Below are 72,089 nucleotides of genomic sequence, written 5' to 3'. Positions count from 1 at the left end.
TTCCCCCATGGGCAAACATTGCTCCCTTTTCTTCTCTCCTTGCCTTGTATGTTTGTTATTTCTTTCTTCTCTCCCTTGTTTCTAGACCATTTCCTTCTTTCTCCATCTTTTATCACAATGTGAAAGTGTGTTGAAGTTTAGTGGTTTTCAGTACCTGATGCTTTTTTAAAATTTAACTAATATATTTTTTTCTTTGAAAATATTTCATCCAAAGTTAAAGCTTCAAAAATTACTATCCTCTTTGATTTCTGTCAATGATTTCATGCATACTGTTTCTGTCTCTAAAATCATTTTTTCTTTTTTCCATTTCATATAATTTGCCTTATTTTATTTTATTGATCATCTTTCTTTGTTAGGCAGCATGGTTTAAATGCCTAAAGCACAAAACACTCCTATACAGTCTTGGCCCTATCAACTGTTTTACTGTGAGACCTTGGGTGGGTACTTCCCTGTGTCTTAAATTCCTAATCTGCCAATTGAGGATAATGCCTCCCATGCCTATTTTTAGGAAACAGTTGTTGGGAATGTTGAGGGAGTTGTTTGGATAACATCGCTTATGCAAAAGTGGTTTGAAAAATAAAATCACACTTTGCAGAAACAGGTTCTTACATTTATTTGAAATTGTATGGTGGAAAAAGCATTGTCTTTGGTGCCACATAGAATCCAAGTTTGAATTCTAACTCTAGCACTTACTAGCTGTATGATTAGGGCAAAACACCTAAATTTTGTAGACTTAAGTTTCTTTATCTGCATTAAGGGGATAATAAGAATACTCATTTCCTATATTTGTTGTGAGGATTTATACATTTATATAAAATGTATTTGATATATACTATACATATAAATACATGTAAAATATATGTATATATGTATTTTATACATACATATACATATATTCATATATTTTATATTAGAAAAAATATATTCATATATTTTACATTAGAAACAATAAGTCTTACTTATCTTATAATAAGATTTAATATCTTATAATTACATCTTAATATTTTATCTAAGATTTAATATATGTGTATATAACAATCGCACACATATATACGTAGACATATATGTATGTTTACATACATACATACATATACACATACATATATATACCTACATATATATATATATCTTCTTTCATTAGGAGAAAAAAGACTCATTACAAGGTGATTTTCCTTTTTTTTTTTTTTTTTTTTTTTTTTTTATTATACTTTAAGTTCTAGGGTACATGTGCATAACGTGCAGGTTTGTTACATATGTATACTTATGCCATGTTGGTGTGCTGCACCCATCAACTCGTCAGCACCCATCAATTCATCATTTATATCATGTATAACTCCCCAATGCAATCCCTCCCTCCTCCCCCCTCCCCCCTCCCCATGATAGACCCCAGTGTGTGATGTTCCCCTTCCCGAGTCCAAGTGATCTCATTGTTCAGTTCCCACCTATGAGTGAGAACATGCGGTGTTTGGTTTTCTGTTCTTGTGATAGTTTGCTAAGAATGATGGTTTCCAGCTGCATCCATGTCCCTACAAAGGACGCAAACTCATCCTTTTTTATGGCTGCATAGTATTCCATGGTGTATATGTGCCACATTTTCTTAATCCAGTCTGTCACAGATGGACATTTGGGTTGATTCCAAGTCTTTGCTATTGTGAATAGTGCCGCAATAAACATACGTGTACATGTGTCTTTGTAGTAGACTAATTTATAATCCTTTGGGTATATACCCAGTAGTGGGATGGCTGGGTCATATGGTACATCTAGTTCTAGATCCTTGAGGAATTGCCATACTGTTTTCCATAATGGTTGAACTAGTTTACAATCCCACCAACAGTGTAAAAGTGTTCCTATTTCTCCACATCCTCTCCAACACCTGTTGTTTCCTGACTTCTTAATGATTGCCATTCTAACTGGTGTGAGATGGTATCTCATTGTGGTTTTGATTTGCATTTCTCTGATGGCCAGTGATGATGAGCATTTTTTCATGTGTCTGTTGGCTGTATGAATATCTTCTTTTGAGAAATGTCTGTTCATATCCTTTCCCCACTTTTTGATGGGGTTGTTTGTTTTTTTCTCGTATATTTGTTTGAGTTCTTTGTAGATTCTGGATATTAGCCCTTTGTCAGATGAGTAGGTTGCAAAAATTTTCTCCCATTCTGTAGGTTGCCTGTTCACTCTGATGGTAGTTTCTTTTGCTGTGCAAAAGCTCTTTAGTTTAATGAGATCCCATTTGTCAATTTTGGCTTTTGCTGCCGTTGCTTTTGGTGTTTTAGACATGAAGTCCTTGCCCATGCCTATGTCCTGAATGGTACTACCTAGATTTTCTTCTAGGGTTTTTATGGTATTAGGTCTAACATTTAAGTCTCTAATCCATCTTGAATTAATCTTCGTATAAGGGGTAAGGAAAGGATCCAGTTTCAGCTTTCTACTTATGGCTAGCCAATTTTCCCAGCACCATTTATTAAATAGGGAATCCTTTCCCCATTTCTTGTTTCTCTCAGGTTTGTCAAAGATCAGATGGCTGTAGATGTGCGGTATTATTTCTGAGGACTCTGTTCTGTTCCATTGGTCTATATCTCTGTTTTGGTACCAGTACCATGCTGTTTTGGTTACTGTAGCCTTGTAGTATAGTTTGAAGTCAGGTAGCGTGACGCCTCCAGCTTTGTCCTTTTGACTTAGTATTGTCTTGGCAATGCGGGCTCTTTTTTGGTTCCATATGAACTTTAAAGCAGTGTTTTCCAATTCTGTGAAGAAAGTCATTGGTAGCTTGATGGGGATGGCATTGAATCTATAAATAACCTTGGGGAGTATGGCCATTTTCACGATATTGATTCTTCCTATCCATGAGCATGGTATGTTCTTCCATTTGTTTGTGTCCTCTTTGATTTCACTGAGCAGTGGTTTGTAGTTCTCCTTGAAGAGGTCCTTTACATCCCTTGTAAGCTGGATTCCTAGGTATTTTATTCTCTTTGAAGCAATTGTGAATGGAAGTTCATTCCTGATTTGGCTCTCTGCTTGTCTGTTGCTGGTGTATAAGAATGCTTGTGATTTTTGCACATTAATTTTGTATCCTGAGACTTTGCTGAAGTTGCTTATCAGCTTAAGGAGATTTTGGGCTGAGACGATGGGGTTTTCTAAATATACAATCATGTCATCTGCAAACAGGGACAATTTGACTTCTTCTTTTCCTAACTGGATACCCTTGATTTCTTTCTCTTGCCTGATTGCCCTAGCCAGAACTTCCAACACTATGTTGAATAGGAGTGGTGAGAGAGGGCATCCCTGTCTTGTGCCAGTTTTCAAAGGGAATTTTTCCAGTTTTTGCCCATTCAGTATGATATTAGCTGTGGGTTTGTCATAAATAGCTCTTATTATTTTGAGGTACGTTCCATCAATAAAGAATTTATTGAGCGTTTTTAGCATGAAGGGCTGTTGAATTTTGTCAAAAGCCTTTTCTGCATCTATTGAGACAATCATGTGGTTCTTGTCTTTGGTTCTGTTTATATGCTGGATTACGTTTATTGATTTGCGAATGTTGAACCAGCCTTGCATCCCAGGGATGAAGCCCACTTGATCATGGTGGATAAGCTTTTTGATGTGCTGCTGAATCCGGTTTGCCAGTATTTTATTGAGGATTTTTGCATCAATGTTCATCAGGGATATTGGTCTAAAATTCTCTTTTTTTGTTGTGTCTCTGCCAGGCTTTGGTATCAGGATGATGTTGGCCTCATAAAATGAGTTAGGGAGGATTCCCTCTTTTTCTATTGATTGGAATAGTTTCAGAAGGAATGGTACCAGCTCCTCCTTGTACCTCTGGTAGAATTCAGCTGTGAATCCATCTGGTCCTGGACTTTTTTTGGTGGGTAGGCTATTAATTGTTGCCTCAATTTCAGAGCCTGCTATTGGTCTATTCAGGGATTCAACTTCTTCCTGGTTTAGCCTTGGGAGAGTGTAAGTGTCCAGGAAATTATCCATTTCTTCTAGATTTTCTAGTTGATTTGCGTAGAGGCGTTTATAGTATTCTCTGATGGTAGTTTGTATTTCTGTGGGGTCAGTGGTGATATCCCCTTTATCATTTTTTATTGCATCTATTTGATTCCTCTCTCTTTTTTTCTTTATTAGCCTTGCTAGCGGTCTGTCAATTTTGTTGATCTTTTCAAAAAACCAACTCCTGGATTCATTGATTTTTTGGAGGGTTTTTTGTGTCTCTATCTCCTTCAGTTCTGCTCTGATCTTAGTTATTTCTTGCCTTCTGCTAGCTTTTGAATGTGATTGCTCTTGCCTCTCTAGTTCTTTTAATTGTGATGTTAGAGTGTCAATTTTAGATCTTTCCTGCTTTCTCTTGTGGGCATTTAGTGCTATAAATTTCCCTCTACACACTGCTTTAAATGTGTCCCAGAGATTCTGGTATGTTGTATCTTTGTTCTCATTGGTTTCAAAGAACATCTTTATTTCCGCTTTCATTTCGTTATGTACCCAGTAGTCATTCAGGAGCAGGTTGTTCAGTTTCCATGTAGTTGAGCGGTTTTGATTGAGTTTCTTAGTCCTGAGTTCTAGTTTGATTGCACTGTGGTCTGAGAGACAGTTTGTTATAATTTCTGTTCTTTTACATTTGCTGAGGAGTACTTTACTTCCAATTATGTGGTCAATTTTGGAATAAGTGCGATGTGGTGCTGAGAAGAATGTATATTCTGTTGATTTGGGGTGGAGAGTTCTATAGATGTCTATTAGGTCCGCTTGGTGCAGAGATGAGTTCAATTCCTGGATATCCTTGTTAACTTTCTGTCTCGTTGATCTGTCTAATGTTGACAGCGGAGTGTTGAAGTCCCCCATTATTATTGTATGGGAGTCTAAGTCTCTTTGTAAGTCTCTAAGGACTTGCTTTATGAATCTGGGTGCTCCTGTATTGGGTGCATATATATTTAGGAGAGTTAGCTCTTCTTGTTGAATTGATCCCTTTACCATTATGTAATGGCCTTCTTTGTCTCTTTTGATCTTTGATGGTTTAAAGTCTGTTTTATCAGAGACTAGGATTGCAACCCCTGCTTTTTTTTGTTCTCCTTTTGCTTGGTAGATCTTCCTCCATCCCTTTATTTTGAGCCTATGTATGTCTCTGCATGTGAGATGGGTCTCCTGAATACAGCAGACTGATGGGTCTTGACTCTTTATCCAGTTTGCCAGTCTGTGTCTTTTAATTGGAGCATTTAGTCCATTAACATTTAAGGTTAATATTGTTATGTGTGAACTTGATCTTGCCATTATGATATTAACTGGTTATTTTGCTCGTTAGTTGATGCAGTTTCTTCCTAGCCTCGATGGTCTTTACATTTTGCCAAGTTTTTGCGATGGCTGGTACCGGTTGTTCCTTTCCATGTTTAGGGCTTCCTTCAGGGTCTCTTGTAAGGCAGGCCTGGTGGTGACAAAATCTCTAAGCATTTGCTTATCTGTAAAGGATTTTATTTCTCCTTCACTTATGAAACTTAGTTTGGCTGGATATGAAATTCTGGGTTTAAAATTCTTTTCTTTAAGAACGTTGAATATTGGCCCCCACTCTCTTCTGGCTTGGAGAGTTTCTGCCGAGAGATCTGCTGTTAGTCTGATGGGCTTCCCTTTGTGGGTGACCCGACCTTTCTCTCTGGCTGCCCTTAAGATTTTTTCCTTCATTTCAACTTTGGTGAATCTGGCAATTATGTGTCTTGGAGTTGCTCTTCTGGAGGAGTATCTTTGTGGCGTTCTCTGTATTTCCTGAATTTGAATGTTGGCCTGCCCTACTAGGTTGGGGAAGTTCTCCTGGATGATATCCTGAAGAGTGTTTTCCAACTTGGTTCCATTTTCCCCCTCACTTTCAGGCACCCCAATCAGACGTAGATTTGGTCTTTTTACGTAATCCCATACTTCTTGCAGGCTTTGCTCATTTCTTTTTCTTCTTTTTTCTTTTGGTTTCTCTTCTCGCTTCATTTCATTCATTTGATCTTCAATCGCTGATACTCTTTCTTCCAGTTGATCGAGTCGGTTACTGAAGCTTGTGCATTTGTCACGTATTTCTCGTGTCATGGTTTTCATCTCTGTCATTTCGTTTATGATCTTCTCTGCATTAATGAGTCTAGCTGTCAATTCTTCCACTCTTTTTTCAAGATTTTTAGTTTCTTTGCGCTGGGTACGTAATTCCTCCTTTAGCTCTGATAAGTTTGATGGACTGAAGCCTTCTTCTCTCCTCTCGTCCAAGTCATTCTCTGACCAGCTTTGATCCGTTGCTGGTGATGGGCTGCGCTCCTTTGCAGGGGGAGATGCGCTCTTATTTTTTGAATTTCCAGCTTTTCTGCCCTGCTTCTTCCCCATCTTTGTGGTTTTATCTGTCTCTGGTCTTTGATGGTGGTGACGAACTGATGGGGTTTTGGTATAGGTGTCCTTCCTGTTTGATAGTTTTCCTTCTGACAGTCAGAAGGACTCTCTGTTGGTCTGTTGGAGATTGCTTGAGGTCCACTCCAGACCCTGTTTGCCTGGGTATCAGCAGCAGAGGTTGCCGAAGATAGAATATTGCTGAACAGCGAGTGTACCTGTCTGATTCTTCCTTTGGAAGTGTCCTCTCAGGGGTGTACTCCACCCTGTGAGGTGTGGGGTGTCAGACTGCCCCTAGTGGGGGATTTCTCCCAGCTAGGCTACTCAGGGGTCAGAGACACACCTGAGCAGGCAGTCTGTCCGTTCTCAGATCTCAACCTCCGCGTTGGGAGATCCGCGGCTCTCCCCAAAGCTGTCAGACAGAGTCGTTCGCGTCTGCACCGGCTCCCGCTACTTCCCCTGTTGGTCTTCAGCTGTGCGCTGTCCCCAGAGGTGGAGACTACAGAGACAGGCAGGCTTCCTTGAGCTGCTGTGAGCTCCACCCAGTTCGAGCTTCCCAGCGGCTTTGTTTACCTACTTAAGCCTCAGCAATGGCGGGCGCCCCTCCCCCAGCCTCGCTGCTGCCTTGCGGATAGATCGCGGCAGACTGCTGTGTTAGCAGTGACGGAGGCTTCGTGGGCGTGGGACCCTCCCGGCCAGGTGTGGGATATATTCTCCTGGAATGCCTGTATGCTTACAGCGCAGTATTGGGGTGGGAGTTACCCGATTTTCCAGGTGTTGTGTGTCTCAGTTCCCCTGGCTAGGAAAACGGATCCCCTTCCCCCTTGCGCTTCCAGGTGAGGCGATGCCTCGCCCTGCTTCAGCTCTCGCTGGTCAGGCTGCAGCAGCTGACCAGCACCGATTGTCCGGCACTCCCTAGTGAGATGACCCCAGTACCTCAGTTGAAAATGCAGAAATCACCGGTCTTCTGTGTCGCTCGCGCTGGGAGTTGGAGACTGGAGTTGTTCCTATTCGGCCATCTTGCTCCGCCCCTATACAAGGTGATTTTCTTTATAAGCAATTATGCTGTGTTTGCTCCAAAAGATAATTTTGTGAAACATGGCCTATATTTGCTCTGACTTCATTCTACCTAACCCAAGCTTGCCATACAAGAATCCAAATGAAGTATTAACATATTGAAAAATTATCTAAAAAGTCTTATTACATAGTACCACCCTGTGTTCACAATTGCTTCAATTTTACGCTTATTTTGTTCTTTAAAATAATCATTCTGACTATAAAAGTAATTCATGCTCACTCTTAAGGATTGAAATAAAATTAAGGAAGGTATTAAAGTATGATGAATAAACAGAAATAATCTATAATCCCATCACACACTGTATATACTTTTCTGGAATGTCTTCTATTAGACATAAACAATTTCAACAGAATTCCAACTCAGACACAGTTAAATAAAACAAAGCAAGACGACTTCATAATTTAGTGTAAGCCCAGGCAAAGTAAAATTCACTGTACATCTCACAAAATACCAAGCACCCTCTCTCTCAGAAAAATTGATGACTGATACTCTTTTACTACAGCTTTATTTATTTGTATTGGTCCCTCTCCTCCCGACAGGTAAGATTTACTGGGATAACCCGTCATATCATTCCCTCTGTCCTGCTTTCTGCTGACATCTAATATAAAGCAAATCCTCACTTCCTTAGACACTTTCCCAAATCACCCAACCAAAGCCCAAATCCTATAATATATTATAATATCCTCTTACTGAGACACCCCGTTTTTCTATATGGTATACGTGATATCTTTTGCTGCAATGAGAAGTAAATTCAGCTTGTTTAATTACAACAATATGTATTAATCATGAGTTTCTGATGCTTTGACATCTGGAGCCTTGTTGATTCAGGAAAGACTGCCCCTCTCAGGGTTAGCCAAATCCTAGAGATAGTAAATAACTTGCCTGTGAGTGTGCCTTTCATATGCAAACCAATCAATCTAGAGCCTATACCCCAGCCATCAGTTTTATCTGAGCTTTCACAGTGCTCTCACACTCTGGGTCTCTATTCACTTGCCCTAATCACCTCAAGGCCAGATACCAGACAGACAGCCCCTATGCCCCAGAGCCTTCTGAAATTATTCAAACTAGCCAATCCTAACCCTGCTTACCCTGCCTTGCCTGGTTCTTCACATAAGAATCACAATAAGGACTCTTGGCCACATTTACCTCTTGCTTCTTCTGCCTCTTGACTACACTAATGCTTCCCCTCAGTGTGGCTTGGTATGTCTCTTGCTCTGAGAAATTTGTGAGTATAAAAATTTCTTTCTTCATGACAGTCATTTTTGTGTCTGCACATTTTACCACAACAACTTTATTTAAATCTTGCACACATTTTAAAGCAAGTGTTTTATGTGTAAATAAATATACAATATATAATATAAAATACATATATAATATATAATAAAGGGCATATAATAGTCATATATTATTAAAATAATATATAAACATAGTTATTTGACTTTGCAGATTTTATAGTTTTATTTAAAAGCTATTTTTTAATCAATTAAGTGTAAGATTTTTTTTAATTTTTAATGTTTGATTTTTCTTTTACTAGGCAGGAATTGAGACTACTAAACTCTCTTGTGTAATACCGAATACGTGACAAACCTGATAATGTAAACTGGAAGAGCTGGGCCAGGCCATACACCTTCAGAAAAAATGGTAGCAGGGAACATTGTCTTCATGCTGGCTCAAGCATTAAATTCTGAGGTTCCCGCAATGTTTGATTCCAAATAGAATCATTTTCAAGCAATAGGACATATATGAGCACATTATAGATGGCATCCATATACAGATGGCTCAAAATTGAACTGTTACTCATACATATATTAGGGACTATATGAAATACAGTCAGCCTTCCATATCTATGGGTTCCACATTTGTGGATCCAACCAACAACACTGATCGAAAATATTCTCAAAAAGTTACATCTGTACTGCACATATGTTTTGTCCTTATTTTCTAAAAATAGCAGTATAACAACTATTTACATAGCATTTACATTGTATTAGATATTGCAAGTAATATAGAGTTTATTTAAAGTATTTGGGAGGATATGCACAGATTATATACAAAAACTACACCATTTTATCAGGGACTTGAGCATCCACAGATTTTGGTGTCTGAAGAAGGTCCTAAAACTGGTTCTCCATGGATATCAAGGGATGACTATAGGGATTCTGCTACGATCTTTGAATCTAAGGGTATTAACCTTGATTTTTCATGTTACTGAAAGATTTTTAAAAATAAATAATATAGATATCTTCTTTTAAGATTATGATTTTTGTCTGTAAATTTATAAATAACATTGCCAGAATTTTTATCATTAGTCACTTAGCAGCCCTTCTGTTACTGGTTACTATATTGGAATATCATACTGTAACTAATCTGCACTCATTAGTATATCTCTCACATGAAAAACAGTGGGGAATGTTCTATCTAGGTAACTGTATGAAATATAGACTTATAATGATGAAAAACATGTTCCACCAATTTTTTATTTGCTGCCTAGAAATCTGTAGTGAGAAAGACTTAATCTAAGGCCCCTTTCTTTCTAATACACTTAAAATAAAAGTATTTCTCTCTCTCTTTTCTTTTCTTCTCCTCTTCTCTCACTTGCACTTTTTTAATGAAAAATAATTGTACATGTCACAGAACTAAGAGTGTATAGCTTTAGGATATTTACAAAGATAGCTTGTAGTTAAGGGATATCTTAAACTCCAAGAGGAAACATGATGTCAGTCATATTATCTATTTACTTAATATGTAGGATCACAGAACTTTTGAGTCAGAAGTCAGGCTGAAAAATTGGCAGCACATGCTTCATCATCTAGTCTAGTTCACATTTCCATTCCAGTCTTTTCTGCACATACTGGCCCTCTCAAATATTTGAAGACGATTCCCACAGTTCCTCATGCAATATAGGAACAGATATTTTACCTACCCAGCTACATATCTCTGTTTGCCTCTGTTTATTAATGCTATTTTTAAAATGTACAACGACATTGTAGATTTGATCTGAAGTCAGATCCGAACTCAGATCAAATCTATGATGTTGTAGTACATTTTAAAAGCAACAGTAATATGTTATTTGTGTAGATGAAGATAACATGCTGTTTGATTCACACTGATCTTCTTGTCAACTGAACTCCACAGGTTTTGAGGATGTCTTCTCATTTTTGTATTTGGGAAACTGTTTTTTTAACCTTACTTTATGACTTTTCATTTAATTAATTAGGCTTCACATTTTTAGTGTTAGTCCAGCATTTATTATAAATAACTAAAATAATTCTCTAAAATAAGAGTCAGCAAACTTTTTCTGTATAGGGCCAGATAGTACATATTTTCAGCTTTATCACCTATAGAGTCTCTGTTGCAACTACCCAACTCTACCACTGTAGTGCAAGTGAACAATAAACAATTCATAAACCAATGGTGTTGCTATGTCCCAATAAAATTACATTTACCAAAACAAGCAGTGAGCTGGACTTGGCCTATGTGGTTTAGTTTGTCTATCCCTACTCTAAAATGTTGTCTGTATAAGCCTGCCTGCAGTCTTCTGGGAAGAACGTCCATAGCTTTCCTCAGATACTTGAAGCGGTCCAGGTCCCAAAGTAAGATGATGAACATGTACCATAAGGAGTCTGTCTAAATATGCTCTTGCTGTTTTATTTTCATTTCAATGTAGATTGACAGTCTGAGTTTATGCCTATTGCTTCCACATCCTATCTGATTAACACCCTCTTTAACTCTCAAAAGTTTCTTAGTTAAGAACTATATGGTTACTGTATTAATATGCCATATAAATGTGGTCTCTTTTAGGTCCTGAGAACTTTCTAAAGCTTGAAATTTATTCAAAATATGTAAACTAACTATCCAAGTAAGTGATATTCCAAAAACAAGTACCTTTTTATTTTTTTCCTCTATTTAATTTAAAAATGGCGGATTAAAGAATGAGAGACGAAGGGCTATATTGCTGAACCAATGAAGGTTTAAATTACCTCTGCATTGAGAAAAATTGAGGGGAAAATAAAGAGAAAGACAGGGACTGAGGTCAGAAAAATAGTACTGAGGCAGTAATAAAGGGGAGCATACGCATGGTCCCTCTTTGGGAACACGAGCACAAAATGTGTTTTTTAGTCTCCTAGTGAAACGGGAAAGGTTCCCTCGTCCCTCTCACAGGGCGTGCGATGGGGGTGTGGCCCGCTTCTTCAGTGCCCCGCTGCTCAGACCTCTAGAGGAGCATACAGACAGGCAGGCTATGGGGCTCCGACCCTATGGCAGAGTCTAGGGGTGAACATGTTTACAGCTGAAGCCCCAGTGGGCATGTGTTACAGGGTTCTGTTTCAGTTTGCCATCTACAGGCAGTTTGTGTTAACCAGCTCAGTTAGACCCTCTACCTTGTCGCAAGGACAGAGAGCTTTCTGTATCCCAGGTTCTTGCCTTGGTGTACCAGAATAATTGGCCCACACGTGGGCTTGGAGAATGAGTGTACAGTTTTATTGAGTGGAAGTGGCTCTCAGCCGATAGGAAAGCCAGAAGGCAGATGGTCTTCCCCTAGAGTTGGGCTGTTCTGTGGCCCCAGCTCTCCTCCGACTGCCCAGGCCAAAGTCAGCCTCCTCCTGGAGAGCTGCCAGCCTGCCTGCGTCTGTCCCTGTAGTCTTCCCCCAGCGTGCTCCTCACAGAGTGTTTGTGTTTTCTTCCACTGATGTGCTCCTTTCGATGTCTGGCCACCTGTGTCTTCCTGCCAGGGTCTCAGGGATGTTCTTATGGGCCAGGGAGGTCTTGGGAAATGCAACATTTCGGCAAGAATGCCTGACCTCACCTAGGTCCGTGAGGGTGGAGCCCTAAGCCAGGGACCACATCCTCCTCTACCCGGCACTTCCCTTCCCCTTTCCATATCATTTAAAGGGATCATGCTCTTCCCTTCTCAGCACTCCTGTATCACCAGTTCTGTGTGGAAGAGTAGAAAAACGGTTAAGATATTTTAGAACCTCCTGAGAACTTCAGAAATTCAAAACAGAAGACTGCTGGGACTTTGAGAAGCACTTGTAGTAGGGGATTGGGCTTCGTAGGTCCGTGTACTCTTTACCAACAAGCACCTTTTTTTCCTGAGATCTCTTTTCTGAATAGAGAATTAAATAACTCTGCTTCTAAGAAGAATGGGGCTCCAGAGCTGTTCTTTTATTAGATATCTGTTGATATTGCAAAGCCATTTCCCCTCCCTGGGCTTCAGTTGCCTCATTTTGTTATGTGGGATAATAATCTGTATACTGCCAGTAGAGATTTTGGAAAAACAAACAGCAGAATGGCTTTGGTAATACTGAAAAAAATGAAATTTTTAAAATCACATACTTATTTTTAATTAACATGTGTTTCCCTGAGTTTTTTTTTAGAGCTAACCTTAGAGCTACGTCCTTAACTTCGTATCTGTGATAATTGTTGTTTTTATCTTTCTCCTCCTAAAGTATGCTAAGTATAGTTTGTGAGAACATCCTTTATTTATTTATTTATTTTACTTCAAATTTTAGGTCAGTCTGGCCCCCAACATCATAGAATGAGGTTAGAGTATATATCTTCCTCTTTATGAGCCACACATATTTTAAAGATCTGGGTAAGTGCTCTTTTGCTCTTTACGATAATAAATAAATAAATACAATGTGAAAAAAGAATTATAAGAAGTGTGGCCGGGCGCTGTGGCTCACGCCTGTAATCCCAGCACTTTGGGAGGCTGAGGTGGGCAGATCACGAGGTCAAGAGATCGAGACCATCCCTGCCAACATGGTGAAACAACTTCTCTACTAAAAATACAATAATTAGCCAGATGTGGTGGCGGGTGCCTGTATTCCTAGCTATTCGGGAGTCTGAGGCAGAAGAATTGCTTGAACCCAGGAGGTAGAGGTTATAGTGAGCTGAGATCGCGCCGCTGCACCCCAACCTGGCGACAGAGTGAGACTGTCAAAAAAAAAAAAAAAAAAAAAAAAGAAACAAACAAACAAAAAGAAAAGCATAAGCAATTTATTTTTCTCTACTCATTACTTGTGAATGTTCATTCAATACGAGCAGCTATTTTCAGGTGTAGCTTAGGCGCGATTTCTTTTGTTGTTGTTGTTAGGTGGCAGGTGCTTTCCATCCCAATATGACTATTCTTTATTCGATATCAGTCTGAACTTTAAAAATTAGATTATTCCTCTAAAGACATGAAATATTAGAGATGGGTTTTAATGAAGCAGTAATATTGTTAATCCTTGTGTGCTTCATTATCCTTCATCATTTACAAAGCCCTTTGAGTCAAGCAAAACTGGTGGTAGAGTTCCGTCTTTACAGGCGGAGAAACTGAGACTCTAAAAACATGGGGGAAGACCTACCTGGACTCCAAACAAACTAATAGAATTACCAGCAATAAAACCCACATGAGTTTCAAAGTATTTTTAATTTCTTTCCTTTCTTTTGTTGGATTCAGGTGAAGCTTACTCTGATAACAATCTAGTGAGGTAAAGAACAATAATTGAAAGGTAAAATTGCTAAGTCATACTATGATTAAAAATAGATACCTACGTTTTACTTAAAATTCTGCAAAAAAAAATGACATTTTTACCTTAAGAAATGTACATTATGAAAATCCAAATTAAAGAGTTAAGGATAAATATTTTGATCTACTTAATAACTCATGATTTGTCTGTGGAGGAACCATGACTTAAGGCCAAAAAATCAGTAAATTGCAAAGACTTGCACTAGGGTACCATCATTGAAAAAACTATTTACATATTAACACTAACTTTATGGTAGTTGTTGCTACAGATTTCGTTTTTTATGGACATTTTGAAAAATCAGTCTTTTACCCATTGATGAGAACATACTCAAAATAGCTTGTTTTCTTGCATACTTTTCTCCCAACAACTAGTTATTGACAGTCAACAACGTGGTAACCTCTGTGTTACATAAAAAAGAAGTAGAAGGCATACTCTCTGACCTAGAGGAGTGTATGCCCTGGCTGGAAAAATTAGATAACCCCAGGAGTGCAAAATAAAATGCCACAAAGCAGTATATTACCACTCTTTAGACTATATGCAGTAAGGGACATAATCTCTGGATGGTGCCCCAAGTAGCGTGGATTTCTAAAGGAAGTACTACTGGACTGTGTATGCATCATAGTTCAAAGGAAATATATACTATTAGGTTTTCAGAAGTCTATAATTGTTAATAGTGGAGGCTATGGTAACAGTACTTGGGTTTCAATCCCGGCACACTCACTTTCTAACTTGAGCTCAGGTTCTCAGAGCCTCAGTTCATCATTTATAAAATGAGGGCATTAATAGTAACTAAATACTATAGTGGTTGTAGAAATTAAATGAGATATTTCATGTAAATTAGTTCAACCATCGTGGAAGACAATGTGGCAATTCCTCAAAGACCTAAAGACAGAAATACCATTCAACTCAGCAATCCTATTAATGGGTATATATCCAAAAGAATATAAATCATTATATCATAAAGCCACATGTATGTGCATGTTCATTGCAACACTATTCACAATAACAAAGACATGGAATCAACCTAAACGCCCATCAATCATAGGCTGGATAAAGACAATGTGGAACTTGTAGACCATGGAATACTATGCAACCATAAATAAAGAGATCATGTCCTTTGCAGGGACATGGATGAAACTGGAGGCCATTATCTTTAGCAAACTAACGCAGAAACAGAAAACCACATACTGCATGTTCTCACTTACCATTGGGAATTAAATGCTGAGAACACATGGACACACAGAGGGGAACAACTCACATTGGGGCCTATCAGAGGTTGGAGGGTGGAAGAAGGGAGAAGGTCAGGAAAAATAACTAATGAGTACTAGACTTAATTCCTGGGTGACGAAATACTTCGTACAATAAACCTCCATGACACAAGTTTACCTATCTAACAAGCCTGCACATGTACCTCTGAACTTAAAATAAAAGTTAATAAAATGAGATAAAAGCTAATAAAATGAGATACTCTATGTAAATATCTAAACATAGGGTCTGTTAAATTGTATATGATCAAATTTATAACTGCTATTATTAATTTTACCTGTTATAGTTTGAATTGTGCCCCCTGCCAAATTCATACGTTTTAAGTCCTAACCTACAGTATCTCAGAATGTGACTTTATTTGGAAATAAGGCAGTTTTTGTTTGTTTGTTGTTTTATCAATGGCTTTCCTGTTACCTTTTATCTTACGATCAGGGATACATGTGCAGGTTTGTTATATAGGTAAACTCATGTCACAGGAGCTTGGTGTACAGATTATTTTGTCACTAAATTTAGTATCCAATACTTATATTTTTTCTGATTGTCTCTCTCCTCCTACCCTTTACCCATGAGTAGGCCCCAATGTCTGGTGTTACCATATGTGTGTCCATGTGTTCTTATCATTTAGCTCCCACTTACAACTGAGAACAGGTGGCATTTCGATTGTTGTTTCTGTATTAGTTTGCTTAGGATAATGGCTTCCAGTTCCATTCATGTTGTTGCAAAGGACATGATCTTTTTTTCTTCATAGCTGTCTATATTCCATAGTGTTTATGTACCATATTTTATTTGTACTATCTGCCATTGATTGGCATTTAGGTTGATTCCATGTCTTTGTTATTGTGAATAGTTTCAAAATGAACATACGCGCACATGCATTTTAGGGTAGAATGATTTATATTCCTTTGGGTATATACCCAGTAATGGGATGCTAGATGGAATGGTGGTTCTGTGTTTAGCTCTTTGAGGAGGTGCCACACTGCTTTCCTCACTGGTTGAATTAACTCACACTCCCACCAACAGAGTATAAGCATTTTCTTTTCTCTACAATCTCGCCAGCATCTGGATTTTTTTTTTACTTTTTTATCATTGCCATTCTGACTGGTATGAGATGGTAGTTCACTCTGGTTTTAACTTGTATTTCTCTAGTGATTAGTAATATTGAGCTTTTCTCATGTACTGGTTGGTTGCATGGACATCTTCTTTTGAAAACTGTTCATGTCCTTTGCCCACTTTTCAATTGGATTGTTTTCTGCTTTTAAATCAGTTTAGATCCTTAGAAAGGCTGGGTATTAGACCTTTGTGAGATAAATAGTTTGCAAATATTTTATCCCATTCTGTAGGTGGTCATTTTACTCTATTAACAGTTCATTTTACTGTGCTGACGCTCTTTAGTTTAATTAGATCTCATTTGTCAATTTTTCCTTTGTTCGCAATTGCTTTTGATATCTTTGTCATGAAATTTTTTCCACCTCCTAGGTCCAGAATGTTGTTTCCTAGGTTATCTTATAAGGTTTTTAGAGTTTTTGGATTTACATTTAAGTCTTTAATCCATTTTGAGTTAATTTTTCTATATGGTGTAAAGAAGGGGTCCTGTTTTAATTTTCTGCATATGGCTAGTCAGTTATTCCAGCATCACTTATCCTTCCCCCATTGCTTGTTTTTGTCAAGTTTGTCAAAAATCAGATGGTTGTAGGCATGCAGCCTCATTTTTGTACTATCTGTTTTTTTCCATTGGTCTCTATATCTATTTTTGTACCAGGACCATGTTGTTTTGTGCATTGTAGCAGTGTAGTATAGTTTGAAGTCAAGTAATGTGATGTCTCAAGCTTTGTTATTTTTGCTTAGGATTGCCTTCACTATTCAGGCATCCTTTTTGGTTCCAAATGAATTTTTAAATATGAATATTTGTTCTAGGTCTGGAAAGAATGTCCTTGGTAGTGATACGGAAGTGCTGGGATTGGAAGAGCGTGGTCCCTTTAAATGATATAGAAGGGGGAAAGGAAAATACTGGGTAGAGGAAGACGTGGTCCCTGGCTAGGGCTCCAACCCCACTGATCTAGGTGAGAACAGGCACTCCTGCCTTTGTGCCCACCACTTCCCCATCCTGTGCCTATAAAAACCCCCTGAGACCCTAGCAGCCAGACACACCAGCGGTTGGACATTGTGAGGAACACATTGCCGAGAAGAGCCCATTGGTGGAGGAACACACAGGCGACTGGACTTCCAGAGGAACCCACTGACAGGCACCAGCTTGCCAGCCGGCCACCAACCCACAGAATTAGATGGAGTTTGGCCAGGGCTGTCTAAGGAGAGCCTAGGCCACTGAATAGCTGGACTCCAAGGGAAAACCATTTCCCATCTGGCTCCCCTATCTGCTGAGAGCTACTTTCACACAATAAAACCTTGCGGTCATTCTCCAAGCCCAAGTGTGATTGAATTCTTTCAGTACACCTAGGCAAGAATCCAGAATATAGAAAACCCTTTGTCCTTGCGACAAGGTGGAGGGTCTAATTGAGCTGGTTAACACAAGCCTATAGACGACAAAACTAAAAGAGCACCCTGTAACACATGCCCACTGGGGCTTCAGGAGCTGTAAACATTCACCTCTACACACTGCCGTGGGACCAGAGCCCCACAACCTGCCTGCCTGTATGCTCCCCTAGAAGTCTGAGCAGCAGGGCACTGAAGAAGTGAGCCACTCTCTCTGTCACACGCCCTGTGAGAGGGCCAAAGGAGCATTTCCCATTTCAGGAGTTTGATAGAAATAGCATTGAATCTGTAAATTGTTTGGTCAGTATGACCATTTTAGCAATATCAGGTTCTTCCTAAACATAAGCATGGAATTTTTTTTTGTTTGTTTTGTTTTTGTGTTTTTTTTTTTTTTTTTTTTCATTTATTTGTGCTGTCCCTGATCTTTCAGCAGGGTTTTTGTAATTATTTTTGCAGAGATCTTTTACTTCCATGATTAAGTGTATTCCTAGGTATCTTATTCTTTTTGTGGCAATTTTAAATGTGATTGCATTTGTGGTTTGACTTTTGGCTTGGCTGTTGTTAATGTATAGGAATGCTACTGATTTTAGTGTGTTGAGACTTTGGTGAAGTATTTTATCAGCTCAAGGAGCTTTTGAGCCAAGACTATGGGGTTGCTGAGATGTAGAATCATGTCATCTGCAAACAGGCATAATTGGATTTCCTCTCTTCTTCTTTGGATGTCCTTTATTTCTTTCACTTTCCTGATTGCTCTTGTCAGGACTTCAAATACTATGTTGAATAGGAGTAGTGAAAGAAGATATCCTTTACTTGTTCTGGTTTTCAAGGAGAATGCTTCCAGCTTTTGCCTATTTTGTATGATGTCGGGTTTGGGTTTGCCATAGGTAGCATTTATTATCTTGAGATGTTTCTTCAATACCTATTTACTGAGAGTTTTTAACATGAATTATGTAGAATTTTATCAAAAGTCTTTCTTGCATCATGTAGTTTTTGCATCATGTGGAACTTTTTGCATCACGTGGAATTTTATCAAAAGCCTATTATGCATCATGTGTTTTTTTCCTTTAGTTTTGTTTATGTGATGAATCCCATTTATTGATTTGTGTGTGTTGAGACAACCTTGCATCCTAGTGATAAAGCCTACTTGATCATGGTGGATTAGCTTTTTGATGTACTGCTAGACTTGGTTTGCTAACATTTTGTTGAGGATTAGTGCATCTATACTTGTCACGGATATTGGACTGAAGATTTTTTGTTGTTATTGCTGTGTTTGTCAAGTTTTGGTATCAGAATGATGTTGACCTCACAAAATGAGGTGGGGAGGAGTCCCTCCTCCTCATTTGTTTTGGAATATTTTTAGTAGGAATAGTACCAGCTCTTCTGCATACATCTGATAGAATTTAGCTGTGTATACATCTGTTCCTGGGCTTTTGGGGGGTTGGTAGGCTATTTATTATTGATTCAGTTTTGGAGCTCATTATAGGTCTGTTTCAAGATTCAATAGATTCAATTTGCTTCTGGTTAGGTCTTGGGAGGGTTTATTTCTCTAGAAATTTATCCATTTCTTCTAGATTTTCTAGTTTGTGTACATAGAGGTGTTCATGGCAGTCCCTGATGGTGTTTTGTATTTCTGTGGGGTAGATGGTAACATTCCTTTTTTTAACTTCTAATTTTTTTTTTTCTTGGATCTTCTCTCTTTTCTTCTTTATTGGTCTAGCTGATGGTCTACATTTCTTATTAATTTTTTTTAAAACTTTTCAATTTGTTAAATTTTTAAGTTTATTATTATTATTTGCATCTCACTCTCCATCTGTTCACATCTGATTTTGCTGACTTATTGTCTTCTGCTAGCTTTAGATTTTGTTTGCTCTTGCTTTACTTTCTCTAGGTGTGATGTTAGGTTGCTAATTTGAAATCTTTCTAACTTTTTGATGTGGGTTTTTAGTGCTGCAAATTTTCCTCTTAACACTGTCTTACCTGTGTTCCAGAGATTCTGGTATGTTGTATCTTTGTTCTCATTAGTTTCAAATAATTCATTGATTTCTGCCTTAATTCTCTTTTACCCCAAAGTCATTTAGAAGTAGATTGCTGAATTTCCATATAGTTGAATGGTTTTGAGTGATTTTCTTAGTCTTGATTTTTACTTTATTCCACTGTGAACTAAGAGTGTGGTTCATATGATTTCAGGCTTTTTTGCATTTGATGAGGATTGTTTTACATCCAATTGTGTGGTAGATTTTAGAGTATGTGCTATGTAGCAATGAGAAGAATAGATATTCTATTGTGGTTGGTGAGTTCTGTAGAGGTTTATCAGATTCATTTGGTCCAATGTTGAATTCAGGTCCTGAATACCTTTGTTAATTTTCTGCCTCAATGATCTATGTAATACTCTCAGTGGGATGTTGAAGCCTCTCACTATTATTGTGTGAGACTCTAAGTCTCTTTGTACATCTCTAAGAACTTGGTTTATGAATCTGGGTGCTCCTGTGTTGGGTGCATGTATATTTAGGATAGTTAGGTATTCTTGTTGAATTTGATCCTGTACCATTATGTAATGTCCTTCTTTGTCTTCTTAAAAATCTTTGTTGGTTTAAAGTCTATTTTGTTTGAAACTAGACTTGCAACCCCTACTTTTTTTGAATTTTCATTTGCTTGGTAGATTTTCCTCCATCCCTTTATTTTGAGCCTATGGGTGTCCTTGCATGGAAGATGCATTTCTTGAAAACAGCATATAGCATTGGGTCTTGCTTTTTTATCCAACTTGCCACCTTGTGTCTTTTAATTGTGGCCTTTAACCAATTCACATTCAAATTTAGTATTGCTATGTGTGGATTTCACCCTGTCATTGTGTTGTTAGCTGGTTATTATGAAGACCTGATTGTGTGGTATCTTTATAGTGTCACTTGTCTGTGTACTTAAGTGTGTTTTTGTATTGGCTAGTAATGTTCTTTCTTTTCCAGATTTAGCACTACTTTTAAGAGCTCTTGTGGTAATTAATTCCCTCAGCATTTGCTTGTCAGAAAAGGATCTCATTTCTCCTTCACTTAAGAAACTTAGTTTGACTGGATATCACTTTCTTTTATGGAGATGATTTTTTCTTTAAGAATGTTGCATATTGTCTCCCAATCTCTTCTGGCTTGTAGGGTTTCTGCCAAAAGGTTGCTGTTAGTCTCATGGGATTCCCTTTTTAGGTGACCTGCCCTTTCCCTCTAGCTACATTTAACATTTTTTCTTTCATTTGGGCTTTGGAAAATCTGATGGTATTTAGGTATCTAGGGGATGATCTTCTTGTGTAGTATCTTGCTGGTGTTCTCTGTATTTCTTGAATTTGAATGTCACCCTCTCTAATGAGGTTGGGGAAGTTTTTGTGGATGAAATCCTAAAGTGTTTTCCAATTTGTTTCCTTTCTCTTCATTTCTTTCAGGGACACAAATGATTCATATATTTGACATCTTGATATAATTCCATATTTGTCAGGAGTTTTGTTTGTTCTTTTTCATTTTTTTTTTTAAATTTTTTGTCTGGCTCTCTTATTTCAGGGAGCCATTCTTCAAACTCTGAGATTCTATCCTTGGCTTGTTTTATTCTGCTATTAATGCTTGCAATCGCATTATAAAATTCTTGTAGTATGCTTTTGAGCACTATCAGGGTAGTTGGGTTCTTGTTTATACTGATTATTTCATCTTTTAGCTCCTGTACTACTTTATTGTGATTCTTATTTTCCTTGGATCAGGTTTTGCCCTCCTTCAGAATCTCAATGATCTTCATTCCTATCCATATTCTGAATTCTATTTCTATCATTTCAGCCATCTTGACTCTGTTAAGAAACCCTGTTGAAAGACTAGTACAGTCGTTTGGAAGACACAAGACACTCTATTCATTTGAGTTGCCAGAGTTCTGGTGTTAGTTCTTTCTCATCTCTGTTTGTGGATATTCCTTTATCTGTGGTATAGATTGAGTAAAGTCAGCAGACTGCTTTTTAGGGTGTTTTCACAGGTCTAAGACTTTATGCAGGCTCTTTATTTGTAGCTGACTTCTTGTCTTTGGTTTTACAGGGGCATATGTTAGCAAAGTATTTTTGGTGTTGAAGTTTTGGGGTGTGATTTAGTAGATGGTGCTTTGGCATAACAGTCAGTAGGTTGGCTCTTGTTCAGTCACGTCTCCCTTATATTTTCTCACAGTTGCAACTGTGCTCCCTCTCAATGCTCTGAAGTTGTGGGCTCCTCTCACACCAGCTAACAACACAATGACAGGGTGAAATCCACACATAGCAATACTAAATTTGAATGTGAATTGGTTAAAGGCCACAATTAAAAGACACAAGGTGGCAAGTTGGATAAAAAAGCAAGACCCAATCATGACTTGGCCTTCCAAGACTGCCCATCACAGCTTTGGCACAATCTCAGGGTTTGTGTTCCCTTCCCAACTTAAAGGCAGCAAAGGAAGGAACTTCAGCAGAGATTGTGGCCGAGGGTCTTTCACTTATTTCCTGGAACTAGACCCCAGAGAGATGTACAGCAGCAATCGCTCAGTGTGTTCTGCCCAGGACAGGGGGAATCCATGATGTGAACCCAAGCCAGTGGGGCCCTGACTGGTGAGGATTCGTGGGTTGGCATGGGGAGGGACCCATGGGGTGCAGACTGGCCTTCTTTCTTTGAGTCTGCTGTAGCTTGCTGGAGGTGTGGATAAGGCATTTAGGGTCTTTGCTCCTTCACCAGCTCTAAGGTAACAGGGTTAATGCCACCACAGAGGCAGGGGCAGAGGAGCTTTTGATTGCTCCTGAGGTCTCCACCTCCCAGAAATATGGAGAAGCTGCTACTGGGGGTGGGGTGGCTGCACTACTGGTGTGAGCTGGAGGCTCTGCTTGTTGGGGAGTTGGGGGTCAGTAGCTCAGAGGGAGAAGAGACAGGTCTACTCTCCATATGATGACTGTGGCATACTGTAAGTTCAGGTGTAGACTTCAGGCTTTTTGTTATTTTCCACCAGATGATCAGCAACAGGGTCTTGACCACTGCTGTGGCAGTGGCAGTGGGGGCAGTCAGTTGCCTCTGGGAGTCTTGCCCCAGGAAATTCAGAGCCACGACCAGTATATTTGTTCAGCCATAGGTATCGCAGCTGTTCCGTAGTCATGTGCCAGGGGTCCTGCCTATTGAAGAATGAGGGAGTGGGGTCACCCAGGGCAAAGGGATTGAACTCCTTTCCACATTGTGGCTGCTGCATTACACTTTTAGTTAAGTTATGATGAGGTCATACTGGGGTAGGCTGTGCCCCTAAACCGCTATGACTGTTGTCCTCATAAGAAAAGGAAATTTGAACCCACGGGGATAATGCCATATGAAGACTGGAGTTACACTGCCAAAAGCTAGGAGACAAACTTGGAACAGATCTTTCCCTTGTGTCTTCAAAGGAAAAATGGACCTGCCAACACCTTGATCTCAGATATCTAGCCTGCAGAACTACGCAACAATAAATTTCTGTTATTTAAGTCACACAGTTTGTTACAGCAGCCCTAGAATACAAATACACTACTCTACAACGCTGAAGCATCTATGAGTCAGATCTGGTTCCCTTTTGATACAAATAATAAATATCAATACTCCATTTCTGGATGGTACCAATGGGGTGGAGAAAAAAAGAAAATACTTTCTCTTTCTGCTTTCTAGATCTGTTTTTTTTTTCTTTTTTTTTTCCCCTCAAGGCACGTGTATCTTGAGAAGAAATAGAATTAGAACAAATGTAGCCATATTTTCAAATCAAGTCCAGAAACTTTCTACGCTCCTAAGGGCAAAAACAATGGCACAGAAGATGGATGTCATTTAAGGCAAGCGAATCTCTGACAATGTGACATAAACACAATGAAGAAAATGTGTTTTTAGTGTATATTTTTGGTATGGCATTTATTATATAGGTACTTTTATGCATGTATAACAAACACCCTACCTACTGAATGCCAGTGTCCTTGCTGAAATAAAGCACATTTACTGAAATATTAATTCTGAGTAATGGCAGCATCTTATCTGAGTAGATCTTCATATATAACTTTAAAGGAAGACCAAATAATTAATAAACATTTTGCAAGTAAAATACTGACTTTGTATACAATATTTGATGCCCGATGAAGACAACTAATCTTTTTTCAGTTTATTCTAATTGAAACAACATGTAGTGGATATTTCATGCTGATTCCCTCTTGAGATTTAAATCATCAAGAGAATTGAAAGCAATTTTAAAATGTATTCCCTTCTTTGTGTTTTATGATATCCATTATTCTTCCCTGCTTGAGATTTAACACATTTTTAACTAAAAGCTTAACATTTATTCCCATAAATATTAATAGAAAATCTCTCAAACCTTTAAATGCATAAAATGTTTAAAGTTCATTTATATCAAGGAGTGATGACTCATTCTTTGTAATGACTTACGGGTTCATTTATATCAAGGAGTGATGACTCATTCTTTGTAATGACTTGCAGGGTTATGTGGTTTTAACGTTGCTGATATTTAACATTAATATAACACCAATATGGTGCCAGGTTCTATACACACTGGAACCCACACAGCATCAAATTTAACAGTTAATTGATTGGAAGATTAAATAAGAAAACAGAAAATTGGTGTTGACTTCACATATCAAATATCAGTTGTCAGCCAGACACGGTGGCTCACATCTGTAATCCCAGCACTTTGGGAGGCTGAGGCAGGTGGATGATTACCTGAGGTCACGAGTTCGAGACCAGTCTGGCCAACATGGTGAAATCCTGTCTCTACTAAAAAAATTACAAAATGAGCTAGGCTTGGTGGTGCAGGCCTGTAATCCCAGCTACTTGGGAAGCTGAGGCAGGAGAATCTCTTGAACCCAGTAGGCAGAGGCTGCAGTGAGCCGAGATCACGCCATTGTACTCCAGCCTGGGGACCAAGAGTGAAACTCCATCTCAGAAAAAATTCAACAGTCAAAATGTCTACTTTAAAATAAACAGATGTCAGACTGTGTGGCAAATATGTTGCGAGGAGGTGATTGCATTTTGACACCAATTTTCAGACACCTCAGTTTCACTCAGAAGGAACGGAGTGTCCTACAATCCAATTCAATCCTGACATTATCTACCTGGAGTTAGCATCAAAACCCAGAAGTTAAAGGGCAAGGGCCTCAAGAAGACTGCCTTTACTTCAGATTCCAGCCATATGAGGAATCCCCAGCCTACCCTCTTTTCTGCATAGCTGACTAGAAATTTGGGGCCTCCCACACCACCAAATGTATCCCTATACACTAGGTCCCTATAAACTAGATGAAGATTATTGAAGTTTAATAATTAATTATATGACTCACAGTGCTCAGGAAGCACCACACACAAAATGCTTACCATTTTGTTATAAAGATTTTAGATGAATATCCAGATGAAAAAGAACAGAGGGCAAGATCTAGAAGGGTTCCCATCAAAAGCGCTTCTGTCCCAATGGAGTCAGAGTGTGCCATCCTCCCAGTACATTGATATGCTCATCAACCAGGAATCATCCCTGAGTTTCACTGTCCAGAATTTTATATTTTTTTTCATTATGTAAGCATGATTGATTAACTAACTGGCCATATGGTTGAGCTCAATACCCAGTCCCCCTCCCCTCTCCAGAGACTGGGCAGCTGAAAGTTCCAATCCACATCAAACCAGGTGAAGAATGTGCTTCATGAACAGGAAAAGTGATATATTGTGTCAAATGCTGCTGAGAAAACAAATAAAATTAGGATCAGAATTGACCCTAGGTTTTAAAAAATTGTGGAGGTCACTGGGGATCACAATATGTGGTTTCAATGAAGTGCTGAGAACAAAACTTAACTATAATGTATTTGGAAAACACTGACATGTGGAAAACTGAAGAGAATTATGTGTAGACAACACTTTTAAATGTGGGTTGCTACGAAAGTTATCACAGATAAGAAGTGAAGAAGTGGTAACCTATATGAAATTTGGGGTTTAGGAAATTTTGTTGATGATGATATTGTAAGATGTGAGCTATTTCAGCATCTTTGTAGGTTGAAGACCTAGTGTATAGGAATAAATTGATGATGTAGGAGAGAAAAGTTATTTTCAGGAAAAAAAAAATCCATAATTGGAGTAAAGCAGATTATGTGGGTACAGATTTAGTTAGATGGGTAAATGTGGTGTTAGGATTTAGAGTAGGTCTCTGAAGATAGCCTGTATTTCCTCCATGACATAATCATGTTAATCAGTTGAGAGTGAGGAAAGGGGAGACAATATTAGATGCTTGCAAAGGTGCGAAATAGTTGTTCGAAGCAGGGGAAAAGAGGACGAAGATAGACTAAGAATTATAGTAGGATCACCTGAAAGTTCTAAGAAATCAGTTTAAAGTTTAGTCATAAAATTGAAACAAGACGACAGATAGAAATCTTAAGCCAGCCGGGCGCGGTGGCTCAAGCCTGTAATCCCAGCACTTTGGAAGGCCGAGACGGGCGGATCACAAGGTCAGGAGATCGAGACCATCCTGGCTAACACTGTTAAACCCCGTCTCTACTAAAAATACAAAAAGCTAGCCGGGCGAGGTGGCAGGCGCCTGTAGTCCCAGCTACTCCGGAGGCTGAGGCAGGAGAATGGTGTAAAACCCGGGAAGTGGAGCTTGCAGTGAGCTGAGATCCGGCCACTACACTCCAGCCCAGGCGACAGAGCAAGACTCCGTCTCAAAAAAAAAAAAAAAAAAAAAAAAAAAAAAAAAAAAAAAAAAAAAAGAAAAGAAAAGGAAAAGAAAAAGAAATCTTAAGCCAATTAGATTGGTGTAAACTATATTTGAAATTTCTTGGCTTCAGCAAACGCTTTAGGTAGTATTAGGAAAGATTTAGATTGAGAAAACAGCCTTCCAGTAAGTCAAAGAAGCCAACAAAATGTGCAATGGTCAAAGGATCAAAAGGGGACACTATTTGGGAAATTAAGTCTTGACATGAGCTTATTGTTTTTGCAAGCAGAATTAGTAGGATTGGAGGTGATAGTGATAGTGGTGATGGTGTTGTGTTTACTTCAAAAGATGGCAGATAGTGTTCCACTGCCTCCAACCTCCTTCCCCAAATCAGAAAAGATGAGGATGCAACCCCTTGAGTGTCAGCATTCCATGGCATACAGTTTTTGAGCTTCAGAGCTAAGTTCAGCCTACTTGTCCTCCCATTTCTGCTCATTATCCCCCCTACCCTACAGAGGAACTCTGCTTGCTTAGCCAAATTCACCACTCAAAATGGAAAGGGGAATACTCTTATTTTATTCAGATGTATTCTGTGAAGGGTGAGAAGCACATTGCAAATACTGTATTAGAATTTACCTTTGTTAATATTACTACTACTGTCCTCCCAGTGTCACTGAAATCATGTTATTTGATAAAGCTACACAGTGGACTCAGTTCCCAGCAAACTGCTCTACTTGATATTGTGGGAAAAATTCTGCAGAAACCCTATTTGTTGCATTGCTGATGCAACAAGACCACCTGGATAGATCTGATTAAATCAGAACAATGCCTGCCTTACTGCCATTTCTACATGAGCCACTGTCTTTGCTAGTTTAGTGTTGCTGTAAATGAGCACCTGAAGCTGGGTAATTTAAAAAGCAAAGAGATTTATTCAGCTCAGTTCTGCTGCCTGGAAGGTTCAAAATTGGGCATCAGGTGAGGGCATCCAGCTGCTTCCCCTCAAGACAGAAGGCAAAGATGAGCTGGAATTTACAGAGATCACATGGTGACAGCAGAAGTAAGACAGAGGGGAGAAAGGTGCCAAACTCTTTTCAACAACCAACAGTCTTGGGAACTGAGAAGCGTAAGAACTCAATCACCCACCCGCCCACCCACTCCTCACCTCTGCCAAGGAGGGAATTAATCTATTCATAAGGCATCTGCCTTCATGATTCAAACACTTCCCATTAGTCCCCAACTCCAATATTGGAATTAAATTTCAACATGAGCTTTTTGGAACAAACATCTAAACTATAGTAACCACCTATAATGGTACTCACCATGACTTGTTACTCCTTGACACTGTGTATTGTACCTGGTTTCTCTGTCGAAATACAGCATGGTTTTCATGGCCAGACTTTTACTGCATAAAAGTGGGGGTGATGACAACTGATGAACTAACTCCTATTCAGCTGGGTGTACTTTTAATAGTAGGCTGCATTTCGTTGAATTTTATTGTTTCCAGAACATGTTTACATACATTATCTCATTTGAGTATCATAGTTTTTTGAGGTTGTCAGCAAAGAATTTATTGTATACATTTTAAAGTAAGGCAAATATAGCTTATACTGTGAATTTCTGAAGACTATATAAATAGTAAATGGCAGAGTTCTACTAAACTCAAGTCTCCTAGAAGAGTGTTCTTTCTACTACATATTGCCATAGAGTCTTTCAAATGATCTTGAGTGTAGTTCAACCATTTCTAAATGAAAGTCTAATCTGTGCTAAGCATTATGCTATATGCTACAGAAATAATTATTTTTACTTTTTGTTTATTTTTAAGGTAAAATTTTATTAGTTTATTTTACTTATATAAATAATATGTATGAATTATAGGAAGTTGGAAAAATCCTAAAATTAAGGAGAATAGTAATAAACCACAATCTTATCATACTGAAGTAACTTCCTGTATCATTTAGTTAAATTTTCTTTCTGTTAAACCTTAAAAATTTATCATGCTAATAGAATGAAATAAGAAAAACTAATGGAATATCATGGAGATACTTTAATATGTGTCCTTGAGAAAGAAGTGTGAAAATACTCCACTATGATTGTGAACTATCAAATTCTTATAATTATTTCAATTTTGTTTTGAATATTTTCAGGCTATGCTATTAAATGCATTCAACTTTTAAAACTGCTATAGTCTTGATAAATTGTTCACTTTATTATTGTGCATTGACCCTTTTTACTCCTAGTGGTTTTTTTTTTTTTTTTTTTTTTTTTTTTTTTTTTTACCTTAAAATTTGCTTTGTCTAATATTAAGATAGTCTCATCAGCCTTCTTTTGTATATTTGCCTGCATGTCCATTTCCATCTCTTCACATTGAATCTTTGCATGTACTTGTATTTTAGATGTATCTCTCATGAATAATTTATAAATAAATTTGTTTTTCTGCCCAATCCATCAATACTTGCCTTTTAACTAGTGAGTTTAGTCCATTTATATGTGTTGTGATGACAAATATGAATATATTTATTTCTACTATCTTACCATGTGCTTTCTACTTATCCTCCTTTTTCTATACATTCTTTTCCCTCCTGTTCTACCTTATATTTTCTTATTTTCCCTCTACTGGTATGGAAAGATAGTCTATTTCTATTAGTTTTGTGATTTCCCTTTAAAATGTGCATACCTACTTGACTCTCTCTGTTTAAAGTCAATCAATATGTGAAGTCAATCAATATCTTTTTTTATTCTCCTTCTGAATAAGTACATTAAAATGCTGTAACTTCAACCACCACTTACGGTTTTACCATATTTTCCAGTACTTCACTATTCTTTGATTTTATACCATCAACTAAGTTGTTTTGAATTTTATTATATAGTTACTTATTGGTATCACTGTTGAATAATAATTTGTCTAGATATAAAATTCTAAGTAGTTTTCTTTCAAAACTGAGGATGTTTTATGCACTTCTAATGTCTATTACCACTGCGATGTCTCCTGTTTATTTTTTATTTGTAAGTAATATGCCTTTTCTCTCTATTGATTTTAAGATGTTTTAATATTTAGTGTGCAGTTTAACCCTGATATGTATAGCTTTGGATTTAGTTTGATTTATCATTGCAGTTTTAACTCTGATTTTTGCTTCTGATTATTTGTGTCTTTCATAATTCAGGGTAAAATATAAGCCTTTCTTTTCTTTGACTGTTGTCACTCTTCTATTTTATGTATTCTCTTCTCTGTAATTCAAAATTCATGGACGTTGAACCTTTTAATTCAGTTTTCTATGTATCTGAATCTCTCATATTTTACCTTCATTTCTCTGTGCTGTACTATGAATACCTTTCTTAGATTCATCTCCAAGATTATTAATTTTGTCTTTAGCGGTTGCGATGCAATGAACAAGACTGTCTGAAAATGGCCCTGGGAATTCACTTTGAGTTGACTTGACAAAGATCACACTGGAACCGGAGGCTCTCCCTTTTACCAGCAAGGGAGTTTGCATCCGTTCAGTTTGTCATTAGACCCATGTTTTCCTCTACCAAACAATTACTCATGTACACCAAGTTTTCCAGATTCTTTGTGACTAGCATCACAATAAAATTTTTCTATACATATGGCCCATGAAATCTAGACAGCTTAATGTCTACCTATCTATGTGGTAATCTACTAACAAGATTGTTTCCTCACATTTACTCTAAAAATCAGTAGAATTACAGGAGAGTGATCTTCTTTTACAGGGTCATAGATCCACACTATGGAATAACATCCTTCAGATCTTGGCAAACCTTTCTTGGTGATGCCAGAATAAAGGGGTCTCACACCTTTTCTTCTCTTGTATATGTAGGTTTCCTTAGTTTATACAAGTGTTCTTTGTAACCCTTATTTCTTAATCTATGCAGTGCAACATTGTGAAGTTTGTCCCAAACTCTGTTACAGGTCAGATGATGTTTAATTGCTTATGATATGTAGTTTTCTAGAAAGCTTTGTGACTTAGAATCGTAGGTTCATCTTCAGTAGGGCTTTATCTAGAAAAGTGGCTATCAAACTTCAGCTTGAATTAGTATCATCTGAAGGACTTGTTGAAACACAGATTGTTAAATGTCAACATTTCCTTAGGGTTAGGGTTAGGCTTCTGATTTAGTAGGTCTTAGTTGAGGCTCAAGAATGGGCATTTGTAACAAGTTCCAGGTGATACTGATGTTCATGGTCCCTGAACATATGTTGAGAAGTACTAGTCTTTAAGGAATCCTTTTCCCTAGCTGAGAACATGTTGTTTCATTGAGGTGTACATTGTTTCTGTGAAACAGTGAAGGGCTGCGACCAGACTAAAGACATTTTTATTCTAATTTATTGGCAGTACCCTGCAGATAATCTAAATTCAGTTTCCCTAATCAGGTGAAGGCAGATCTATTGTTATGATTTTTTTTTCAAGTCTAGTGTTTAATTTATTACTCACATATCTCACAGAAAAAAAGAATGTAGCAAATGGGTTAAGGTTGTATCAAAAAATAAAAAATCCTGGATTTTACGGGTCACTCTATTTATACTTGGGAGCAGGGCTGAACCGATATCAGGCACAGCCGCTGCATTTCTCCAACGCCCCTTTGCAGATGTAGACCTGGACACACTTGGCACAGCCCACAAGGCAGCAGGAGCAACAGCTCTTCTTTTTTTTTTTTTTTTTTTTTATTATACTTTAAGTTCTAGGGTACATGTGCATAACGTGCAGGTTTGTTACATATGTATACTTGTGCCATGTTGGTATGCTGCACCCATCAACTCGTCAGCACCCATCAACTCGTCATTTACATCAGGTATAACTCCCAATGCAATCCCTCACCCCTCCCCCTCCCCGTGATAGGGCCCGGTGTGTGATGTTCCCCTTCCCGAGTCCAAGTGATCTCATTGGTCAGTTCCCACCTATAAGTGAGAACATGAGGTGTTTGGTTTTCTGTTCTTGCGATAGTTTGCTGAGAATGATGGTTTCCAGCTGCATCCATGTCCCTACAAAGGACACAAACTCATCCTTTTTTATGGCTGCATAGTTTTCCACGGTGTATATGTGCCACATTTTCTTAATCCAGTCTGTCACAGATGGACATTTGGGTTGATTCCAAGTCTTTGCTATTGTGAATAGTGTCGCAATAAACGTACTTGTGCATGTGTCTTTATAGCAGCATGATTTATAATCCTTTGGGTATATACCCAGTAATGGGATGGCTGGGTCATATGGTACTTCTAGTTCTAGATCCTTGAGGAATCGCCATACTGTTTTCCATAATGGTTGAACTAGTTTACAATCCCACCAACAGTGTAAAAGTGTTCCTATTTCTCCACATCCTCTCCAGCACCTGTTGTTTCCTGACTTCTTAATGATTGCCATTCTAACTGGTGTGAGATGGTATCCCATTGTGGTTTTGGTTTGCATTTCTCTGATGGCCAGTGATGATGAGTATTTTTTCATGTGCAGGAGGTGCATTTGCACTCTTTCCACTTGCAGGAGCCAGCGCAGTCACAGGAGGCACCAGCGGCTCACGAGCAGTTGGGGTCCATTGCAACCCGAGGCGAGACGGGAGTTCCCAAGAGAGAACGGAACAGGACTCCAGCTCTGCATTTTTCCGCTGTGCTTTCCTTCTGCCAATGCTTTCACCTCCACTGAGCGCCTCCGCCGCTTAGCCAAGGACTCCTCCCCCTGCGCATGCACAGGCGCAGCCTATGTCCTATTGTTATGAATTTTTAGAGAACACTTTTTATTTGTAATTTAGGCAAAGGGTGAAACAACAACAACAACAACAACAACAACAACAACAACAACAGAAAACTTCTTTGCTGTATTTTTTATTATATGATAAGTGGAGCTTTCTTTCTTTCTTTTTCTTTTCTTCTTTCTTTTCTTTTCTTTTCTTTTCTTTTCTTTTCTTTTCTTTTCTTTTCTTTTCTTTTCTTTTCTTTTCTTTTCTTTTCTTTTCTTTTCTTTCAGTTTTTTGATGGAGTCTTGCCCTGTACTCCATGTTGGAGTGCAATGGTGCAATCTTGGATCACTGCAACCTCCGCTTCCCGGATTCTAGCAATTCTCCTACCTCAGCCTCCCAAGTAGCTGGGATTACAGGCGTCCGCCACCACTTCCAGCTAATTTTTGTATTTTTAGTAGAGATGGGGTTTCACCATGTTGGTCAGGCTAATCCTGAACTCCTGACCTCAGGCGATCCTCCTGACCTCAGGTAATCTACCTTCCTCAACCTCCCAAAGTACTGAGGTTACAGGCGTGAGCCATTGCTCCTGGACCCCAAGTGGAGTTTTTATAGTCTGTATTCACTGAGATTGAGGCCCTATAATGATTCCTGGCATTAGGTAGAATCATTAGGGAATTACAATTTCCCATTTTGTGTGAACCCAAGGCCATTAAAACTCATGTTTCTTTGATTACTGAGACCAGTCAACTTCCTCCAGGGCAGCTACAGCTACAATGGCACCATTTTGCACTATTTTTGAGTTTCCTTTCCATTTGGGGTTTGTAGGCTTTTCTTTATTCTTTTATGAACTCTTATGTGAGCTCTTAATTCTCTTATATATTCTCTTAAATATATCCTTTTATAATTCTCATAATATATTCTCAGTATATATATAGAGAGAATATTGTATATTTTCTGTATATTAAAGTACTGTATGTCTAAATATTTTAAATTATATATATATATATGCACACACACACAGAGAATATAAGATAATTTCACATTTCTAAATGTATGATAGAGGGAAGATTTTCAGGTTATTTTGTTTGCCACATTGCTGGAAGTGGAATCATATTCTTATAATATTATTAATCGACATAAATTTCTACATATTTTAGGTATTCGACATGATGTTTTAAAATATGTACATTTTGTGAAATAGCTATATTAAACTAATTAACATATGCATTACCTCACATATTTATCATTTCTGGGGAGGTGAGAAAACTTAAAATCTACTCTATTAGCAATTTTTAAGTCTACCATACATCGTTATTAACTACAGTCATGTTGTACAAGAGATGCCTTGAACCTGTTTTGCCTAACTGAAACTTGATATCCTTAACCATAAGCTTGCTATTTAAAGGCAAACAATCTTTCCAAATACAAAACAATGTTTGTAGCAACATTGTACTGGTATCTTAATCCAAGGAAGTGTCAAATTACAGCCCCATAGAGGGCATATAAAGATTAGCATATATTACTGCCAGAATTATACGTAGTAGGACTTTCTCTAATAATTACTGGAATTGAGTATTATTTTTTTAATGGCATGGATATGATAGCTAACCTAGCAATTGGTAGACATGTTTCAATTTGAAAACCACCACCAATTGATTTGTAATAGCTTCCCTGAGCATTATGTTAAAAAGGATTTTGAGACCAAATCCAGGTGCACTATGAGAAAGACTGCTATTGTTCACAATAACAGCTATCAATATCTAACATTTTTGAGCTTTAAAAATGTGTTAGTGACTGTGATAAGTGTTCACATAATTATAATATTTAATCCGCACAACAATCCTATGAGGTGAGTACTATTAGTATTTCTGTTTAACACATGAAGAAACTGAAGGTTAGAAAGATAGAGTAACGTGTCCAAAGTCTCAATACTAGCTACTGTTAGAACAAATATTAGCATCCTACAAAAAAACACGTGCACTCATATGTTCATTGCAGTCTTATTCACAATATCAAAGACATGGAATCAACCTAGGTGTCTATCAATGGTGGATTGGATAAAGGAAATTTGGTACATATACACCATCGAATACTACACAACCATATAAAATAATGTAATTACGTCCTTTGCAGCAACATGAATGGAGCTAGAAGCCATAATCCTATGTGAATTAGTACAGAAACAGAAAACCAACATCACATGTTCTCACTTTTAAGTGAGAGCTAAACTGAATACACATGGACATAAAGATGGGAAAAACAGACACTGGGCACTACTAGAGTGGGGAAGGGGAAGAGAGGAAAAGGGTTAAAAATTATTCACTGGTACTATGCTCACTGCCTGACTGATTGGATCATCCATACCCCAAACCTCAGCATTACACAGTATTTCCATGTAAAAAATCTGAACATGTACCCCCTGAATCTAAAATAAAAGTTGAAATTATTTATAAAAATAATTAAGAAGTAAAAAACAGTGGTTAGAACTCCAGTCTATTTGACTGTAGAACCCAAGATCTTAACTGGTATCCCAAAGTTTTTCAAACTTGAGAAATATTACCCTTCAAAAAAAAAATTATCTACTCCCATATGTTGATTGAAATATTTTATATTATTTTAGTTGTTAAATGAATTCAAATATAAACAAGATATAAACTCCTTATTTATGTAACTTTTATACAAATACTGCAAAAATGCAAAAAAAATTCACAAATTACAAATAAAGCTACCAATAGATTAGATAAAATCAGTTCTATTAATTTAATGTGATGGATGATGCTACTTTCTTAAACCAAATAATAAAACTGTTTTTAACAATACATTATTTTGATGAATTAATTTATTAGCATCTTAATATTCAGTACTCAAAGTATGAAAATAGCATGTATCAAAAATTTATTAATAATTGCTACTTATTACTTACTACTAATGAATAATTGAGGTTTATATATACAAAGATGACTGTGTAATTTGAATATGTAAGTGAATGCTACTGTTCAGGTTCATTTCAGTTTGGCATTACTATATTACTATGTACTGTGATATTATTGTCTTTTTATAACTTTTTAAAAATTGAATTACAGTAAAGCCAGCACTTGCCATACGTTAATTGATATTCACTTGGCATGAGTACATCAGTTATGCGTGAAATTCTCTCTGTTCTTAATCTTATTATCTCCCACAATTAGTTATTGCTCCACTGGGTTATTTTTATGACATTAAAGTCTTATTTTACTAATAACTAAAACCACTAAAACTCATATTTTATTAAAACAGTCTTCAGTAGTGAGATATCACTCCAGAATAGAATTTTTACTTAAATAATCTTTGGAACAAAAAGTCAACATTTCTTGTAAGTCACAGCTGTGATCTCAAGACCTAGTTTGAGAAATATTGCTTTTCACAATCTTTTGTGTATGTGAAGTAGATTAATTCAGATTCTAAGTTCAATTTTTTTCCAAGGTGAAAATTTGATATAAAATAGCAATTTAGAAACAAAAGTTCTATGAACAAAACTTTTATGCATTCATTCTATTATAAGGTTTGGGGGTTAATAATAAGAATAATTAGTTTGATTGAGTTCTAACCATGTGCCAGGCACCGTTATAGACAATTTACATGACTTATATAAGTTATTCTGCCAACCCTTGAAGCAGGCATTATTATCTTTATTTTAGGATAAGAAAAATGAAGTATAAATAGGTTAATGAGCCTAACAAAAATCATGTGGCTATTGATGAAGCTAGATTTATTCTGAGTGCAGGGTCCACCTTACTAATTACTTTACTATACTGCCTCATGGTGACCTATCTCAGTTTGCATTTTGGACCCTCCAAAACAGTGCTTTTTATTCCTGTTATTAATATTATTCTTATTCCTATTAAATTTCTAGGATTGTGTTCAGAACAAAGAAACCCCTGGGGCTGAAATCATGTGGTCACATTTTCAGTAATAGGAAGTGTGCAAAATGAATGTCCCTGGAAAATTACTTATGGCTCTTTGAATTCTAATGTATTGTTCTTCTATTCTATTTAATTGCATTGTACCATATATAAAATGTATTTTATGAGAACACCAACATAAAAAAGGTGGGGATGGAGCTGTATGAGAGTAGAGTTTTTGCATGCTATTGAACTTAAGTTAGTAATATTTCAAACTAGATTGTTATAAATTTAGGATGTTAAATGTAATCCCCAGCTTAAGCAGGAAGAAAATGTCAGAAAGTACACGCAAAGAAAATGAGAAGAGAATCAAAATTCTTCACTACAAAAAAAGTCAAGTAAATACAAAGGAAGGCCATAGTAAAGAAAATGAAGGACAAAAAGGATATAAGACAAACAGAAAACAAATAGTAAAATGCCAGGAGTAAGTACTTTATCAGTAATCACTTTTAAAGTGAATTACATTGAATGTTGATAGGTTAAAGTCTGCAATCAAAAGACAGATATTGAAAGAATGGATTGTAAAAAATGATCTAACTATATACTATCTACAGGAGACTCATTTTAGATTAAAAGAAAAAAATATATTGAGAGTGAAAGAATAAATTTAAAAAGTGAAAGAATAAAACACATGAAAAGTAATCAAAAGAGAACTGAAGTGACCATATTAACAGCAAACAAAATAGATTTTTAAGTGAAAAACTGTTAAAAGAGACAAGGAAGAGCATTATTTGTAAAAAGAAAAATAGTCCAACTCATCAAGAAGATGTAACAATTATGAACGTATCTGCATTAAACAACAGAGCCCCAAAATATTTAAACACCAAAAAACACTGAAGGAAAAAAAAGACAATTCTACGGTAATAACTAGAGACTTTGAAACACCAAATTAAATAATGGGTAAAATATCTAGACAGAAGATCAATAAAAATTAAGAGACTTATACAACATTATAAAACAAGTAGTCGGGGGGGCGGAGCAAGATGACCGAATAGGAACAGCCCCAGTCTCCAACTCCCAGCGCGAGCGACACAGAAGACCGGTGATTTCTGCATTTTCAACTGAGGTACTGGGGTCATCTCACTAGGGAGTGCCGGACAATCGGTGCTGGTCAGCTGCTGCAGCCTGACCAGCGAGAGCTGAAGCAATGCGAGGCATCGACTCACCTGGAAGTGCAAGAGGGAAGGGAATCCGATTTCCTAGCAAGGGGAACTGAGACACACAACACCTGGAAAATTGGGTAACTCCCACCCCAATACTCCGCTTTAAGCAGACAGGCACATCAGGAGAATATATCCCACACCTGGCCGGGAGGGTCCCACGCCCACAGAGCCTCCCTCACTGCTAACACAGCAGTCTGCGGCGATCTATCCACAAGGCAACAGCGAGGCTGCGGGAGGGGCTCCCGCCATTGCTGAGGCTTAAGTAGGTAAACAAAGCCTCTGGGAAGCTCAAACTGGGTGGAGCTCACAGCAGCTCAAGGAAGCCTGCCTGTCTCTAGTCTCCACCTCTGAGGACAGCGCACAGCTGAAGACCAACAGGGGAAGCAGCGGGGGCCGGGGCAGACGCGAACAACTCTGTCTGATAGCTTTGGGAAGAGCCGTGGATCTCCCAACGCGGAGGTTGAGATCTGAAAACGGACAGACTGCCTGCTCAGGTGGGTCCCTGACCCCTGAGTAGCCTAGCTGGGAGACATCCCCCACTAGGGGCAGTCTGACACCCCACACCTCACAGGGTGGAGTACACCCCTGAGAGGAAAGTTCCAAAGGAAGAATCAGACAGGAACACTCGCTGTTCAGCAATATTCTATCTTCAGCAATCTCTGCTGCTGATACCTAGGCAAACAGGGTCTGGAGTGGACCTCAAGCAATCTCCAACAGACCAACAGAGAGTCCTTCTGACTGTCAGAAGGAAAACTATCAAACAGGAAGGACACCTATACCAAAACCCCATCAGTACGTCACCATCATCAAAGACCAGAGACAGATAAAACCACAAAGATGGGGACAAAGCAGGGCAGAAAAGCTGGAAATTCAAAAAATAAGAGCGCATCTCCCCCTGCAAAGGAGCGCAGCCCATCGTCAGCAACGGATCAAAGCTGGTCAGAGAATGACTTTGACGAGATGAGAGAAGAAGGCTTCAGTCCATCAAACTTCTCAGAGCTAAAGGAGGAATTACGTACCCAGCGCAAAGAAACTAAAAATCTTGAAAAAAGAGTGGAAGAATTGACAGCTAGACTAATTAATGCAGAGAAGATCATAAACGAAATGGCAGAGATGAAAACGATGACACGAGAAATATGTGACAAATGCACAAGCTTCAGTAACCGACTCGATCAACTGGAAGAAAGAGTATCAGCGATTGAGGATCAAATGAATGAAATGAAGTGAGAAGAGAAACCAAAAGAAAAAAGAAGAAAAAGAAATGAACAAAGCCTGCAAGAAGTATGGGATTATGTAAAAAGACCAAATCTACGTCTGATTGGGGTGCCTGAAAGTGAGGGGGAAAATGGAACCAAGTTGGAAAACAGTCTTCAGGATATCCTCCAGGAGAACTTCCCCAACCTAGTAGGGCAGGCCAACATTCAAATTCAGGAAATACAGAGAACGCCACAAAGATACTCCTCCAGAAGAGCAACTCCAAGACACATAATTGCCAGATTCACCAAAGTTGAAATGAAGGAAAAAATCTTAAGGGCAGCCAGAGAGAAAGGTCGGGTTACCCACAAAGGGAAGCCCATCAGACTAACAGCAGATCTCTCGGCAGAAACTCTACAAGCCAGAAGAGAGTGGGGGCCAATATTCAACGTTCTTAAAGAAAAGAATTTTCAACCCAGAATTTCATATCCAGCCAAACTAAGTTTCATAAGTGAAGGAGAAATAAAATCCTTTACAGATAAACAAATGCTTAGAGAATTTGTCACCACCAGGCATGCCTTACAAGAGACCCTGAAGGAAGCCCTAAACATGGAAAGGAACAACCGGTACCAACCATTGCAAAAACATGCCAAAATGTAAAGACCATCGAGGCTAGGAAGAAACTGCATCAACTATCGAGCAAAATAACCAGTTAATATCATAATGACAGGATCAAGTTCACACACAACAATATTAACCTTAAATGTCAATGGACTAAATGCTCCAATTAAAAGACACAGACTGGCAAACTGGATAAAGAGTCAAGACCCATCAGTCTGCTGTATTCAGGAGATCCATCTCACGTGCACAGACATACATAGGCTCAAAATAAAGGGATGGAGGAAGATCTACCAAGCAAATGGAGAACAAAAAAAAGCAGGGGTTGCAATCCTAGTCTCTGATAAAACAGACTTTAAACCATCAAAGATCAAAAGAGACAAAGAATGCCATTACATAATGGTAAAGGGATCAATTCAACAGGAAGAGCTAACTATCCTAAATATATATGCACCCAATACAGGAGCACCCACATTCATGAAGCAAGTCATTAGAGACTTACAAAGAGACTTAGACTCCCATACAATAATAATGGGAGACTTCAACACTCCACTGTCAACATTAGACAGATCAACGAGACAGAAAGTTAACAAGGATAGCCAGGAATTGAACTCATCTCTGCACCAAGCGGACCTAATAGACATCTATAGAACTCTCCACCCCAAATCAACAGAATATACATTATTCTCAGCACCACATCACACTTATTCCAAAATTGACCACATAATTGGAAGTAAAGCACTCCTCAGCAAATGTAAAAGAACAGAAATGATAACAAACTGTCTCTCAGAACACAGTGCAATCAAACTAGAACTCAGGACTAAGAAACTGAATCAAAATCGCTCAACTACATGGAAACTGAACAACCTACTCCTGAATGACTACTGGGTACATAACGAAATGAAAGCAGAAATAAAGATGTTCTTTGAAACCAATGAGAACAAAGATACAACATACCAGAATCTCTGGGACACATTTAAAGCAGTGTGTAGAGGGAAATTTATAGCACTAAATGCCCACAAGAGAAAGCAGGAAAGATCTAAAATTGACACTCTAACATCACAATTAAAAGAACTAGAGAGGCAAGAGCAAACACATTCAAAAGCTAGCAGAAGGCAAGAAATAACTAAGATCAGAGCAGAACTGAAGGAGATAGAGACACAAAAAACCCTCCAAAAAATCAATGAATCCAGGAGTTGGTTTTTTGAAAAGATCAACAAAATTGACAGACCGCTAGCAAGACTAATAAAGAAGAAAAGAGAGAGGAATCAAATAGACGCAATAAAAAATGATAAAGGGGATATCAGCACCGACCCCACAGAAATACAAACAACCATCAGAGAATACTATAAACACATCTACGCAAATCAACTAGAAAATCTAGAAGAAATGGATAATTTCCTGGACACTTACACTCTCCCAAGACTAAACGAGGAAGAAGTTGAATCCCTGAATAGACCAATAGCAGGCTATGAAATTGAGGCAACAATTAATAGCCCACCAACCAAAAAAAGTCCAGGACCAGATGGATTCACAGCTGAATTCTACCAGAGGTACAAGGAGGAGCTGGTACCATTTCTTCTGAAACTATTCCAATCAATAGAAAAAGAGGGAATCCTCCCTAACTCATTTTATGAGGCCAACATCATCCTGATACCAAAGCCTGGCAGAGACACAACAAAAAAAGAGAATTTTAGACCAATATCCCTGATGAACATCGATGCAAAAATTCTCAATAAAATACTGGCAAACCGGATTCAGCAGCACATCAAAAAGCTTATCCACCATGATCAAGTGGGCTTCATCCCTGGGATGCAAGGCTGGTTCAACATTCGCAAATCAATAAACATAATCCAGCATATAAACAGAACCAAAGTCAAGAACCACATGATTATCTCAATAGATGCAGAAAAGGCTTTTGACAAAATTCAACAGCCCTTCATGCTAAAAACGCTCAATAAATTCGGTATTGATGGAACGTACCTCAAAATGATAAGAGCTATTTATGACAAACCGACAGCTAATATCATTCTGAATGGGCAAAAACTGGAAAAATTCCCTTTGAAAACTGGCACAAGACAGGGATGCCCTCTCTCACCACTCCTATTCAACATAGTGTTGGAAGTTCTGGCTAGGGCAATCAGGCAAGAGAAAGAAATCAAGGGTATCCAGTTAGGAAAAGAGGAAGTCAAATTGTCCCTGTTTGCAGATGACATGATTGTATATTTAGAAAACACCATTGTCTCAGCCCAAAATCTCCTTAAGCTAATAAGCAACTTCAGCAAAGTCTCAGGATACAAAATTAATGTTCAAAAATCACAAGCATTCTTATACACCAGTAACAGACAAACAGAGAGCCAAATCAGGAATGAACTTCCATTCACAATTGCTTCAAAGAGAATAAAATACCTAGGAATCCAGCTTACAAGGGATGTAAAGGACCTCTTCAAGGAGAACTACAAACCACTGCTCAGTGAAATAAAAGAGGACACAAACAAATGGAAGAACATACCATGCTCATGGATAGGAAGAATCAATATTGTGAAAATGGCCATACTGCCCAAGGTTATTTATAGATTCAATGTCATCCCCACCAAGCTACCAATGAGTTTCTTCACAGAATTGGAAAAAACTGCTTTAAAGTTCATATGGAACCAAAAAAGAGCTCGCATTGCCAAGACAATCCTAAGTCAAAAGAACAAAGCTGGAGGTGTCACGTTACCTGACTTCAAACTATACTACAAGGCTACAGTAACCAAAACAGCATGGTACTGGTACCAAAACAGAGATATAGACCAATGGAACAGAACAGAGTCCTCAGAAATAATAACACACATCTGCAGCCATCTGATCTTTCACAAACCTGAGAGAAACAAGAAATAGGGAAAGGATTCCCTATTTAATAAATGGTGCTGGAAAAATTGGCTAGCCATAAGTACAAAGCTGAAACTGGATCCTTTCCTTACCCCTCATACGAAGAATAATTCAAGATGGATTAGAGACTTAAATGTTAGACCTAATACCATAAAAACCCTAGAAGAAAATCTAGGTAGTACCATTCAGGACATAGGCATGGGCAAGGATTTCATGTCTAAAACACCAAAAGCAACGGCAGCAAAAGCAAAAATTGACAAATGGGATCTAATTAAACTAAAGAGCTTTTGCACAGCAAAAGAAACTACCATAAGAGTGAACAGGCAACCTACAGAATGGGAGAAAATTTTTGCAACCTACTCATCTGACAAAGGGCTAATATCCAGAATCTACAAAGAACTCAAACAAATATACAAGAAAAAAGCAAACAACCCCATCAAAAAGTGGGCAAAGGATATGAACAGACATTTCTGAAAAGAAGACATTCATACAGCCAACAGACACATGAAAAAATGCTCATCATCACTCGCCATCAGAGAAATGCAAATCAAAACCACAATGAGATACCATCTCACACCAGTTAGAATGGCAATCATTAAGAAGTCAGGAAACAAGAGGTGTTGGAGAGGATGTGGAGAAATAGGAACACTTTTACACTGTTGGTGGGATTGTAAACTAGTTCAACCATTATGGAAAACAGTATGGCAATTCCTCAAGGATCTAGAACTAGATGTACCATATGACCCAGCCATCCCACTACTGGGTATATACCCAAAGGATTATAAATTATTCTACTACAAAGACACATGCACACGTATGTTTATTGTGGCACTATTCACAACAGCAAAGACTTGGAATCAACCCAAATGTCCATCTGTGACAGACTGGATTAAGAAAATGTGGCACATATACACCATGGAATACTATGCAGCCATAATAAATGATGAGTTTGCGTCCTTTGTAGGGACATGGATGCAGCTGGAAACCATCATTCTTAGCAAACTATCACAAGAAGAGAAAACCAAACACCGCATGTTCTCACTCATAGATGGGAACTGAACAATGAGATCACTTGGACTCGGAAAGGGGATCATCACACACTGGGGCCTCTCATGGGGAGGGGGGAGGAGGGAGGGTTTGCACTGGGGAGTTATACATGATATAAATGATGAATTGATGGGTGCTGACGAGTTGATGGGTGCAGCACACCAACATGGCACAAGTATACATATGTAACAAACCTGTACGTTATGCACATGTACCCTAGAACTTAAAGTATAATACTAAAAAAAAATAAAAATAAAAATTAAAAAAAAAAATAAAACAAGTAGTCCTAGCATATATAGAACCCTCTGCTGAACAACAGGAGGATATACGTTGTCAACTGCACATAGGAATTTTTTCAGAATTCTACATATGTTAAAACACAAAACAAGTTTCAGTTAATTTTAAAATATTGATAGCTGTGATAGTTAATATTAAATGTCAACTTGCTTGGATTGAAGGGTGTCTAGATAGCTAGTAAAGCGTTGTTTCTTGGTGTGTCTGTGAGGGTGTTGCCAGAAGAGACTGACATTTGAGTCAGTGGGCCGAAAGATGAATACCCACCCTCAGTGTTGGTGGACACCATCCAATCATCTGCCAGCAAAGCTAGAATAAAGCAGTGGAAGAAAATGGGATAAGCTGGCTTCCTGAGTTTTCTGGCTTTCTTCTTTCTAGTGTGTTAGATGCTTCCTTCTGTTTCTCCTGTCCTTGGACATTAGACTCCAGATTCTTTGGCATTTGTACTCTTGGACTTACATCAGTGGTTTTCCAGGGGATCTCAGGTCTTGACTGCAGGCTGAAGGTTGCACTGTTGGTTTCCCTACCTTTGAGGCTCTTAGACTTGGACTGAACCACTACTGGCATCTTTCTTCCCCAGCTTGCAGATGACCTGTTGCATGACTTCACCTTATGATCATGTAAGCCAATTATCCCTAATAAACTCATATATATATATATATATATATATATATATATATATATATATATATATATATTAGTTCAGTCTCCCTGACTAAAACTAAGTCAGGGAGAACCCTGATTAATACAATAACATACAAGTATCATCTGTGACCACAATGGAATGAAACTAGAAGAAAATAACAAAAACTGTAAAATTCAAAATATGTAAAAATTAAACCACACACACTCACACAGACAGTGAATCAAATAAGAAATTACCAGAGAATTAGAAAACAGTTTGAGAGGATTGAAAATGAAAATACAACATACCAAAACTTATGGTATGCATCAAAGGCATTGCTAAGAGGAAAATTTATAGGATTGAATACCCATATCATAAAACAATAAAAATTTCAAATCAGTAACCTACCTTTACCCTTAAAAGAAATAGAAAAAGAAGAGAAAACTAAACAGAATACTAGCAAAATAAATGAAATAATGAAGATTAGAACAGATTTTTTTAAGAAGAATGATAATAGAGAAACAATAGAGAAAAAAAAAAAAAAAAGTCCTTTGGCTAGATTGACAAAACTAGCAAATCTTTGGAGGGCCAAACAAAGAAGAAAAGAGATAAGACACCAAAACTGAAAAAAAAAAAAAAAAAATTAGTCCTTTGGATAGATTGACAAAACTAGCAAATCTTTAGAGAGCCAGACAAAGAAGAAAAGAGATAAGACACCCAAACTAAAATCAGAAATGAAAGTGGGGACATTAATAACAGCCTTGGTGCAGGGCCAACATGGCCAACTAGAAGCAAAAGTGATCAGAAACTCCCATTGAAAAGAACCATGACAGCATGTGAATCCTGCACTGGCAACCGAAGTATCCATGTTCTCTCATCAAAACTGACTTGGTGGCTGTTGTGACCCATGGAGAGCAAGGAAGAGCACTGTGGTGAGGTGGCCCACCTGAGATCCACACGAAGCAGGGGATCCCCCATCCCCTAGCCAAGGGAGGCGGTCAGTGAGCATGCTACTCAGCCTGGGAAGTCGTGATTTTTCCAGGGCACTGTGCAACTCACGGATAGGAAGATCCCACTCGTGAACCCATGCTACCAGGGCCTAGGGTTCCAACCACAAAGTCATACAGACTCTACACAGCCTCTCACCTGAAATCTACTTAAGGGTACCAAATTCCTTGGGGGAGGGACGACCAGCACCACAGCTGCAGCTGCCTGCTGTCTAAGTCTTTGAGCTTCTTGGGGGAGGGGCGGCAGTCAGCACTGGGACTGATAGCTGCCTAACACGCTAGGCTTTCAGGGTGAGGGAAGGGCTACAGCCATCTCTATAACTCCGGGCCATGCTTTTCCTCTGCTGGAGCCAGGGAGACAGAACGGCTAGGTCACAAGAGATATCCCCCAGAGCCCAACACGCTGGCTGTGGCAGACTGCGGCCAGAGTGCATCTTTAGGTCTAACCTTGACCCATCCCTCCCAGCACTTGGGACCTCCCTGCAAAAACTCCAACAACTCCAGCCAGGACCTTAGGTGCAGAACGCTGATCTTCCTGGGCCTGAGCCCATAGAGGGAAGGGTGGCCACAGTCTCCATGGACCAGCAGACAGTCTTTTCTCTTGCTATTTCTGAGGAATCCAGGCAGCCCAGATTAGTGGGTTTTTCCCCCAGCAAAGCACACCCCCTCCATCAAGAGACAAAGTGCTTCATAAAACAGGTCTTGCTCCCTGTGGCACCCAACTAAGTGAGACCTTCCAACAAGGGTTGCCAGACACCCTATACAAAAGAGTTCCTACTGGCATCAGCTTGATGCCTCTTGAGATCAGAGATCCCAGAGAAAAGACTAGGCACCCATCTTTGCTGTTCTGCAGTCTCCATGAATGACATCTCCAGGAGCGGGAGTGATCCAGATGAATAGGGCCTGAAGTGAACCCCCAGGAAACTGAAACAGCCCTACAGAAGAGTGACCTATAGAAATAAAAACAAACAAACAGACAGCAACAACAACAGAGTCAACGACAGAAAAAGTCCACACACAAACCACATCCAAGGGTCAAGCAGCCTCAAATATTGAAACTTGACAAACTCATGAAGTTGAGGAAGAATCAACAAAAAATGCTGAGAACACTTCACCTCCACATGATCATAATCCCTCTCCAGCATTAGATAAAGGTTAAGATGAATGAATTGACAGAAGTAGGTTTGAGAATGTGGGTAATAACAAATTCTGCTGAGCTAAAAGAGCATGTTCTAACCTAATGCAAATAAGCAAGGAGCCTTGATAAAAGGTTACTGGAACTGCTAACCAGAATATCCAGTTTAGAAAAGGATGTAAATGACCTGATGGAGCTGAAAAACACAGAACAAGAACTCCATGAAGTATACACAAGTATCGATAGCCAAATCAATCAAGTGGAAGAAAGGATATCAGAGTTTGAAGACCTTGAAGACCATCTTGCTGAAATAAGGCATCCAGACAAGATTAGAGCAAAAAGAATACAAAGGAACAAACAAAACTTCTGAGAAATACGGGACTGTGTAAAAATACTGAACTTATGATTGATTGGAGTATCTGAAAGAGATGGGGAGAATGGAACCACGTTGGAAAACACAATTCAAGTTATTATCCAGGAGAACTTCCCCAACCTAGCAAGACACAACATTCAAATTCAGGAAATAGAGAGAACACCATTAAGATATTCCACAGGAAGATCAGCCTCAAGACACATAATTATGAGAATCTCCAAGGTTGAAATGAAGAAAAAACTGTTAAGGGCAACCAGAGAGAAAGGCCAGGTCACTTACAAAAGGAAGCCCATCAGGCTAACAGTGGATCTCCCGGCAGAAACCCTACAAACCAGAAGAAAGTGGGGGCCAATATTCAACATTCTGAAATAAAATAATTTTTAACCCAGAATTTCATAGCCAGCCAAACTAAGCTTCATAAGTGAAGGAGAAGTAAAATCCTTTCAGACATGTAAATGCTGAGGGATTTCACCACCACCAGGCCTGCCTTGCAAGAGCTCCTGAAGGAAGAACTAAATACGGAAAGGAAAAAACAATACCAGCCCCTGCAAAAACACACTGAAATACAAGGACCAATGACACTGTGAAGAAACTGCATTAACTAGTGTACAAAATAACCAGACAGCATCATGATGACAGAATCAAATTCACAACAAGGATATTAACCTTAAATGTAAATGGGCTAAATGCGCCAGTTAAAAGACACAGACTGGCAAGTTGGATAAACAGTCAGGACCCACTGTTGTGCTGTATTCAGGAGACCCATCTTATGTGCAAAGACACACATGGGCTGAAAATAAAGGAATAGAGGAAAATTTACCAAGCAAATGGAAAACAAAAAAGTGGGGGTTGCAACCCTAGTCTCTGACAAAACAGACTTTATACCAGCAAAGATCAAAAAAGACAAAGAAGGGCATTACATAATGGTAAAGGGATCAATTTAACAAGAAGATCTAACTATCCTAAATATATATGCACCCAATACAGGAGTACCCAGATTTATAACATAAGTTCTTAGAGAATTACACAAGGACTTAAACTCCTACACATAACAGTGGGATATTTAACACCCCTCTGTCAATATTAGACAGATCAATGAGATAGAAAATTAACAAGGATTGTCAGGACGTGAAGTCGGCTCTGGATCAAGTGGTCCTAATAGACATCTACAGCACTCTCCTAAAACAAAACAACAGAATATATATTCTACTCAGTGCCACATGGCACTTATTCTAAAATTGACCACATAATTGGAAGTAAAACACTCCTCAGCAAATGCAAAAGAACTGAAATCATAACAAACAGAATCTCAGACCACAGTGTAATCAAATTAGAACTCAGGATTAAGAAAGTTACTCAAAACTACACAACTACATGGAAATTGAACAACCTGCTCCTCAATGACTCCTGGGAAAATAATAAAATCAAGGCATAAATCAAGAAGTTCTTTGAAACCAAAGAGAACAAAGAAACAACATACCAGAATTCCTGGGACACAGCCAAAGCAGTGTTAAGAGGGAAATTTATAGTACTAAGTGACTACATCAGAAAGCTAGAAAAATCTCAAATCGACACCTTAACATCACAATTAAAAGAATCAGAGAAGCAGGGCAAATGAATCCAAAAGCTGGCAGAAGACAAGAAATAACTAAGATCAGAGCAGAATTGAAGGAGATAGAAACATGAAAAACCCTTCAAAAATCAATGAATCTAGGAGTTGGGTTTTTGAAAAAATTAACAAAGTAGATAGACCGCTAGCCAGACTAATAAAGAAGAAAAAAGGGAAGAATCAAATAGACGCAATAAAAAATGATAAAGGAGATATCCCCACTGACCCCACAGAAATACAAACTACCATCACAGAATACCATAAACACCTGTCCACAAATAAATTACAAAATCTAGAAGAAATGGATAAATTGCTGGACACATACACTCTCCCAAAACTAAACCAGGAAGAAGTCGAATCCCTGAATAGACCAATAGCAAGTTCTGAAATTGAGGCAGTAGCCTACCAACCAAAAAAAGCCCAGGACCAGACAGATTCACAGCCGAATTCTACCAGAGGTACAGAAAGGATCTAGTTCAATTTCTTCTGAAACTATTCCAAACAACCGAAAAGGAGGGACTCTTCCCTACCTCATTTTATGAAGCAAGCATCATCCTGATACCAAAACTTGGCAGGGATACAACAACAACAAAAATACTTCATGCCAATATCCCTGATGAACATCAATGAGAAAATCCTCAATAAAATACTGGTAAATCGAATCCACCAGCACATCAAAAATTTGTCCACCATGATCAAGTCAGTTTCATCCCTGGGCTGCAAGGCTGGCTCAACAGAAACAAATCAATAAACATAATCTGTCATATGAACAGAACCAATGACAAAGACTGCAGGATTATCTCAAAAGATGCAGAAAAGGCCTTCAATATAATTCAACACCCCTTTATGTTAAAAACTCTAAATAAACTAAATATTGATGGAACATATCTCAAAATAAGAGCTATTTATGGCAAATCCACAGCCAATATCATACTGAAAGAGCAAAAGCTAGAAGCATTCCCTTTGAAAACCAACAAAAGACAAAGAAATCCTCTCTCACCACTCCTATTCAACATAGTATTGGAAGTTCTGGCCAGAGCAATCAAGCAAGATAAAGAAATAAAGGGTATTCAAATAGGAAGACAGGAAGTCAAATTGTCTCTGTTTGTAGATGACATCATTCTATATTTAGAAAACCAAATCGTCTCTGCCCAAAAACTCCTTAAGCTTTAAAGCAACTTCAGCAAAGTCTCAAGATACAAAATCAATGTGCAAAAATCACAAGCATTCCTATACACCAAAAATAGACAACCAGAGAGCCAAATCATGAATGAACTCCCATTCACAATAGCTACAAAGACAATAAAATAACTAGAAATACAGCTAACAAGGGATGTGAAAGTCCTCTTTAAGGAGAACTACAAACCCCTGCTCAAGGAATTAAAAGAGGATACAAACAATTGGAAAAATATTCCATGTTCAGGGATAGGAAGAATCAATATCATAAAAATGGCCATACTGCCCAAAGTAGTTTAGAGATTTAATGCCATTCCCATCAAACTATCACTGATATTCTTCACAGAATTAGAGAAAGCTACTTTAAATTTTATATGGAATCAGAAAAGAGCCCATACACCAAAGACAATCCTAAGCAAAGATAACAAAGCTGAAGGCATCATGCTTCCTCACTTCAAACTATACTACAAGGCTACAGTAACCAAAACAGCATGGTACTGGTACCAAGGCAAACAGATAAACCAATTGAAACAGAATAGAGACCTAAGAAAGAACACCACACATCTATGACCATCTGATCTTCGATAAACCTGACAAAACAAGCAATGGGGAAAAGATTTCCTACTTAATAAATGGTACTGGGAAAACTGACTAGCCATATGCAGAATACTGAAACTGACCCCTTCCTTACAACTTTTACAAAAAATAACTCAAGATGGATTAAAGGGTTAAATGTAAAACCCAAATTCATAAAAAACCCTAGAAGAAAACCTAGGCAATACCATTCAGGACACAGGCATATACAAAGATTTCCTGACAAAAATGCCAAAACAATTGCAACAAAAGCCAAATTTGACAAATGAAATCTAATTAAACTAAAGGCTCCTACACAACAAAAGAAACTCATCAGAGTGAACAGACAACCTATAGAATGGGAGAAAATTTTTGCGATCTTCCCATCTGACAAGGTCTAATATCCAGAATCTATAGAAAACTTAAACAAATTTACAAGAAAAAAAAAAAAAAAAAAAAACAGCCCAATGAAAAAGTGGGGAAAGGATATAAACAGACGCTTCTCAAAGGAAGACATTTATGTGGCCAAAACAAACCTAAGAAAGAAAGCTCAACATCACTGATCATTAGAGAAATGCAAATCAAAACCACAATGTGATACCATCTCATGCCAGTCAGAATGTTGATTATTAAAATGTCAATAAAAAATAGATGCTGGTGAGGCTGTGGATAAATAGGATAAACTTTTACACAGTTTGTGGGTATGTAAATTAATTCAACCATTGTGGAAGACAGTGTAGTGATTCCTCAAGGATCTAGAACCAGAAATACTTTTTGACCCAACAATTCCATTAAAGGTTACATACCTAAAGGAGTATAAATCATTCTACTATTAAGAAACATGCACATGTATGTTTACTGCAGCCCCCTATTTACAATAGCAAAGACATGGAACCAAGCCCACCAATTATAAGACTGAATAAATTAAATGTGGTACATATTTATTAAGTAGGAAATCTTTTCCCCATTGCTTGTTTTGTCAGGTTTATCGAAGATCAGATGGTCATAGATGTGTGCTGTTCTTTCTTAGGTCTCTATTCTGTTTCAATTGGTCTATCTATCTGCCTTGGTACCAGTACCATGGAATACTATTCAGCCATAAAAAGTAATGAGATCACGTTCTTTGCAGGGACGTGGATGAAGCTGGAAGCCATTATCCTCAGAAAAGTAACACAGGAACAGAAAACCAAACACTGCATGTTCTCACTCATAAGTGGGAGGTAAACAGTGAGAACACATGGACACAGGGAGCAGAACAACACACACCTTAGCCAGTCAGGGGGTGGAGGGTGATGGGAGGGAGAGCATTAGGACAAATAGTTAATGCATGTGGGGCTTGAAACCTAGAGGACAAGTTGATAGGTTCAGTAAACCACCCTGGCACGTGTATACCTATGTAGCAAACCTACACATTCTGCACTTGTATCCCAGAACTTAAAGTAAAATTAAAAACAAACAAAAAAACCGAATAAATAAATAAATACATGAATATTGATTGTGGAATCTGGATTGAATATAGGCTCCATTACTGATTAGCTGCATGTCTCATTTTTTTTTTTTTAAAGCTGTTGAAATGGACTACATAACCTGTTTTAGCTTTTTGAAATCAAGTTTAACTTAAATATTTATTCTAAGTCTTGCCTGAATTTTGATAATAGAAACATCATAAGACAGGGTCCTCCACTTTGTGAGTCACTATTTTATCCCAGGCACCTAGCACATGCCTTGCTTGGAGTCGGTGCTCAGCAAAACTCTGTGGAACAAAAAAAAAGAATGAATAAATAAATAAATGAAGGTTTGTCTGCAGCTTACAAAACAAAGAAAAGACAGAAAGAAAAAAAAAAGAAAAGAAAAAGTAGCCATCAGAGGCATGTTAAAGACGTGTTTACTCCAAACTCTCGAACCTGACGGAAAGCTTAAATGAAATTGAAAAGGGCACACTTTTCTGTTTAAGAGATTCAATGGTTAATTCTGTGTATATGTGTGCAACCTAAGAGCATCTCATGTCCAGTGCCAACAATCCCCAAAAGATAGGAACAATAATATAAAATTGATGCTTATAGAAGTTCCTGTTTAGGTGCAGAATATATTTCTGAGAAATACCTCATCTCTGGTAACGTCAGAAAAATTTTGAGTCAGTGGAATAAGTCCTGCTTTTCTGGTCTAATCCATGTCTTCCTGCACTCTCAATTAAGTAAGAATATTGCCTTGAGTTTTGCCACAGTAGAAATGGCAATGCAACACACATACACACACACACACACACACACACACACACACAAACACACAGAAGTAAAAGTCAGTTTCAGGAGGAATTACTAACTGAGAAATCAAGAAAAGTTATAAAGGGAGAAAAAATATTGTACATCAATACTAATAAACATATTTTAACATAAGCTTTTGTAAAATACATATTTAAAAAAACTTACAGAAACAAAAATAATTGTAAGAAAATATTATGAACAGTTTTACACCAGCAAATCAGATAATATAGATCAAATAAACAAATTCCTAGGAACATAGTCATTACCAAATTTGATTAAAAAAGAAGTAAAAAATCTGAACAAAGTTATAACACAGAATGAGATTGAATCAGTAATAAAAAATGTCCCAATGAAGAAAAGTCCAGGACCAGATTACTTCATTGGTGAGTTTCATTAAACATTTAATGAAAAATTAACATCAATTTTTCTGAGACTTTTCAAAAAATTTAAGAGAAGAAAACACTTTCTAAATTATTTTGTAAGGTCTGCATTACTCTAATACCAGTCAGAAAAGACATTGCAAGAGAAGAAATTCACAGAGCTATATTCTTTTGGAAGATACAAACAAAAATCCCTTAAAAAAATGAGGAAATCAAATCCAACAGCATATTAAAAGGATTGTAGAGAGTGGCTGAAGATGGATACCAGAGGACTTGGATCTCATCTAAAGGGCAGTATTCCCGCTACTGAACTTGCAGCAAGAGGATCTCTTGAAAGTCATAATCTTCTGATAGTTTTGTGTGTGTGTATGAAAAATGAACTTTTACCTAGTCATCCTCTTGAATTTTCGGAAGAGAATTTCCAGCTTAACCAAGATAAAATGAATATTTCCCCACTGAGAAACATTCAGTGGTTATTTGCTCCACTAAAATAATAAATCGAAATTTAAGGCAGTGCAGCAGATTCGATGTCTTCCTTTTCTTTTGAGCTCAAACCTTTCATTGGATATTTTGAGAGATAATGAAGAGTCTACCAGATTTGAAGCTATTCTTATCTGTCACAAAGTGAAGTAATGGGAGAATGACACGTGGTGGAATATAAACTCAGTTTACTATAATACAATATGCTATTCATGGAAATAGAGGGGCTGCATCTTGTTTATAGTCACTTTTGTACTATAATTTGATGCACGCAACATTGAAAGTACTGACACATGGGAATTTTTGCACAAGTAGTCTCAGTGATCATTTGAAATTTTGGGAGTGTTTGGTTTATGGCCATATGACAATTGAAGGCACTAAAGACAGATGATTTTAATGCTTCTAATTTATATTAAAAAATGGCCTTCTATGTCATTAAAATTACTGCTCATAAATATTATAAAATAGCCCACAGGTTGAAGATGAACCTGTTGTCTAGGTATTCCATAAATCTGAATAACCATTGTAAATATTTGAGTCTATAAACTTTATAGTAGCACCTTTCAAAATAAACATTTGTAATTGATTTCAGTGGCAAATTGAGTACAATATGAGATATTTATACATATTTATACATATTTCAGTATAGTCCATTAATACTATTAAGAATGAGATACTGTATTGATGCTATTTTAGAATTGTAGCTATTCTCTTTCAATTTGAAAAGTACAAGTTCAGAGGTTTTGGATTTCGTCTTGTGTTTAAAGTGAAAAGTTAAATAAAGCAACCAGCAAATGTAGGTTTAAAAAAAAAAAAAGGTTGTATACCATAACCAAATGAGATATGTCCCAAGAATACAAAAATGGTTCAACCTAAAAAAATCAATCAACAGAATGCAACACATAAAGAGCATTTAAAAACTCCACGTGAGCCTCTCAATTGAGGCAGAAAAGGCATTTTACAAAATCCAACACACCTTCATGATAAGCAAACTCAGAAAACTAGGGGTAGAAGGAAATGTCCACAACATGATAAAGGGTGTATAAGAAAAACTCACAGGAAATAACACACTTAATACTGAAAGACTGAAATATTTTCCCCTAAAGATCAGGTACAAGACTAGAATGTTCAAATTATCACTGCTATCCAACATCATACTAAAAGTCATAACCAGGGAAATATATAAGAGAAAGAAATTTTAAAAATCCAAATTATAAGAGAAGGAAAACTATATTCACAGATGACATGATCCTATAAATAGGAAATACCAAAGAATCCTCAAAAAAAAAAAAAATCTACTGGACCTAATAAATTAATTCAGCAAAGTTGCAGATCAGCAATGAACAATAAAAAAAAAACTAAAAACACAATTTCATTGAAATAACATACAAATAATAAAATATCTAGGAATAAGTTTAACCAAAAAGGTGAAAATCTTCTCAATGGAAAACTATAAAATATTTCTGAAAGAATACCTAAATAAATAGAAAGACATTAATGTTCATGGATTGAGAAATTTAACATTGCTAAAATACCAACACTACTTAAAGCAATCTACAGAATAAATATAATCCTATTAAAATTTCAACAGCCTTTCTTTTCAGAAGTCAAAAAGCTGATTCTCAAATGTATATGAAATTTCAAAAAGCCCTGAATAGCCAAAACAATCATGACGAAGGACAACAAAGTTGGAGGACTCACACTTCCTAATTTCAAAATTGAGTACACAGCTATAGGAATAAAAACAATATGAATAGTCATATAAACAAATGGAATATAGCTGAGAGTTCAGAAATCAATCTGTATATTTATGGCCAATTAATTTTTTATTTTATAGGTACATAATTGTTGTACATATTTATGGGGTATATGTGATACTTTGATGCAATCAAACAATACGTAATGATAAAATCTGGGTAATTGAGATAACCATCACCTCAAACATCTATAATATGATTGCGTTGGAAACATTCTAAGTCTTCTCTTTTAGCTGTTGTGAAATGTACAACATTTTTTTTGTTAACTATAGTCACCCTACAGTGCTCTAGAGGACTAGAACATATTCCTTCTACCTAACTGTATTTTTGTACCCACTAGCCAACCCATCTTTATCCCCTACTCTCCACTACATTTCCCAGCTTCTGGTAAGCACTATTTTATTCACCATCTCCATGGGATCAATTTCTTTTTTTCTTTTTTTTTTTTTTTTTTTTTTTTTTTTTTAGTCCTCACACATGAGTGGGAAAAAAAAAGTGATACTCGTCATTTTGTGCCCTGGTGTAACAAATTGATTTTTGACAAGGGTGTCAAGTTTATTCAATTGAGAAAGAATAGTTTCTCCAACGAATTGTGGTGGAATAACTAAATTTCCACATGCAAAAGAGTGAAGTTGTACCCCTACGTTAAACTGCACACAAAAATAATCTCACAATGGATAAATTACCCAAATATAAAAGCAAAAACCTAAAATCTCTTATAAGAAAGCACGGGGATAAACTGTCAAGGCCTTGAATATGGTAATGAGTTCTTAGATATGGCACTAAAAACATGCACAACAAAAGAAAAAACTGTATATATAATAGACTTCATCAAAATTGAAAACTTTCATGTATCAAAGGACATTATTAAGAAATTAAAAAGACGGCCAGGGGCAGTGGCTCACGCCTATAATCCCAACACTTTTGGAGGCTGAGATGGGCAGATCACAAGGTCAGGAGATTGAAACCATCTTGGCTAACAAGGTGAAACCTTGTCTCTACTAAAAATACAAAAAAATAGCTGGCGTGGTGGCATGTCCCTGTAGTCCCAGCTACTTGGGAGGCTGAGGCAGAAGAATCTCTTGAACCTGGTAGGCGAAAGTTGCAGTGAGCTGAGATTGTGCCATTGCACTCCAGTCTGGGTGACACAGTGAGATTGCATCTCAATAAAAGAAGAAAAAAGAAAAAGAAAAAATGTAGAAAAAAAGTAAAAAGACAACTTATAGTCGAAGAAAATATCTGCAAATTACATACCTAAGAGATTATTACAGAGAATAAAGAATTCCTACAATTCAACAACAGCAAAAATCAAACAACCCAATTAAAAAATGGGCAAAAGATTTGAATAAATATTTCTCCAAAGATATAAATGTGGGCAATAAGCATAAATAAGATGCTCAACATCATTAGGCATTAGATAAATGCAAATCGAAACCACTTTACACCAATTAGGGTAGTTGTAATAAAAAAAAAGGAAAACGGAGGGGCGGAGCCAGATGGCCGAATAGGAACAGCTCCAGTCTCCAACTCCCAGCGCAAGTGACACAGAAGACCGGTGATTTCTGCATTTTCAACTGAGGTACTGGGGTCATCTCACTAGGGAGTGCTGGACAATCGGTGCTGGTCAGCTGCTGCAGCCTGACCAGCAAGAGCCGAAGCAGTGCGAGGCATCGCCTCACCTGGAAGTGCAAGGGGGAAGGGAATCCGTTTTCCTAGCCAGGGTAACTGAGACACACAACACCTGGAAAATCGGGTAACTCCCACCCCAATACTGCGCTTTAAGCAAACAGGCACACCAGGAGAATATATCCCACACCTGGCCGGGAGGGTCCCACACCCATGGAGCCTCCCTCACTGCTAAGGCAGCAGTCTGCAGTGATCTATCCACAAGGTAGCAGCGAGGCTGGGGGAGGGGCGCCCGCCATTGCTGAGGCTTAAGTAGGTAAACAAAGCCGCTGGGAAGCTCGAACTGGGTGGAGCTCATAGCAGCTCAAGGAAGCCTGCCTCACTCTGTAGTCTCCACCTCTGGGGACAGGGCACAGCTGAAGACCAACAAGGGAGGCAGTGGGGGCCAGCGCAGACGGGAATGACTCTGTCTGACAGCTTTGGGGAGAGCCCTGGATCTCCCAACGCGGAGGTTGAGATCTGAGAACGGACAGACGGCCTGCTCAGGTGGGTCCCTGACCCCTGAGTAGCCTAGCTGGGAGACATCCCCCACTAGGGGCAGTCTGACACCCCACACCTCACAGGGTGGAGTACACCCCTGAGAGGAAACTTCCAAAGGAAGAATCAGACAGGTACACTCGCTGTTCAGCAATATTCTATCTTCGGCAACCTCTGCTGCTGATACCCAGGCAAACAGGGTCTGGAGTGGTACTTCAAGCAATCACCAACAGACCAACAGACAGTCCTTCGGACTGTCAGAAGGAAAACTATTAAACAGGAAGGACACCTATACCAAAACCCCATCAGTACGTCACCATCATCAAAGACCAGAGACAGATAAAACCACAAAGATGGGGAAAAAGCAGGGCAGAAAAGCTGGAAATTCAAAAAATAAGAGCGCATTTCCCCATGCAAAGGAGCGCAGCCCATCGCCAGCAACGGATCAAAGCTGGTCAGAGAATGACTTTGATGAGATGAGAGAAGAAGGCTTCAGTCCATCAAACTTCTCAGAGCTAAAGGAGGAATTACGTACCCAGCGCAAAGAAACTAAAAATCTTGAAAAAAGAGTGGAAGAATTGACAGCTAGACTAATTAATGCAGAGAAGATCATAAACGAAATGACAGAGATGAAAACCATGACACGCGAAATACGTGACAAATGCACAAGCTTCAGTAACGGACTCGATCAACTGGAAGAAAGAGTATCAGCGATTGAGGATCAAATGAATGAAATGAAGTGAGAAGAGAAACCAAAAGAAAAAAGAAGAAAAAGAAATGAACAAAGCCTGCAAGAAGTATGGGATTATGTAAAAAGACCAAATCCACGTCTGATTGGGGTGCCTGAAAGTGAGGGAGAAGATGGAACCAAGTTGGAAAACAGTCTTCAGGATATCATCCAGGAGAACTTCCCCAACCTAGTAGGGCAGGCCAACATTCAAATTCAGGAAATACAGAGAACGCCACAAAGATACTCCTCCAGAAGAGGAACTCCAAGACACATAATTGCCAGATTCACCAAAGTTGAAATGAAGGAAAAAATCTTAAGGGCAGCCAGAGAGCAAGGTCGGGTTACCCACAAAGGGAAGCTCATCAGACTAACAGCAGATCTCTCGGAAGAAACTCTACAAGCCAGAAGAGAGTGGGGGCCAATATTCAACGTTCTTAAAGAAAAGAATTTTCAACCCAGAATTTCATATCCAGCCAAACTAAGTTTCATAAGTGAAGGAGAAATAAAATCCTTTACAGATAAGCAAATGCTTAGAGATTTTGTCACCACCAGGCCTGCCTTACAAGAGACCCTGAAGGAAGCCCTAAACATGGAAAGGAACAACCGGTACCAGCCATTGTAAAAACATGCCAAAATGTAAAGACCATCGAGGCTAGGAAGAAACTGCATCAACTAACGAGCAAAATAACCAGTTAGTATCATAATGACAGGATCAAGTTCACACATAACAATATTAACCTTAAATGTCAATGGACTAAATGCTCCAATTAAAAGACACAGACTGGCAAACTGGATAAAGAGTCAAGACCCATCAGTCTGCTGTATTCAGGAGATCCATCTCACATGCACAGACATTCATAGGCTCTAAATAAAGGGATGGAGGAAGATCTACCAAGCAAATGGAGAACAAAAAAAAAAGCAGGGGTTGCAATCCTAGTCTCTGATGAAACAGACTTTAAACCATCAAAGTTCAAAAGAGACAAAGAAGGCCATTACATAATGGTAAAGGGATCAATTCAACAGGAAGAGCTAACTATCCTAAATATATATGCACCCAATACAGGAGCACCCAGATTCATAAAGCAAGTCCTTAGAGACTTACAAAGAGACTTAGACTCCCATACAATAATAATGGGAGACTTCAACACTCCACTGTCAACATTAGACAGATCAACGAGACAGAAAGTTAACAAGGATATCCAGGAATTGAACTCATCTCTGCACCAAGCGGACCTAATAGACATCTATAGAACTCTCCACCCCAAATCAACAGAATAGACATTCTTCTCAGCACCACATCGCACTTATTCCAAAATTGACCACATAATTGGAAGTAAAGCTGTCTCTCAGACCACAGTGCAATCAAACTAGAACTGAGAAATAAGAAACTCAATCAAAACCGCTCAACTACATGGAAACTGAACAACCTGCTCCTGAATGACTACTGGGTACATAACGAAATGAAAGCAGAAATAAAGATGTTCTTTGAAACCAATGAGAACAAAGATACAACATACCAGAATCTCTCGGACACATTTAAAGCAGTGTGTAGAGGGAAATTTATAGCACTAAAGGCCCACAAGAGAAAGCAGGAAAGATCTAAAATTGACACTCTAACATCACAATTAAAAGAACTAGAGAGGCAAGAGCAAACACATTCAAAAGCTAGCAGAAGGCAAGAAATAACTAAGATCAGAGCAGAACTGAAGGAGATAGAGACACAAAAAACCCTCCAAAAAATCAATGAATCCAGGAGTTGGTTTTTTGAAAAGATCAACAAAATTGACAGACCGCTATCAAGACTAATAAAGAAGAAAGGAGAGAGGAATCAAATAGACACAATAAAAAATGATAAAGGGGATATCAGCACCGACCCCACAGAAATACAAACAACCATCAGAGAATACTATAAACGCCTCTACGCAAATCAACTAGAAAATCTAGAAGAAATGGATAATTTCCTGGACACTTACACTCTCCCAAGACTAAACCAGGAAGAAGTTGAATCCCTGAATGGTCCAATAGCAGGCTATGAAATTGAGGCAACAATTAATAGCCCACCAACCAAAAAAAGTCCAGGACCAGATGGATTCACAGCTGAATTCTACCAGAGGTACAAGGAGGAGCTGGTACCATTCCTTCTGAAACTATTCCAATCAATAGAATAAGAGGGAATCCTCCCTAACTCATTTTATGAGGCCAACATCATCCTGATACCAAAGCCTGGCAGAGACACAACAAAAAAAGAGAATTTTAGACCAATATCCCTGATGAACATCGATGCAAATGGCGAACCGGATTCAGCAGCACATCAAAAAGCTTATCCACCATGATCAAGTGGGCTTCATCCCTGGATGCAAGGCTGATTCAACATTCGCAAATCAATAAACGTAATCCAGCATATGAACAGAACCAAAGGCAAGAACCACATGATTATCTCAATAGATGCAGAAAAGGCTTTTGACAAAATTCAACAGCCCTTCATGCTAAAAACGCTCAATAAATTCGGTATTGATGGAACGTACCTCAAAATAATAAGAGCTATTTATGACAAACCCACAGCTAATATCATTCTGAATGGGCAAAAACTGGAAAAATTCCCTTTGAAAACTGGTACAAGACAGGGGTGCCCTCTCTCACCACTCCTATACAACATAGTTTTGGAAGTTCTGGCTAGGGCAATCAGGCAAGAGAAAGAAATCAAGGATATCCAGTTAGGAAAAGAAGAAGTCAAATTGTCCCTGTTTGCAGATGACATGATTGTATATTTAGAAAACCCCATTGTCTCAGCCCAAAATCTCCTAAAGCTAATAAGCAACTTCAGCAAAGTCTCAGGATACAAAATTAATGTACAAAAATCACAAGCATTCTTATACACCAGTAACAGACAAGCAGAGAGCCAAATCAGGAATGAACTTCCATTCACAATTGCTTCAAAGAGAATAAAATACCTAGGAATCCAGCTTACAAGGGATGTAAAGGACCTCTTCAAGGAGAACTACAAACCACTGCTCAGTGAAATCAAAGAGGACACAAACACATGGAAGAACATATCATGCTCATGGATAGGAAGAATCAATATCATGAAAATGGCCATACTGCCCAAGGTTATTTATAGATTCAATGCCATCCCCTCAAGCTACCAATGAGTTTCTTCACAGAATTGGAAAAACCTGCTTTAAAGTTCATATGGAACCAAAAAAGAGCCCGCATTGCCAAGACAATCCTAAGTCAAAAGGACAAAGCTCGAGGCATCACGCTACCTGACTTCAAACTATACTACAAGGCTACAGTAACCAAAACAGCATGGTACTGGTACCAAAACAGAGATACAGACCAATGGAACAGAACAGAGTCCTCAGAAATAATAACACACATCTACAGCCATCTGATCTTTGACAAACCTGAGAGAAACGAGAAATGGGGAAAGGAATCCCTATTTAATAAGTGGTGCTGGGAAAATTGGCTAGCCATAAGTAGAAAGCTGAAACTGGATCCTTTCCTTACCCCTCATACGAAGATTAATTCAAGATGGATTAGAGACTTAAATGTTAGACCTAATACCATAAAAACCCTACAAGAAAACCTAGGTAGTACCATTCAGGACATAGGCATGGGCAAGGACTTCATGTCTAAAACACCAAAAGCAACGGCAGCAAAAGCAAAAATTGACAAATGGGATCTAATTAAACTAAAGAGCTTTTGCACAGCAAAAGAAACTACCATCAGAGTGAACAGACAACCTACAGAATGGGAGAAAATTTTTGCAACCTACTCATCTGACAAAGGGCTAATATCCAGAATCTACAAGGAACTCAAACAAATATACAAGAAAAAAACAAACAACCCCATCAAAAAGTAGGCAAAGGATATGAACAGACATTTCTCAAAAGAAGACATTCCTGCAGCCAACAGACACATGAAAAAATGCTCATCATCACTCGCCATCAGAGAAATGCAAAGCAAAACCACAATGAGATACCATCTCACACCAGTTAGAATGGCAATCATTAAGAAGTCAGGAAACAACAGTTGTTGGAGAGGATGTGGAGAAATAGGAACACTTGTACACTGTCGGTGGGATTGTAAACTAGTTCAACCATTATGGAAAACAGTATGGCAATTCCTCAAGGATCTAGAACTAGATGTCCCATATGACCCAGCCATCCCATTACTGGGTATATACCCAAAGGATTATAAATCATGCCGCTATAAAGACACATGCACAAGTATGTTTATTGCGGCACTATTCACAACAGCAAAGACTTGGAATCAACCCAAATGTCCATCTGTGACAGACTGGATTAAGAAAATGTGCCACATATACACCATGGAGTACTATGCAGTCATAAAAAAGGATGAGTTTGCGTCCTTTGTAGGGACATCGATGCAGCTGGAAACCATCATTCTTAGCAAACTATCACAAGAAGAGAAAACCAAACACCGCATGTTCTCACTCATAGGTGGGAACTGAACAATGAGATCACCTGGTCTCGGGAAGGGGAACATCACACACTGGGGCCTATCATGGGGAGAGGGGAGGAGGGAGGGATTGCATTGGGGAGTTATACATGATATAAATGATGAATTGATGGGTGCTGACGAGTTGATGTGTGCACCACCCCAACATGGCATAATTATACATATGTAACAAACCTGCACGTTATGCACATGTACCCTAGAACTTAAAGTATAATAAAAAAAAAAAAAAGGAAACAACAAATGTTGAGGATGCATTAAAATTGGAAACCTTGTACATTGTTGATGGAAATGTAAAATGCTACAGCTGCTATGGGAACAGTTTGAGAGTTCCTCCAAAATTTAAACATAGAATTGTCATATGAACCAGCAATTCCACTCCTAAATATATATCCAAAAGAAGTGAAAGCAGGGACTCAAACAAGTAATTGTATGCCAATGTTCATTGTAGCCTTATTCCTAATAGCCAAAATTCTGAAGCAGTCCAAGTCTCCATCAACAGATGAATGCATAAACAAATATGGTATATACATTCAATTGAGTGATATTCAGCTATAAAAAGTAATAAAGTTTTGTAACATGGTATGACATGAATGAATCTTGAAAGTTTTTCACTAAGTGAAATAAGCCAGACACTAAAAAGCAAATATTATGTAATTTCATTTACATAAATATCTAGAATATGCAAATTTATAGACTAGAAAGATTAGAGGTTACCAACTAGGGGCAGACATGAATGAGAAGTCATTGCTTAATGGTAGAGTATTTCTGTTTGGAGTGATGAAAGTTTTGGAAATAGATGATGGTGATTATTTCACAAGATTGTGAATATGATTAATACCACTGAATTGTATACTTAAATATGGTTAAAATGGTCAATTTTGTGTTACATATGTTTGACTGCAAGAACCTTTCAAAAATTGCATTGTACCCAGATGTTATTGTTCAGTATTTTCTTTTCCCAGCTAATCATTTTTTCTTTCAACTTTTATTTTAGATGATAAAGGGGGAACATGTGTAGATTTGTTACGTAGGAATACTGCGTGATTTTGAGATTTGGAGTACAGATCCTGTCACACAGGTACTGAGCAGAGTACCTAATAGGTAGTTTTTTAACCCAGCCCATCCCCACAGCCGCCTAGTAGTTCACAGTGTCTATTGTTACCATATTTATGTCCATGTGTGCTCTGTGCTTAGCTCCCACTTACAAGTGAGAATACGTGGTATTTGGTTGATTAATTTAAAAAAAAGAAAAAGAATCCTATCGGCAGGGTTAATTTCATAATTGAAACATTTTAACTAAATTTTCTACGTATTAAAATTCTGCTAAATGAAAACTTCATTTCACTTTAAATATCAAATCAGATAAATTTATGTTGTCAATATATTTAGAGTTAGGATGAATATAAAATCACTCATAAGATACAGAAAATATTTTAATGAAATTCCTCCTTTTAAGAGAAATGAAAGTTTTTATCAAAATATATTTATACTTAAATAGCTTTAATGTCCTATGATCTGTTATAAACTTAAAGTTAATTAAATTCAGTTTATAGCAAAAGGAGCAGAAAATTCATGACTTCAAATCATCGATTAAATTGGAATTTTTGCTATATCAAATTTTGGAGAAAGGTGAATAGCAGCAAAACAAGCTAATAGCAATAAGTAGAGAAAATGAAACACAGACCTCCAAGATGTCTGGGACTCAGTATACAAAAAGTATGTTCAAAGTTTTTCTGCTCATATTTACATTTATAGACTTCTATGATGTGAACTACTTTTTCTGAAAAATGCCCCCAAAAACCTGTGAGTTTTCAACCACAAAAATGATTGGATTATTTTCATTAGACTCTGCCACTAAGGCTGAAAAAGGGATTCATACATTCTGGAAAGATTTTTGATAACTATTAAGATAAATGGATCTTTTGTTAATCTTGTTTCCTGCAAATTCAATTAATCTCAAAGACATCTTCTACCTCTTTCTCAGCTCTCACATTGAATTAGTCAGCTAGTCCCTTCAGATTTCTTATATCTGTTTCTTGTTTCATTCCTACTGCCATTGCCTTTAGCTCAGATCTTCATTTCCTCTTTCCTAGACTATCACAACAGTTCTGGTTCCTCTCCTTACAACCCATCTTTCCCACCGAAATCAAAATTATCTTCACAAATCATCAGTCTGAACTTGTTGCTCTGCTGCTCAAAAATCAGCAACAGTTACCCAGATGCTTTGCGTAGTATTCAAAGCTCTCACCAATCTGGACTCTCTTTATATCTCTGGTGGCATTTCTTTGTTATTGACTGAATGTTTGTGTGCCCCCCTGCCAGCAAATTTGTTAATTGAAGCCTGAATCCCTAAATCCCTAATGTGATGATATTTGGAAAAGAGGTGTTTGGGAGGTAATTAGAGTTAGATAAGGTTATGAGAATGGTGCCCTCATGATGGGATTAGTGCTCTTATATGAAAAGATACCAGAGAGTTTGTGCGCTCTCTCTCTCTCTCTCTCTCTCTCTCTCTCTCTCTCTCTCTCTCTCTCTCTCTCTCTCTCTCTCTCTCTCCTCTCCCTCTCTCTCTCCTCTCTCCTCTCTCTCTCTCTCTATCATGTGAAGTCACAGCAAGAAGGCAACTGTCTATGTGCCAAGAGGAGAACAGTATGCGTTTTGTAAGGGACTTTCAAGCCATGGCAGCATCCTTTAATCCTACCTCAAATATTGCCACCTCCTCTCTGAAGCTTTTTCAGTCTTCAAAATAATAATTATTTTATTCTTGAAATTCCTTTAATTCTTCATTTTTCTAGAATAACACTCAATATATTCTGCTTTATAATATATCCAAGATGTTTTAAAGTCTAACAGCCCCATTAAACTCTAAATACCTTGAAGGCAGAATGTTTTGTTCCTATGTTTCCTTATGACTTTTAGCATAGAGCATACTTACAAAAGGTAGATATAAATGTAGAACTGACTAGACCCTTTCTTCCCTGAATTTGGAGTTTAATATAATTTGACTGTATACATTGTTTACCTTTGTCTCCTTTTTCCAATATAGAAGTTATGATCCTCAATGAGAAAGCCCCAAAGAACTCAAACCCTGATCCCTTTCTGAGGAAAGACTCCTATTTATGGCTATATACACACATACAGGTTGGTGTCGTGAGTATCCATCCTGTGTAGTTGCATAAGACAGCCATACACAGATGGACCCTAGGGTTGGTTTAAAGCACTGCTATCAGCATTTTGGAATTCTTAACAACTTTATCTGTGAATTATATTCAAAGTTTTGTAAGTGAAGACCAATAGCACAATGGGGCATGTGTGTGAGGAGAGAAAATGTGCACAATGTGAATGTCTACCATTTCTTGCTACCAATTTGCATACAGAACTTGTGAGGTTGATGGACACATGATATGTAGTAGGTCACTAAGACTCAAAACAAATACGAGGTATGTGCATTAACATTACTATGACTGAGTAAGGCTAGTCTCTCACAGGCCTTACGGACCATATTTTCTTTTGAACCAGAACTTGCTTCAAATGCAGAAAGAAGGCAATGGTGTTCTAAGACACAAGAATAACCAAAAAAAAAAAAAAAAAAAACTATCGTATTGTTTCTTATTCATATTACTTTCTTTTATTAGCCAACCACTTTTCCTAGAATTGATGACATAGAATTAAAGGGAAAGATAGAGCAAGATACACACACACACACACACACACACACACACACACACACACACACATATATATATATGTATTAGTTTCAGTCCTTTCTTACTCAATAGGGAGCCAAAAGTAGAGAATGTTGGTAGAACATATGCTTTGTCAGGTGGTGTAATAAAAACATTTGAGTTGGTTTTGTGCAGCATTTCCACTGCTTTGGTAAAAACAAAGCATATGTGCATGTACAAACTATAAAATAAGAATTGGGTAATATAGGTGATTTCACATTGAGCTATATTTGAATTTAAATGTTTATACTTGCATTTAAATCTGACTTTGAAAAATACAAATATTAATTGTAAACTTCATGACAATATTTTAACTTTTAATTTCTATTTACTTATAACCACAATAAAAAGCAAATAATAAACACAATTATATATCTAGAGAGAGAGATTGCAAAAGAAAGAAAAACAATTTTATTTTTTAATTATTTTAATAGTATTTTTCCCCTGCATTTTGAACAAGGAGAATCACATTTTCATTTTGCACTGGGCTCTGCAAATTATATAGCCAGAGAAAATGCCCTTGTTTTTTGGCTACATGGCTGCAACTGCTATTTGGTTAATCTGCCCCTTATATTTGCAGGCTCCTCAATTTTTCTTTTCTCAAAAAAAATCCAATAAACCAATTCTGTATTTCTGCTAGAATATTTTCCAACTTCCTCCAGAGGTGAAGTGATGTTTGAAGCTAGGTCAGATGTTCTTTTCCTTTTAACTCAGGTTTACCCCATTTGAGTTAGCTTATGGAAATCCTTTTTACAGACCACCTAATCAGGTTAAAAGAGCAAGCTTTTTACTCAGCTGGATCTGAATGTGAATTCTGACTCCACTCTCTATTTGCAGGGTCATCTTGAGCAAGTTACCTATCCTCTTTAAATGAGTTTGCCAAGCTCCACCCTCACAGATTCTGAGGCACTCTGACTTTGTAATCAATTGCTTAAGTGACTTATATGTAGATAGTATGCATACTGCTACTTGGGATTTCCTTCATAGGATAATTTTTAATTTGCCTTCTTATCCTATGAGTTCATGATTCTATGAAGTATACAAGCTCCTCAGGTCCTTGCTGTGTATATGCTTTAGAATGAGGTCTTTTCTATTTCCTATAAAAAGGGCCAAATTCCTCATTAAGACATGATCCTCAACAGCATGGTATGCAGGACAAAGCAAGTCTTTCTTAACCTGATCCAAATAACAAGCAAAATGTGATATCATTATGAGGTTATAGATTTTCCCTTGGTGGAAAGTAACACTTCAGAGTTCTGGTACATGGAACTACCAAAACAAGTTGTATATGGACATGTGACCTAAGGAAGGCATCCTTCCAAAAACAGTTGCTGATATATTGGCAATATATTGGGCCCTATTCTTCCATATAAGGATAGTGGAATTACTGTGAATATGTATAAAATACAGAAGATTGATTGGTATAGGCAGTTAGAGACTATCGACGTACAATCCATTTGATCTCTCAGTTACAATTTAAAATGGATAAAAACACATGCCTTAATAACAATTAATCAAATTTTTATTTCCCTGAAAAATCTAGCCTTACAATCACAGAAGAGGCTTTGGGGAGTCGGGGAAGGAATGGAGAAGACTTTTGAAAAGAGGTGAGTTGCATGTTGGAGTAAACAAGACATCAGGGTAAGTTGGCTGAGGAATGGGGAACTGGATTCAGACAGCCAGAGAAAAACCTGAGGAGATCTGAGGTGATACAGGGGTACAAAAAGTTAAGTGAGAATGTACCATTGCAATTTCAGCAAATGTACTTGCAACAGAAAGTCTGAGAGTGCCCCTCTTAGCCCTCCTTCTATGGCTTACTGCTACCTAGATTGCTGCACTAATTAAGAACATTATAAGAACATATAGAGTACCTAACTGTGCCTGTTCCTGCACTCTAGTATTTCCAGCTTCATGATTATGACCCCAAATAGTTCCTTATTGACAATTAACATTTATTCTCTACTTTCTAATTGTAAGTCTTGTCAGGAGGTCGGTGAGGTTGGGTTTCAGTATTAAATAATTTTATCAATTTGTCCTGCTCTGCTTGCTGCTTTGCAGATTTCCCAGTTAGTTCACCTTTCCTGAAGCTACACTCCTGTGGTGAGGTAACTAGAGCCACTCAAAAATCAATAGATCAACATCTCAAACAAGTAGAAATCGATGGGATTTTTTTTTTTTTTTTTTTGTATGCGACTGCACATTCCCTGTGTGGATGTTCAATAAGATTATGTACTGGGTGTTTTCCTCTGATACACTTCTATCCCAAAAACTAGATGGATGGGTCATATATATAAAAGAGAGCCAGTATTTGGATATTGCCTAGTCTGCATGTGTTATGTTATGCTAACGACTTTGTAAACATGTATTTTCTCTCTCGCAATCTAATTATAAGCCTTCTCATTTAAAATATTGCATGAGAGTAGGTCATTATGCTAATATACTTAGGGAAATAACTCAGAATCACTGAAGCTAATCCTTGTCCAACTTTCTAATTGAGAGGCTCTTTAAAGTGACCAGGAAAAAATGCCCGGTTTTATAAACTGGTGGGTATGGTCTCAGACTAAGAAACATTTCCTTCAAAGCAAATTTTAAAATTAAATATGCCGGCGAGGCGCGACGGCTCACGCCTGTAATCCCAGCACTTTGGGAGGCCAAGGTCAGCGGCACAGGAGGTCAGGAGATCGAGACCACCCTGGCTGACAGAATGAAACCCCGTCTCTACTAAAACTACAAAAAGTTAGCTGGGCGTGGTGGCGGGCGCCTGTGGTCCCAGCTACTTGGGAGGCTGAGACAGGAGAACAGCGTGAACCCGGGAGGCGGAGCTTGCAGTGAGCAGAGATCGAATGCCACTGCACTTCAGCCTGGGCGACAGAGCGAGACTCCGTCTCAAAATATAAAAACAAAAATAAATAAAATAAAATAAAATAAAATAAAGTTAAATATGCCAATTGCATTCTTTTTAGAAAGAACTTTGCATTAATGTAGCCATTGAAAGGAGCTTTTGATTTCTTGAAATAATTTGTGTTGTTTTTCTGAAAGATTTAGTTTAGAAACCTGAAGAACTTTGAAATATTTGGTAGTAATATGAACACAACAGTTTTTAATTAATTTTAAAGATTTGAAGATGAAGGGCTGGCAGTCCTGTAAAGTCATAGTATATTTGTATCTCATATGCAGACATGGAGGTGTGGTAGAAGAGAATGATGCTAATGTTGGCTTCAGCTATGTGTCTTTACTGGGACTGGTCCTCATTCCCCCACACCCCTTTTCTGGATACAGAAAAGGAAAGAAGATGAGACCTAACTTACTGATGCATGGCACTATTCTGGAATCTTTACAAATACTTAATCATTTGGCTACTTTATCCTTCCTGCTGGACTCCTTTCTGGTATATCTGTTGTAAAGCCTTAGAAATTTTAAAATATTTATTGAGTGACAATATGAAAATGATATTTTTATCTTGTATTCCTTTTTAAGAGTCATGAGAAATTGGTTTTATTATAAAGTGCAGTAATTAGGCCATTGAGCAGGACATACACAATTTTTCTTCCTATTTTCATTTCTCTTTCTCACACTCACTTGCTCGCTCTCATTCTTTTTTTTCTTTTCCTGGAGGCGTATCTAAGTGCCATCACCAGATGACGATCACAAAGGAAAATCAGCAAGAAATGGAAAGTGGCTTCACATTGAAAGAGTTCCTCTCAAACATGATGTCCTGTTTTTCTATGAGATCACCATTTCTAAGACATTTTTTCATTTTTTGAAAAAATGTTGGTATTTTTTGATATAAAAGAGTTATCTACAATATACAAACTCCCAACACAGTGAAGAAAGAACTTGGTGCTGATCATTAGGGACAGGCTAGGGATAAAAATTGATGCTGAAAAACATGTTCGGATTTACAATGTGAGGGAAAGACATCTGCAATTGTCTCTTTTACTTAGCAAGAAGAAAGATTCAGATATATTTGTGACTGTGGTGTATCATTTTAAACAGAATTTCCAGCTTCTCTTTTTGATATCGATTTTCCTATTTCATTTTTTGCTCCTCCGTGTTGATTTTATTTCTGTTACAATGATTTAAAAAAGAACAAGGAAGGGAAAGCGGGCTTCCTTCTCTGTTATTTATTTCTCCCTTGGCTATCAGATGGCTTAGTTTTAAGAGACATGTGTAATACATCCTTTTCCTTGATGCCGTTTTGAATACCATGGTTGCAGCTGCCAATCTTTTACCAGCTCTTTTGCTTTGAGGAAAAAAATATATTTTTCTTAAATGCTAAAAGGTGTCTTAAAGTCTTTCCATATGTATGCTTTTCATCCATTTTTATATGGAAATATGATCTCTTGTTTTCGGAAAGTCGTTTTTTGTAAATGAACAGAAAGGACTTGCCATGATAGTTTTGGCAGTGTCCCCACTAGTGAAACTGAAAAAAAAATATTTAAAAACAAGGTAGATGTAGTTTGATCAATTTTTTTTCCCAAAGAGATACACGTCTGAACAAACACTGGTTATCCTTTAGCCTCACCATCTTTGAAAAGCCTCTCCTGACTACCCAACCTTCACTGGTCTCTACTTTTCCAAGTTCCTGTATTTCCAAATATTCATCTTAGGCAATTTTAGGACAGTCTAACTTGCCTAAAGTCATTTAACAGTTAAATAACAGAGCTAGGATTTTAACCCAGGCAGTCTGGCTTCAGAGTCTACCTGAATTCTTAATCACCATTCTTTACTACCTTTTCATGACAGACCCTCTGATATGAGGAAAAACTTTGATTAGGTGAATTTAAACTCTGGAAGAAAAACCGAGAAGAGGGCTGTACATGTTGATTTGCTTTCATCGCAGAGTTTCATTTTATTCAAAGTATGCTGTTACATTCAATGGCTTTAAAATTTGTTGGCTCAAAGGAATGTGAGAGTACCTGAGAAAACTGAGATGCTCATGTTTCAAACTGACTCTAAAAATGTCTTTCTATTGCTGGGGATGTAGGGATTAGGGAGAGGGATGGTGGTAAAAATTGAACAAGTGTTCCTGGTCAGGGCTATCTTGGAAGCCCCAAAGCCAGAGGAGATGAAATTAGCTATGCAAGCCTGACTTAAAAAATGGCACTGGGCCATAAAGGAAACCCATTCCCCTAGCTTACTCTAGTTCAGTCAATGGGCTTTGTCTTCATTAGTACTGCTGTTTTTGTTTTCTAATCCACTGTTATTTATGATTTTTTTTAAATCTGTTTTTCTCATCTAATTCCCCATCACTTCTCAAGATATTAAAATATTTCTGACAAGCCTTCAGATTTCTATAAGATTGTTCCTGAGAATGGCCCATTTGAGCTTGCTCCTTAAATGTCCAAACCCTTTCTTTTCCAGTCCTCTTACAAGAAAAAAAGAAAAAAGAAAAAAATATATAAAATTTTAAATAAAAAATACCATATATAGGTCAATGCTTATATAAGCTGGGTGACAGAAATGAAAGCATACGTCTTTTATAAGACTGAAGCTGGTAGCTTGATGTTAGGTTTTCTAGGTCTCAGCCATTTGTTTCAGCTTTGTTGGTTCATAACTGTATGACTTTGAGCAAATAGAATCCTCTTCTCTGGGCCCATTTCCTCATTAATAAATTAGATAGAGTGGCCAATGAAACAACTTCTTTAGTACAAAAGTAAACTCTAGCAAGGAATTATCCATGAGCATCTCTAATTTGTACTGACTTTAATCTTCTAATGTCAATCCATGTCTCAATATATATTACCAAGGAGAATTAAGTCATAATAATATCTAATACTTAGAGTGGTGTTCACTACATAGCAGCCACCCTTTAAATTAATTCCAAGCTATTCAGTCTGCACAACAATCCTAGCATATAGACACTACCATTTCCTTCATTTTGCAGCTGAGGACACCCGTACCCACAAGTGAGGCTAAAAACACTTAGGCAAATTCATACAACTAGTAAGTGGCAGAGTTGCAATTTGAACTCAGCCAAACTGGCTCCAGCAACCATGCACTCAACTATCATACGTTAACTGTGCTTTCTAATAGTAATTGAAAAAATAATGAATATTAATTGAAAAGGGTACAAATATTAATTGAAAAAAGATAAAATTAGCAAATATTTACAAAGCCCTTTCTGTCCACAGGATTCCAAAGTTTATATACAAATGCCCATCTATTTCTGCATTGCTTTCCTTTCCCCAAAGTTGAATACATGTGGACATTATTGAACTTTTTGTTAGTTAGTTTTACATTTTCAAATCTTCCTTAATGAGAACACAGTAAAAAGTCATAAGGGAATGGATTGTGCCAGGGCAGACTCATTCATCTATTTGTAAATATGGATGGATGTGTTTTTCACACACTCCTTGTGGTAAGAACAGAATTACTCTGATCTGCCTATTTGCAACTGAGCTCTTATCTGAAAATAGGCTATAATGTAGCA

General features: G+C 37.8%; 2 pseudogenes; one reads left to right on the top strand and one right to left on the bottom strand.

Annotated features, from left to right (window-relative positions):
- Positions 1-30,788: 30,788 nt before the first annotated feature.
- LOC104659954 lies at positions 30,789-31,909 on the bottom strand (annotated as a pseudogene).
- A 20,670-nt stretch (positions 31,910-52,579) lies between these two features.
- LOC104654076 lies at positions 52,580-52,999 on the top strand (annotated as a pseudogene).
- The last annotated feature ends 19,090 nt before the right edge of the window (positions 53,000-72,089 follow it).

The sequence above is a fragment of the Rhinopithecus roxellana genome, chromosome 7 (genome assembly GCF_007565055.1).
Source record: "Rhinopithecus roxellana isolate Shanxi Qingling chromosome 7, ASM756505v1, whole genome shotgun sequence".
Taxonomy (NCBI): domain Eukaryota; kingdom Metazoa; phylum Chordata; class Mammalia; order Primates; family Cercopithecidae; genus Rhinopithecus; species Rhinopithecus roxellana.
The sequence above is the reverse complement of the archived record's forward strand: the minus strand, read 5'-3'. Positions and strand labels throughout refer to the sequence as shown.